Genomic DNA, 59050 nt, shown 5'->3' with positions numbered 1-59050 from the left:
GAAGAAAGTCTTTACAATGAGGGTGGTGGAACACTGAACAGGTTGCCCAGAGAAGCTGTGGCTGCCCCATCCCTGGAAGTGTTCAAGGCCAGGTTGGATGGGGCATTGAGCAAACTGGTGTAGTGGAAGGTGTCCCTGCCCATGGCAGGGGGGTTGGAGCTGGATAATCTTGAAGGTCCCTTCCAACCCAAACCATTCTGTGATCCACAGTCTGTACTCTCAGAGCTCGCATCAGCTTGGCGGGGCTTCAGGAATAAGCTCTTGCCTGGGAATTTCTGTGTCTCTAAAGGCAGCCAACTCGTAAAAGTTTGGAAAAACAAAACAGCCCGAGGATCTGCTCTCCGGTTCACTGTACAAGAGCCATGTTCTGCTTTGCTGCTCTAAGCAAATAGTTGGGTCGTGGGCAGTCGGGCTGCGACTGCGGATGCATAGTGTGACCTTGGAAAAGTCCTTTTCCATAATTATAACACGGCCAGTGTTCATACGGATACTTGCGTGCAGAACCAGAGCTCCAGAGCTCAGGTCTGCCGCCGCCCCAACCGCTTTCGAGGAATTTATGGAAGGTGCCATCTCTAAAGAGAGCGGTGGCACTTGTGCCATGCCAGGGTTGGTGGAAAGAGGGCTCGGGCAGGGAGGGCTCCCAGGGGGAAGCAGCCCATGAGGCTTAATGACCCGGCAGGCTCGCAGGCGCAGATGAGTAGCATGGTGGAAAATTCCCTTCTCTTCACCCGATTAGTTTATATTTAGCTCTCTGGGGAGCAGACACGCTGGAGGAACTGTTGTTTTGGTGGTATTTTTGCATGGCCCCACAGGGACCCCTGCAACGTGAACCGCAGTGTGCCAGGGAGGCTGCCAAGAAACGCCTATCACCGCCACCACCACGTCGGACCGGGCACGTGAGACCTCTGATAGTCACAGCCCTCCGCTACCCATCGGACTTTTTTTTCTTCTGTTCTGTTTCCCCGAGTCAGCAGGCTTGCTTCCTCTTCCTCCTCCTCCCCATTTTGGGAGAGAAAAGACTAAAAAAAAAACCTCAGCCACAAAGAGAGTTTGCTTGAGGAGCTACAGAGGAGCAACCTCCCCAGCTCCTCTGCTGGCCTGGTCCTCCACAGCTGCAGGAATAAAAAGTTGGCTGGTCTTTCTGGAGGTATTTTCACTGTTGGAGAGAGTTTTGGTGAGGGCAGACCTGATGTAAAGGCTCTGCTTCTCCTCTCCATTCCCTGGGATGTGAGAAGGAGACTCGACTTCTCCGGGCTGAGCTCTCCAAAGAGCTATGAGCATCTCTGGCACCTTGCCCTGCCCCAGCCCGCTGGTCCAAAGTCTACTCTGCTACAGATTAATGTTCATGAGAACTATCTTCCAGGGAAATCGTTGTAGAAACCATGTGATACAAGAGGGGGAAGGGAACAAAACCAAAACCAGCCCTTTTGACCTGGGGTGTCCTCTTTTCTACCCGAGATTTTTACAAGGAAAGCACAAACTACCTCCCTCCCAACGAAGATCAAGAAAAGAAACTCTACACAATGTTACAAGAAGGAAAGAAAAAGGAAGAACAGCATCAAAACATGCAGCTGTCATTCAAGAAACCAGAAGTCAACCAGTAATAATAAAATGGGCAAACTGGAGAAACCTCTTCCCCTCTCTGTCCCCTTTCAGGATATGGTTCATTGTGCCCGTTCTGCACAGAAATACAAGTGTTTTGGCAAAAGTCTGTATGTCTCATTCTACCTATACCTTTGCCGAAAGTGAAACAAGCCTTTGATACTAAAAAAATTAATGACATATAATTAACCCAAGCAGATTTGGGGATTTATACCGGTAGATGTTTACCTATTTTGCATGGTGTATATTTATGCATATGTATCTATTTATGGAGGTATCCATACCTGAAAATTAGCCTACATCGGTACTGGCTCTGTCTGCTTGATCTCCTTATGTAAAAGTTTGGATCTCACTCCGAGAGAGCAATTATCCACTGAATTGATTTGCCCTGATTTTCCACGCAAAGTTTTGCAGCCGACCACCTGAGCTCTTACTGATCTTCCTCCCGAAGGCCATCTGCTTTCTATAACCGAAGTGGTTCTTGGAGACCTTGGCCCTGTGCAGAGCTGGAAGTCGCAAAAGTTTCCCTCCCTCCTCCGGGTTTAACCTGGAAGTGAGAAAGTCTGGATCCAGGGATCCAGCTGCAAAACCGCCGGCACGCAGGGCTGGGCTCCACAGGGCCGTGCTCGGCGGAGCATCCTTCTCTCCTTTGAAGTGGAGAGAAGGAAACAATTCCACGGCACGTTGTTTTGGTTGGGGTTTTTCTGGTTGGGTTTTTCCCCACGCATTTGAAAGCAAAGGAGGCTGCGTCCTTCTCTAAGAGAAGTGCCTCCAGCACGGGGTGAGCAGCCCTAATCCCGCACCCCGGAGCCCGGCTGCACCAGAGCCGGGTCCAACACACCCACCACCACATGCACCCTCAGGCTCTGGAGGATTTTTTAAAAACGAAGAAATAAATCTTCTCTTTTCAAACCTACTTCAAGAAAAAGCCTTCTTCAAGAAGAAACCTCTCTCCAAACCTACAGTGAGCCACGACAGGTAAGGACAGAGCAAATTGCTCTGAAATTCAGGTTTTTTACTATCACTCTAATTAATCTGTTTCATGATCCACCCCAAATATTTTCTCTAGAAACATTATCTACGTTGTTTTGGAGTTTCTTTATTTCTTTTTCCAACCTTTCAGCCAAGCCCTGGTAAACATTTCTGCTGGTTGGAGGTGGGCTGAGGAAATCTGTGCCTTCCATGAGCGGGTGCCTTGCGATCAGGCGGAGCGCAGCAGCATTCCCGTGCGCTTGGAGATTCTCCGCGGTTTTACGGCGTTACTGCGAGACACCGCTACCTCTGCGATTTGCAAGTAGTTTTTAATCTGTCAAAACAGACTTTTATTATTGTTTGAGGATTCAAAAGGAAAATATGCACATCTGGTTTCAATCGCAAACTGAAAGTTGGTCTATCAGCCTATTTCATAACAAATTATGCTTACTTTTTACTCCAGAGGATTTCCTAAGGAGAGGGTGCGCTGCCAAGGTACACCAGCGTCGGTGGAGACCGCACGGCACAGAGAGACAGCGGCACTACCCAGCGACAGGCGCTGCTGCAAACTCGCCCTCTCTGCCGACTAAATTAAATCTTAACAATTATTGAGGAGAAAACCCTTATTCACGAAATCTTGGTGTACGAGATCTCTACGTGAAATCTTCACATACCGCACAACACGAACAACCTGATGTCAGCGAATGGAGAAACAAGACTCGAAGACTTTCTGGGACAACTCTGCTGCCAGGGCACTTCCCACAGCAAGGAGCTGCCGTCTCTCCCAGGCTCTCCCGGCAGCGCCCCCCCCCGGGGTGGGGGCACAGCCCCGCACCCCCCCCTCGCCGCCGGGAGCCGTCCCGCGTGTGCCGGGTGTGAAACCCGAGGCAGGGCACCGGGGGACGCGTGTGCGACAGCCCCGGCCGGGCTGGAGAGCATCTCTGCAGAGATGCTCAACCACGGCCACGGCTTCCCTGGGCTGCGGCCCCCCGGCAGCCCCCGAGTTCTGTGCCGAGCTCGCCGACATCCGAGTTTCAGCCCCGTTAAACATCACTCCGGGTCCGGAGAGAGAAAAGCACGTGTTGATCCATTTGGAGGAAGAAATTACAGAGGCGAAGGCAGAGTAACCAGAAGAGGAGATGAACGCTTGCTCCCCGCATGCTGAACTTCGGAAAGGCGACCCTTCTCCCCCAGACACACCGGCCGGGAAACCGGAGCCCGTCCTGGAACGCTTTTCTCCCGCGGCAAACGCTCGGCATCACCGCCCGGAACCCGCGCCGCTCGCCGGGCACATGCCGAGAGCCATCCCCGCTGCACCGCGCTCCCTCCGGACGCTCGAGGCGGCTCCTCCGCGCAGGACCGGGGTGCCCCGAGCCCCAGCCCCGCTCACTCCACGGCGACCTGCGCGTCCCCGGGGTGAGAGCCGGCCCCGGCGGCACAAAGGCGGGCAGCCCGCAGCCCCACGCCGCCCGGGCGGAGGCGGGCGGAGCGGAGAACCCCGCCGCTCCCGCGGGGCGAGGATGCGCAGCGGGCGGCGGGAGGTGCCACCCTTCCGGGGGACCGCCGGTGCCCTCCGCTCCCCCCACCCTCGCCCCATCCCCTCCGTGCCGCCTCGTCCCGCCGTACCCCCCGGGCAGGGCAGAGCGCACCGCCGCCCTTTGTCCACCGCCTGCCCCCCCCGCCCCGGGACAGGACGGCACGGTGGGACCCCCACGGACGCCCCCGCCGCGAGTGACAGCGCAGCGCGGCCGCGCTCCGCTCCGCGCACGGCCCCGCCGGGGCACTCACCGTGGTGGCGGCGGCGCGGCCCGGCCGGGCCGGCTGTGGGCGCCGCTCCGAGCCGCGCTCCCGTCTGCCGCCGCCGCCGCCGTGCTGCGGGCGGGGCGGGCGCAGGGAGGGAGGGAAGGAGGGAGGGAGGGAAGGAAGGAGGAGGAAACGCGCTTGTCACTTCCTGAGCGGGGCCGGCGGAGGCAGGGCCCGGCCCGCACCTGCGGAGCCCCGCGGAGCCCCCGCCTGGGGCGGGAGGCAGCGGCGGGGAGCCGCGCACCGGAGGTGTCGGTGCGAGGTAAGGGGGGAGGAAAGAGCCTCGGCCGCCGGCCTGAACGAGCATCCCCGGGGTTAAACATCGCCCGGAAAGAGCGTGTGTGCGCGTGAACCAAAAAACGATAAGAAGAAGCGAGTCCGGGTGTTAAAGGAGGGGAGCCGCGGGCCCGGTGGCCGGCACCGCGCTCTGTCTGGCGTTCGCAGGACGGTGCGGACCCGCGTGGGGCTCCGCGGCCCCGTTCGGAGGCCGAGAGTGACTCCTGGTGGCGCGGCCGGCCGCGGGGCAGCGCTGGGCTCCGGCAGCCCCAGGGAAGGGTCTCCCCAACAAGAAGTAGCCGTGAAGTCTGAGCGCCTGACAGATACATACACCATCCTCCACTGAACCCGCTGGTGGGATTCGGCAAAAAATCCCACTCCTTAATTTTCCTCTATTCTCCTAGGATTTCTTTCAGGAAGAGACTTTTTAGAGAACACAAGCTGAGGCCAGGACCGTGGCCACGAGTCCTCTGCGGTATTCAAAGACGTGTCTGCTTGGGAGATGGCCTTTGGAAGCAATCTGCTCTAACAATAACATTTTCCATCCATCCAGCTGAACCATGCACAGAACGTGCAGCTTCCGTAACAAGCAAGGAAAAGACATGACGGCTAAAGGGAAGATGCAGGACTCGTTACAAAATAGAGCCTAAACATCAATCTTGAGCATATGCAAGCAGACAAGACAGATGTCATCAGGAATGAATCCGGGACTTCAGCATCTAAATTCCATCCAGCCAGCTGGACGGCCGGGCACACTGCTGGGGATGGCAAGTGGGAACGAGTAAGGGCATGTGCGCGCTGCACTTCAGCTGAGTAACTCAGCAGTGTCCTGCCTCGCTGCTGTACAGCCCAAGATACCAAATAAATATTGAGGAAGACTGTCAGTATTTAATGTGATAAAGGAAAAAGGAGGTAAGTGAGCAGAAGTAGGAGGAGAAAATGGAACAAGGGAGCAGCTCCCGCCAATGTAGCAAGGATGGATCTCAATGAAAGCAGCTCTGTACTTGATACATACAAAATTAGGCAGGAGTGGCCGGTCTGAGTGGGCTACGAACAGGAAAAAGGGCTTGGTGATGTGAAAGAGCTTCTGCATCAAGCTCCCACCCCACTCAGTGTTTGCTTTTCTTATCACGTATTGAGACGGGTAGCAATAAAACACTTGCAAACTCCTTTTCCAGAACTTCAGGAATCAAGTTTGAAAATGTTTTCTTATGGTTTCCCAGCTGAATATTTCAGTAATAAAGCTTGCGGCTTAATAGAATCCGTTCTCGTGGCAGCCTTGGTCTCCAAGAACCAGGCAGAAGGTTTCTTTCTGTCTGCTTCTGCAGCTTGGTCCAAACCCAGCATTTTTTACCTCTTATCCTCTGTGCTTTCAGGCAGACGAGCTGGCTGTGGAGCATTACCAGTGTGCATGAAAGCCTGTTGCCAAAGCATAAACCTGTTTGCCACAGATAGTATTTTCAGTGACGTTGTTTAAACGTAAAGGCTGGCCATAGGTCCCTGCACTGGTGGCAGTGTAAAAAAAAATTCTTTGTCAGAAGGGGAAAAGACAGAAATCACTTTCAAGCTTTAAAGAACTGGATATGAGAGTTTTGTTGTCACAGACAGAAAATTCATTCAGTTAAATTCTGAGCTGATTTAATTTGTGTTTTTATCTCAGATGTCAGCACCTCTGCTTAAGGAGATGGAAACTCTTGAGTAGGAAAAAACATAACGATTCCCACGATCTGTCTGAAATGATACTGGGGTCCAAGTCATTAAAACATTTTGATGTAACAGTGCTGAGCTCTGTGGATAAACACAATTTCCTTCACTTCCAGTACACAGGATTTGGCTGCAGTTGCAGCCTGCTTTCTGTGTAGCCTTTCTAAGGCTCTGCTACCTACTCCAGGTTGTTGTTATTTGAGTCATATGCACCATGGTAGATAATGATTTCAGAAGCGTCCTTTTCACAATGACCTACAACTCTGTGCTGTTCTGAGCACCTGAGCATTCCCAGTTATTTATGGGTTTATCCTTCTGCTTCTCCGGCCAGGCAGAGAACTCAGGCAAGGGACTCGCCCAAGGCCAAGCAGAGAGTCGGAGCGTCCCAGTCGCAGACTGATGTCCCTGCCACCCGGCTGTGCCGGGTACCATGTACTCACAGGGACATCGTGGCTCCACTGAAGGTCTCCAGCAGCACAAAATGGAGACTGGTTTCAGAAACCACACTCCAGTTTCAGGGGAAATCCTGAAAGGCGCAGAATCGGATTAACAGCAAGCCAAAGTATTTTTTAACAAGTATTTCATGCCCAGGGAATAAGCACGTCTCTGTAATACGATCCGTGTGTTCTAGGTCAGAGTATCTGAATCAAGGAGACCTGATACCCTAAACGAGTGAGGCGTTGCTGTACAGGGAGGGGTGTAATGAGGAGCGTAGTTCCTACTACACTTGGCACACGATGGCATTTGCACCAAACCTAGAAATCCTTCTTTTATTTCACAGGTTGTTTGCTGCACAAATGCAACAGCTTTGTGTTTCGGCTCCCCACTTCACTTGCTGCCTCCCTCCCTCCTGCCGAGGGCATAATGCCAAGCCATGGGCCACCCCTGACTGGGCACAATGGAAACAGTTGATGGATAAAAGAAATAGACCATGAAACACATATGTGACCCCTCCTCTCACTTGAATGCCTTCCTCACTTTGTCAGCCACGTTTGCGTCTGAATCGGCTTAAGATAAGCCAAGAGTTAGTTGTCCACAGTTCACAAAACCCGAGGCAGCTGTGGACATGCCCGAAAGCAGCAGGGATAAGCAGAAATGCAGTACCCACGGAGTTCAGGTGCCCGAGGGTAGGGCAGCAGTCAGCGAGGCTAATGACTACTGCAGACTGGGGCGAAAGAGCCTAGATCCTTCTGCCTAAAACACCAGCTCATTTTTTAGGGGAAGCATTAGAGAAAATCTAAGTGACAAACCTTCAGCCTGCTTTTTCTAGATCCGTGTTCCAGGCTGGGTGCAGATTAATCACACTCTGCTGCTAATGAGACGTTTCACTTCACAACCCTATCGGCCTTTCAAATTACTTAATAAATGCACGTTCTTCCCATCTCTGCTTGACATGTGACACTATCCATGAATACTTGGCCACTGGAGTGACTGTGCCGAGGTTCATTCCTGTTCCCTCACTAGTGTTTATTAGCTCTGGCTCTCCAGCACGGGCTTATGCACTTGTGATTATCCAGAATTTATATGCTACCTTGCGGCTACATCATTTGTTTGCCTGACAGCACTCAGTTTAATTTCCAATAACCTAGAAATGGGCCCATTTCAAGCTATACTGTTACCTAACAAATGGAAATTGAGCCACAGGTTGGCTTTTCCCTTATTTGTGTCAAATAAAACATGCCAGCGTTCCTTTTCCTCCTTTCTCTTGAGGCCATAACACCTCATCCCCTTTCACTGCAAGCCCCACGTATCCAGTAATTGTTCCCCAACTCAGCTGCTACCCACAAAGGTTAGGTCACGCTCAACATACTTCCAGCCAAGGCATACGATGGAGCTGTCCTCTCCACAGGTGTCCATACCACCCATCCAGCCACGGGGTGGGTAACGCTGTGCAGCACAGCTTTCCTCTCCTCTTACCCCAGAAAACGCAGCGAGCAACGGGAACGCAAAGGCGAGGAGTCTCATTACGGCAATGCAAAGCCCTGGCTCGTTTATTTTCTATGTGCTCTCCATATATTTTACAGGAGATGATTTGATATGTTAAAATGCTTAGAGGACCTATAAAATAAAGCAGTTATTGTCGTAGCAAGTCATGTTCCTTACCTTTTGGCATGCTAAGATTAGGAAAGCAATCCGAGTGCCAAAACACTGAAAATTTTGCTGTATGTTGCTAAATACCATACTTAAAGATTTTGTCTGGTATGAAATAACATAAATTTTGGCAGCCTTTTACCAGGCACCCTGGAACACATCAGAACGGACATAGCAGTGTATATATACGCAGATTCTCCTTACAATGGCTACAGTGCTGCCAGTGCATTCCTGGAACGTGGAAATACATGGAAGCCAGTGTCAGCGAAGAAGAAAAGCTTGCTGTGCCTAATGTACCAGAAAAGCTATTCAAGAACTCATCCTGACGTAAAATTAACTCCAAAGAAGCTGCCAGGATCAGTGTCAGCCCAGCTTCGTAGCCTCACGGTTATCTATCTAGCTTGCACATGTGGCTTCACCTTGTGCACCTGGACACAAAGCCCAGATGTTCTCAGTGAGCAGTTTCAGTTCATCACCTCATCTGCCTTTGACCCTTCAGCCCCACAGACGTCCTGGCCCGGCCCAGAAACGTGTACAGAACCAAAATAATTTGGATGCAAATTATACAAGAGAACATCTGTTTCTAGCCACAGCCATGTTCCCTGAGGCAAGAATCTTTTTCACTCCTTGAAGACAAGGACAACGCAAACCCACTGAAGATGTCAGCCCAACCTCTGAGAGCAAATCCTGTACCAGGGGCACCGCTTCCATACTGGTATCCTCCAGTGAGTCTTTGAAACACCTTATTATTACACTGAAGGTGTGGGCAGTCTGCTCACAGCCCTGTTCATTGCACACCTGATTTGCTCTCCTGAGACTCACACCTGAGACCTGTGTGGTGGGACACACGCTTCGTAACTCGGGTATAACCAGCTGTCCTGTAGCTAGCAACAGCACCATTAAAAACCCAAACATCTGAAAGCTCCTTTTAAAAATCGTTTTGGAAAATAAAATGTAAAAAAAGCTGAAAGTCTCCTTCTGCTATAGGTGTCAAACACCCCAAATCCTGTGGTACAGTCAAGGCAGCTGGCCGTTCCTGGTTTTCAGAAATGGTGCTGCAACATTGGTTTTGAAATCGAGAGAGTGAACCCATAATGCAAACAGTTATTTCAACCTGATGCTCTCAAAAACGATTTGAAGAAATATTCTGATGGGACAGAAAGCCTGTAATTACATGCTTCCTCACTGCCGGCCCTGTCTGGAAGAGCGGCTGCCATAATTCTGTTAGTCTTTCTGATGTAACCCAACAGCTCTTCAAAAAAAATTGTAGCTCCCAAAAATTCTTCAGTTTAGACCACAGAATTGTACTGAAGTTCAAGAACAGAATATTAATTCCATATCTTCTAAGCCTTCCAAAAAAATTAACATTTAAAAAACAGCCTACAGACAGCACTGCAGTTGACTGTTCCTGCTCCTGAAGGTCCATTAAATGAACATACTTTCTTAGAAATAACAAGCTGGTCACCAAAAGGGAAGTCAAGGAGTAAGGGAGCATTATCCTTCCCTCTGCATTTTCTGTGCTCATTCAGTTGTGTCACGATTTTCATGTCTGACATTTCTCAGTTTTTAATTTATATAAACATGATTATGGAAGTATTTACTTCAAGAAAGTACAGTGATGCTGAAAGGCAAAGGCTTTTTGTCTTGAGCACCTATTTACCTTACACTCTAGCAGAGTCCCATGTGTAGAAACCCCTTTATATCTGGCACCTCAAATCAATACTCATTTCATTAATTTCACTTGGTCTTCTCTTTGAGATATTTCATCCTGACAGTTCACTTCCCTGATATACCCCATAAAAATCCAGGCTAAAATGTGCCAAGCTCTTTCAGTAGTACAAGCCCCACAACAAATACAATGGCCTCTCCTAGTAAATACCTCAAAAGAGAATCCCTAAATGCAGTTTGCTTGGCGATAGCAGGTATCGGGAGTCAGGTATCAGATGTCTGAGCTGCACCAAACACAGATGCTGGTGGTGGTGGTGTACGTTGTGTACTAAAAGCTGTCCTCCATCTTCCTGGAAGAAAAGGTCAGTACAGAGAGAGAGCCTACCATGATCCGTGCAGCCCAGCTCCCAGTTCCAAGTAGTTCATGTATCACTGGAGTTGCACATACTACCACTGAAAACACCTGACTTAGAAGATGAGACCTACCTTGCACCCTGGTCTTGAGGTTTAATTGCTCAGGGAGAAAGGGAGAGACTTCATTTGAAGGCTCTGGAGGACACTGACTAACACCTCCTTTCCCTTTCCAGACATTCCAGGCATCTCATTGAGTTTGGCATCTGGCTCATGACTTCAGATGCGAGGCCCACTGGCACTGAGAGATTTTCATTCTTCAGCATGTTGTCCATCAACACGGGAACATAAACCCTTTCTGTTCTGCCTACGTTTTATGCAAAACTATACCGAGATCCAGAAAGATACGCCATCTCTGCAGCAACATCCAACCTGGACTTAGTACTGCAGGAAGAGCCTGTGGGCTCAACCACTGTTCAGATCTATGGAAGACGTTAGCTTTACTACCTACAAACCTCATATTTGACAGTGAAATCATGTATACCACCCTCAGAGAGCGAAACAATTGGAGTAAAACGTATTCCAAATGCAGCATTTATTGTCCTGTAATCTGGTGATGCAGCTGAAACCAAGTCCCCCAACTGTGTAGTCAAGAAGATACCAGCCTTCATGAACTACCATGAAGTGCTCCCCAAACTACAAGCAAAGACTCACTCCTCCCTACTCACTGCTTATTCCTCTGCCTCTTTTTTTTTTTTTTTTTTAAGAGTTTTTTCACTGAAAAGCATCAACATTTAGAGATCATACCTTCAGGAAGAACCATCTAGCAAGATGAACTGCCCCAAACCAAGGACATTCTTTGACAAGTCATTTCCAAATCCTATTAGTCAGAAAAAAGCCATTATTTAAGTCAGTGTTAGAGTCGCTACCTAGACTCCGTTATTCATAAAATACCAGGTTTCCAACAGAGTAGGTTTCAAGTAGTAAGCTTTTGGTTATTACCACCTTAAAATAAATCTCCTAAAACATGTTTTACAAGCATTTTTCTACTCTCCAGTGATACTTCAAAGTGCTTGGGCCTGTGAAACAATATGCAAACTACAGATCACATGCAGAAATCCTTAGTTTCAAGCAATAGCTTGTGTGCTCATTTGAGACTAAAGAGGGGCCACGACAAATTTAGGAATCAAAACCTTTCCACGTGTGAGGGCTACTCCATTTTTCCACTCCCTACTCATCCTCCATGTAAAGGCATCTATCTGCAGCTTGCTCTTCTCAGCTTTATTGAGCGTGTTGCGGATAACTTTTAGATGGACCTAAGAAGCAGACAGGCACGTGAATTTTGCCCCAGAACAACACAGAGACATGAAGACGACTGCCTATGGCTAAAGCCCAGACCCTTGTCCACAGGAAAAACACAGTCCCAAACTCCTTCAGCCAACTAGCATTTAAGGCTCCTAACAATAGGCCTGTGACACCTTCGGGCAGCAGGATGACATTTTAGTGGTGACGTTAGTGTGTGTATCTCCACCTTATGCCTGGACCCCGTAATGCCAAAGGTAAAGCAGAGGAACTGCATCTCCGAAGGCTTGCTGCCTACGGAGCTATATATAGCCCAGAAGTGGTAGGGAAATGGTTGAAGTGGAAGCCCTCAATAATCCATGACCTTGGGCAAATAATGAGGTAGGCTGGAAGAGGAGGTTGGTTCTCATCCCGTCCCCATTACTAAGAATCCTCCCTGATAGAAAATGTATTCATATAGGAGGAAATAATAACAAAAAGAAATACAATAGTTGTCCAGAACACTTGAAATCAACAGCAACACGACAGCAAGGGAAAACAGTGAATTACTATCATTGTTTCCAAATGCCTTGCTAAAAATACTAATTGAAAGCGGTTCATCATGCAGCTTGCATGACACACATGATTTCTGATGCTAACATTTCTGTGTAACCATTTTAGGAAGCTGATTTTTAGCTTTACAAATGATATAAAAATATTACCTAGAGAACAAAATCTACTAATAATCAATCCTATGAAGAGGAGAAAACAATACTTGCCCTGAACCTTATGTGTCTTATGGGGTACGAATCCTCCTAATTGATTACAAGAAAATCCGTGACAGCCATGACTTTATTACCAGTCCATGATTAAATACATATCATGCCTTCATTAGCAAAAATTATAGATGGGAATAAAACAGATGTCCTAAACACATCCTGCCAGAGTACTTGCCAATTCAAATTTCCTTGTATTAACTCTACCTGATGCCAAACTGGCTGCAAAAATATCATAGTTTTTTTATTTAGGTTGTTATCAGTAGTGTACTTTGAATCCTTTGTACTACTCCATCAAAAAAACCCTCCATCTGAATTACCACTTACATTACTGCTGATAGAACATTCTTCCAATGGAACCAGTATATTCCATTTTGCAAAAAACCATAAGAATTTAGGACTCCTACCTTGGAGGCATCATCAGACGGATCCAAGAGGGAGGGCTCACCACTGTGCAAATACTGCCTTATTTCCTATCCTGGGAAAGGACTAGAAGTATTTCTTGACCCTTAAATATCTCCTGAACCCTGGGAACTAGAAGTCTGGAAACTAGGAGAAGCAATTCTCTGATAAGCAAACATGACTTTGCCTGTAAAACAAAACCTGATTGCCTAATAGAGCCTTCTTGATGTTTGAAAGAACAAGTTTATTGTCACCTGCAAATGTGTTTGTCAAGGCAGAAAGAAATCTCATTTTCCTACCTTTCAAGCAGTAGTAGTGTTCTGAAAATACAAATCAGCAGAAGAGATAAAGGCAAAGAAATTAAGCAAAAGGATCACACACAGAAGTCAAAAAAAAAAAAAAGGAAAAAGGAACGGATAATTATGCTTTGAATTCTTTCGGATTTATGCAGCTAAAATCTGTCTTGAGAAATTCACTGGAAAACATGGTCATTGTTGGCTCTTAAGACATTACTATATAGCAAATTAATAATGCAGGAGGCATATGTCCCATGCCCGTGAGACTGCAACATCACACCTTTACATATTTATGAGATCAGTGACAATGACTGACAAAGCACGCACACATCAGGCAAGTGAGCCTTTTAAAACACTCCCTCTGTGGGCAAAGACCTGAGCTATTTCAGTGGAGGCAGAACTACTGAGTTCTGAGACCTCTGAAAAATCTGAATTTAAAGCACTAACTGGTCCTTTTTTGCAAGTGCTATGGCTTTGATATTCATTTCCCTCCTTAACAGCTACATTTGTGTTCACCTAAGAAAAAAACCCAAAAGATTCAGAGCACGTACACTGCAAAAGCTTGTTCCCTATTACACCGCACAAGACAGAAATGAGATTTTTGCTTTGTAGAACACCTTTACCTCTATTGGTCACTGATTACCAATACAGAAATTAAATCCCAGATAATATTTATGTTCCAAACACAAATATCATTCAGTTACATCAGTCTCCATATTTAGAACACCTCGTTTCTTTCTCCCTTACAAACTTGCAGCTTCCCTAAAACAAGTGAGGTTGTAGCAAGGACAAAATTTACGGGCACGTTATGCAAGGCTGAAATGTTTCTAGGGCAATATTTTATAGCCCCTTAGAGTTCCATACATAGTATTTTACTGTGTACTCACAGAGCATTTATTTACACACGTGTCTGAGGTTTTCTGTCAGGTTTAAAGTTCAGAATTCTCTCCACTAATCTAATTTGTCCAGGATGGATGGCTTCGCTTTTTTCCTTTGGAAAACCAATGCTGTTACACTGTTTCCAATTCTTCCTCCAAAGCAAAATTTGGGTGTTGGCAGCTCCTCCAGAATTTCAAATCCTGCCAGACAGAAATTAAAATGCTTTTATTAGAAGGAAGTAATTTTATTCTCCTCTTGGATAACCCTTTGCAAACCATTCTTTATTTGTCTGGAAAACTTGCAAGTCAGTTAGTCTGTAAGTTTATAGGACTGTATTGTTACACTGCACTGCTGCTTTATACAGCTGAAACCCTTCCGTGGATAATAAAAATCTTAGCTGGCTGACTCATGCAAATTAATGGCAGAAAAGATGATAACTTGCCAGTAACTTTAGCTCCCCAGAAGGGATGGTTGTTTTAGATCCTCACTGAGTTTCAAGCCTCAGGCATGAGACTCGAGAGCTAACCGCTATGTAAAAAGCACCGTTTCCAGCAGATCAGGAAGGGTGCTGAGGAGGTGACTTAAAAGGTCAGTCACAGACGTGCCAGTTCCCCTAAACATGGATAACAACGTTACCCCAACTTCAAAGCAATCAGAGGGGTGAAGTAGAGCTGGTAACAAAGGACCAAAAGAGAAAAAGTACCACCCAGGCATAGAACCCCCTCCTTTCCCAGTGTAACTAGACTGAAATCCTTGTTCTCCAAAGCATAACACCTGTCCTCCCTCCGCACGTTGCCACTGGCAAACGCAGAAGCTGTAATTCCTGTGGAAAATGGAGGGAAGATAGGCTGAAGCATCTACTGGTCACTTTACCTTGCCTAATTCTGACCTGAGAAAGTCAAAATGTTACCACAGACTTTAAAATTTAACTCATCGCATCCTTGAACAACTGTGAGTTGGCAGAGGGTTCTGCTCGACCGCTTACCTTCTCTGAACTCGTTCAACAGCTCCTCCTTAGTCCAGTTGCAAGATGTTATGAGGAAAAAGCCCTCTGGTTTCAACACACTGCAGAGAGATCCAACATACTGCTTCCTCTTTCCCACCGCGTTATCGGGATTAAGGCTTATGGCATCAAAAGTCCCCTTGTCAATGCAGATCTCAAATCCTGACAGCTCAGCTGATGGAGCCAGGAAGTCTTCTACCTAAACCAGAAGTCTACAACTGTGAAAACAATCTTCTACTCAGGAGCTCCTGAATCTTTAATGAAAGCCAACACTTCAAAAAGCCTCAAACCTGACGATAGGTGTGCTTAGGAAAGAGTAACTCACAGGCTTTTCACACTTACAATGCCATGTCAGCTTCTTTCTTCTCTACATGTTATGTGATGATGTATTTGCTGTAAAGCCTGGATATATACCTATCCATCTAAAGCTCAAATTAACATGAAGTTCATTCTTTAAATCATTATTTGTACTTTGTACTGGTTTCCTAGGTGTTGCGTGCAAGGCACTGTACAAATACAGACTAGACAGTGCCTGCCACAAAGAGATGACAACTGACATACAAGAACAGAAACATCACACAGGTACAGAGCTGGAGGGTAAAACTGAATAGCAGAGAGAGTTCAGAATGAAAGGCAGTCACAGAATCACAGCACGGCTGAGGCTGGAAGGGACCTCTGGAGGTCATCTGGTCCTAGCCCCTGCTCCAGCAGGGCCTCTCAAACTTCCTGCTGCACAGCCACTGGTAGGGATTCTACCATTTAAGGATTTCATCCTCCATCTCAAATCTGAAATTCGGAACGTAGCAGTGAAAATACAGAACTCGCCAAATGGCGAACTACTATCCTGCTCTCTGCTAGAAGCAGGGAAATCTTGTCAGGAAAAAAAAAAAAAAAAGACCAAAAATCTTCTTGTAAATAGAGATTTATTTGTTTAGAGTTCTCTCACAAAAGAATGTCAAAAGAATTCATTAATATAGTACACTGAGCACATCTGAATATCAATTAGGTCATTTAATCTTGGGTTCAATTGCTTTCTGTTTCCACAGTAAACTCTCTCTCAAGACTTACCTTTAATTTAATGTTAGACATCCCTTCTTTCTCTCTTACTTTTTCTGAAAGTTGAATTGCAGAAGGAGAGTAATCAATCCCAGTGAGATTCGTGTAGCCAGACTTTGCCTAGACAGAAGCAGAGATTCTTAATCAGTGCTAGCAATTTTTTTTATCCAAGTGTATTCTCTATCTATAAGCCATCTCGTCTCTCCTCCTATGACAGAAAAAAACACCAACCTTTTACTCACTTTTATTTCTGTTACCATTACATGAGCTAAATAGCTGAAGGAATGAGGTGAAATAACTCCACTCTGCCTAAGACCTCATCAAAGGAACTGTTGACTGAAAGCTGGTTTATGTCAACAAGTAGAAAACCGAGCAGAACTGTGAAAAGTAATACCCTGAAGGGGAACAGGCTCTCTTATCTGCACCAAAAGTAACCTAGAAACCAGGAATTTTCAGTGATGAGAACATGTGCTGATGCTTCAAAATAAGAAGGAAATCTCTCTGACACTTACATAACATTTGAGATTGAGCAATTACTTGGTTTATAACCCGAACTGTATGAGCCAAAATATGTAACACGTTTTATTAGTACAGAAACCCACTGCAAAACCTTACATTTTTCTGATTATTCATGCTGTTGTCTCTTGGAATGCAATTATTTGCACGCTACAAGGCCTTTGTATCAGCAATTTCCAGGCAGGTTACGCACCACGTAAAAGCATACAGAGACCTTCTGTTAATCTAACTTGGGAATAGATAACGACAACCCAGTTCAGCAAACTGGGAGGAAGGCAGTGGCACATTTTCACTGTGAGGAAGAAGCTGAAGCGACCAGGTCCGAGTACCACATGTGTCAGTTGGTCTGGCTAGACCCAAACCTACCAGGAAGAGCTATGATCTTATGGCCAGCTGCAGGCAGCAAGAGCAGAGGGAGGGAGGAGGCTTGGGTTTGTTGTGGATTTGAACAATACATGGACTTTAACTAGCATTAAGCAATCAGCTGCATATCTACGCGTTCCAAAGGATGACACCTCAACAGCAAGGAAAACCACGAGAATTTTTTAAAACAGTCCCTCCTCCTTCCAGCTGCCCTTCAGCCTGTGTGAGCTCAGGGCTAGGCAGCTGTTCTTAATTGAGGACTAATTTCAGCTAAACACAAAGACCGTGTTGTTTGCAGCTGATGAAGAACAGCATATTGCTCAGGCTTCTGCCCACGTTCCTCCCCAGAGCAAACCAAGCTTCCTGAGATGCCTGCGCTGAAGACTTGGGGGTGGAAGAGTAGTTCCCACAACAGCTCCTCTGTTTGGAAAGGAAGAGCTTGAGTCACTTCAGGGAGTTCCCATTCACTCCTATAGTCTTCGGGGCAGAGGAGGAAAGTTTAAGGATAAACAACATTAAATGCTGCTAAACCTGTATGGCCTGACTACGTACGGCCAGGAAGGGATCATTCACTCAAGTGCAAAACACGACCACGCCACATCCAGCAGCTGGACTCCTGTCCTGGAGGTGGTATTTACAAGCACTCTTCTGCTGCTTCTTGAAAAAGCAGATTAAATAGCAGAAGGTAGTTTGCAATGTTATCGGCACCACCCCATGCTTGGGCTTCTGGTGCTGCCAGGTAGAACACCTTCACTTGGGTGGTGCATACCTTTCACTTCTGAGAAGTTTTTCAATACTCTTGGCTCCTACAATACCCAGGAAAAAAAAAAAAAAAAAAAAAGACGTCAGAGCTCCATGTGGCAGCAACATTTCTTAGAAGAGGGGGAATTTTTGAAGACAGAAGAATTAGGTCACCAATGCAGCCTACCAGATTCCTGAAGTTAGCAGAGGTAGGACCATGGGCACATGTAAAAACAGCAAGAGGTCCCACTTATGTGTCAGAGATCCTCAAAGCAGGCAGAAAAAAGAGAGGAAGCCTTCAGCAGCATTTCTCCTGGAGCTCACAGACGGGCAGATCCCTGCAGTGTGCGTGCAGAAGACATCTAGCTGCGTGCTGGATGTTTTGCCTTCCAGCCAGGCAGTGGGGTCAGTTTCCACAGGACACAGCAGTTTTCACTTCACTGCCTGCTTTTCAGAGCTGCTCTGTCCCCTTTTTGTGCAATACTCCCTGGTGGAACTGGCAATGTCTCACTTAGACCTAGCTGCATTTAAGAGTAATTTTCTTACTATTTGCTGTTGATAGAATGCCAGGGCCCAGTATTCCCCAAGGAACTGCACTCTGGGGCACCTCTTCCTGTTCTGATGATGGTCTGACACGTACCCCAGCAGTTACCTTGTACAGAGGTGCCACTAATGTCCTGTATGACTGAAGTCTGACTGCCTTTTTCAGTACTGCCATTTCGATCACATTGCCAAGTCTAACTCCGGTGGCAGAACTGTGCTACGGTAGTCAGAAGAATCCTGACTTGATTTTCAAAGCCTAGCAGCTCACACAGAGAAAAAAGTCTTTTACATCAACTAAGCAAGAGAGATCCTGAATTATTTAGAAACAATAAGCAATATAATTTTTGGAGCCACTTTTCAAATGGGAACTGGACTGAAAATTTCCTATTAAAGCAACCACAGTACTTTAAGGTGCTTAATGTAAGGGGGGGGTTGTGTGCTCTCATGGCAATCTAATAGATTTTAAAAGCTCACAGCCTGTCATTTGCCCATTACAGAATAAAAAACAATTTCAGATTTGTAAGTGGCGCCAGCATAAAACTGAAGTCTTATAAATACGTTTTTTCTGTTAGATGTTTCAACAGTGATAGAGCTAGTTAGCATTGCATTTAACAACCATCGCTATTAGGCTTCAAAATCCATTTCTTTTCATGAGATAAACAATTTCTACTTTTGATGATATGATTTCTCCCATGCTGCAGCGTGGCAGCCAGTCCCCACAATGGCTTTAAACTCTTCTATAAGCAAAGTCCTTACTAAAATAAATATCATTATAAACCTGACTTCGACTTCCATCCCCTTCCATCCCTACAGCGACTAATGGAGCCAATGGAGAATGTAGAACAATAGGAACTGTGACAGTACGACAGCTCCTTTCTTCACCAAACCTCCTGCATCAGCCAAAACCAGGGAAAAAACACCACAGCTCCTGAACAACTTGTATCACTGGAGAACACAACACAGCTGGTAAGGGGTTTCCACCCTGACAGAAATGGGTGGAAAAGAAGTGTTAACCACTTTTTAAGTCATTCACATAAAAAACTTGGGTTTAACCACTTTTTACATTGATAATGACTGTTATCATCAGAACTGAGTACAGAGAAAGGGTCTGCTTTTGCACATGAGAGTACTTTGTGTATCACTTCATTTCCTAACCTGCGGGTGTTTTACACAACAATGGGAAGAAATGCATTTTTAAATGCAGGAAAACAGAAAGGTAAAGTTAAAATACAGGGTATTCAGGCTGACTGATTTAAAGAAATACCGTAAATTTTGAAAGCTGAGGTACTGACAATCTGGGCAGTACCAAGAAACCAGAGGTCTGAGCATGTCTAGCCAAACGGCAGGTATTTCCATGTGGCAGAACAATGCACATATTCTGTTGCTAGGTCTGCACTTTTAAAACCCCAACAGCATTGCTGGTTCGAGGAGTTCCACACCTAAGTCCCACGGGCTGTCTGGAGTCACCTGCAATCACGCCTTGTCTTTGTGACAGGATGTTCTTTAATGTCTATCAACAACACTGAATTAATTCACTTACTCTCTTAACCCAAATGAAAATATAAGACCTGATGCACAGTAACCAGTGTTCTGTTAATGGAAAAACCTCCCAAGTTAAGTTTTAATTTAGCAAGCAACAACACGGGTTGCTTATTTTTTGTCCTTCACAGATTGCCATGAGTACTACTGTCACTTGTGAGAACTGTACGTGAACTGCTCTGTTTGGAGCATTGATTCTGTACCAAAAGCATAAACTTTGCAATATACCAACCAGTTCAATCAGTAAAACACCATTCCCAGTTCCAATGTCAAGGACAGAGCTGTCCAGGGGGACCTTTTGTTTTTCCAGCCATCTGATTATGCGAACCATGCTTTCTTCTCCAAACCTGCGAAAAACAAGGGCTCAGGTAATCAAGACAGCAAAGACGCATGAAAGGCACAGTAAATTTATCTCACCACTCCCTCCCTCCAGCTTCTGCAAAGCACCTCTTACAGAACCGCTTGGGTAACAACTGCCATAGCTCAGATTCCACGCCTGCTTTGCTGAAGTTAAAATTAATCAGATGGCCTTAAAACTCATAGAAATAGCAGCTTTGGGAGGTGAAGCCCTCCATATATTAAAAAAGACGAGAGCGCTGTCAACTTGCCTAGTTAAACCTGAGCTCAGGGATAAAATTAAAATTTATTAGTAACATACACCACAACCACCAGCTCACTTGCTGTGTAAAGACACTCGTCCAAGTGCAACTTAGAAGCTGGCATGGCAAAACTGGCCAAGGGAGGAACCAGTGGCTTCAAGGTTAAAGTTTCCCATCATTTTGCCAACATCCAGAACTATTCAGTGACCAACCAAACGTCCGGCTGCGTTTTCACAATGTCAATTTTAGAAAATAAGAGAAACGCTCCACTGGAGTTATTCCATTTACCAAATTTCACCAGCATCTCCAATGTCTCGAAAAGTCTGCAGCTCTCTTTCGTACGCAGCATCCCAGCTAGATGCGGGGGGAGAAGGACAGGACATTGCAATTAACACCAGAAAAGATTTAATTAACCAGCGAGGGGAAGAAAGGGCGAGAAGGCTGCACCTAACGCAGCCGTGCCCCTTCGAGCCCCCCGCACCATCTGGATGGACGGGCTCTTCGGGATCGCGCTGTCCGCCAGGCACCCAGCTGGCGATGCCCAGAGCGGGACGGCTGAGGGATAACAGCCGGGGGCACCGGGGGCACCGCACGGGCCTCCCGCTCCGCGGGCGGCACCGCCAGGCGGGGCGGCTGTGGGGATGAGCCCCGCCGGGGCCGCCGCCGCTCCGGGCCCGCCACGCCGCGGCCCGTCGCCCCCTGTCCCCGCCGGCGCCACTCACTGCTCTCTGGTGCCCAGCACCGAGGGGCTGAACGGCTCCTCCCCGCGCCCCGCCGCCGGCCCCGCCAGCGCCATGCCCGGCCCGGAAGCGCCCCGGCACCATAGAGCGCAGCTGCGAGAGCGCCGACAACCGCCGCTCTGGCGCTCGGAGGACTCCGCCTCGCTGCCCGGTGGGGGTGGCGCGGGGAGCGCGGCGCCGTGCGGGCGGGGCGGAGCCGGTCCCCGCAAAAACCCCGAGGTGTTATAGTTTCGTTGCTAAGAAACGGTAACGCTCCGAACGGCCGAATTTTCATCACCGCAATCCATATGGATCGCTTAAAATCGGCGCAACCTTTTAAAAAAGGATTTACGCGCCTCGTTGTTCCTGAATTGCAAACTCCGCAAACGCGTTTGCTTTCCCGAGGCTTCTCGCAAGGCGCCCGGATGCCGCGCCCCGTAACTTGTTCCCAAACCAGCGATAATTCTGGCATCCGGAGCAGGCAGCGCTGCCGCTGGATATCTCCGTGAGGAATCCGCGCTGGAGCGAAGCCCGCCGGCACCCGTGGGGCTCCCAGCGGCGCGAGGTGTCACTGACCGGACGCCGTTTGCAGAATCACAGCCGAAAGTTGGGCTGCCTTTTTTTTCTTTTGCGGCACGGGACTACACTTCCCAGGAGCCCCCGCAGCGCCGCCGGAAGCGGGCGGGCCCCGCGGGCGCGCGCGGTGCCTTGTGGGCTCGACGGCGGCGGCGGTGGTCTCCGTCATGGCGGCTTGCATCTCGGGCTACACGTTCAGTTCCGTCTGCTACTGCAGCGCCAACAGCAGCGCCGACCACGTAGGTTCTTGGGGCCGCCGTCGCCCCGCGCCGCCGGCCGGGCCCCGGCCGGGGGTCGCGGCCCCGCTCGGCTTCTGCCGGCGGCGTCGAGGTGCCTCTCACCGGCGGGGGCCGCGGGGTGCCGCCCGGTCCCGGCTTGGGAGGGCGGGGGGTGACCGGCAGCCCCCCCCCCCGCGGGGCAGCGGGGCACCGCCGGGCGGGCGCGGGGCTCTGGCGGGGGGCGCGGGAGGGGGTTTGGGGGCGGGGAACGCGTGTGGAAGCCGCGGGTGTTTGCGCGCACATCCCGGTGGCGCTGGCGCAGCAGCACCGGTGACCCCTCCTCGGCTGCAGGACCGCCGATTCCTGCTCGTTCTCCTTCCTCCTTTGGGCGGGGATGGAGAATAAAAGATAACTTTAAGCCATCTCCTGAGTTTCATGGTCCCTGGTGTTGCTCAGAGTCCGGCCCGCTCTCCGGGTGTAAATTGGAGTAAGGCGCTGCAGGAGCAAACTCCGCTTTCCCTCGGCTTTGAGGGAACGGAGCGGCAGTGATGCAGTGCCTCCTGCTCCGGCCTCCTCCTCATCCTCTGCGGGTCTGTGCAGCCGGGACTGCTGTGTCCGCCTTGTGTGGGCTGTAGCTTTCGGTGGAATGGGAGTTTTGGGCAGCCTGTTCCTGTAGCGTTGTGAAAGGATGTTGGTAAATCAGAAGATCAGCCTCTGTAAAGCTAAGGACAGGTTATAGCTACTGCATCTCCGATATGTCTTTAATCTAAATTTTTTGTTTAATTCTTCCTTTTAATACTAAGAAAGCTACGGTAAATTACTGTAGTGGGTGTTTTTTTCTATTTTTAGTCTTTGTTTTGTTTGTGTTTTTTTTTCCCCTTGAAATTGTAGGAAGGATTTCTGCTAGGAGAGGTGAGACAAGAAGAGACCTTTAGCATTAGTGATTCGCAGATCAGCAACACTGAATTTCTACAAGTGATTGGTAAGTAAGAGAACTTTGAGAAATTCTGAAAAAAGCACTGTTCAGTTTTTCAATTTTCAGTACAACAATTCAGTAAGAATTACTTCACTTATGACACCAGCACAAGATGTTCTAGTCTTAAAAAAATCACGTTTGCTACAGGATTTGTGTGTTTGTGGTTGAGGTGTGAGGAAAGGGAACGGTCCTCTGCTAGATAAGGGGTTTTTATGGATCTCCTTTTGTGAAGAAAAGATCATTTGTTGTGACAGTTATCCGCGTTCTTTGGTGGAGAAATTATTAATTTGGGTTTTGATTCTGAAGGGAGTTTACTGCTTGATGTGATTGTCCAAATAAAATGAGTGCATTGCTTGATTTACTAAAGCTGAAAGGGAGCAAATTTCCAGTAGAGGGTTTGGATGAACGGCTGGTGGTTGATGACATAAACTGTCACAGCAAGATTGACGAAGGAATATTTGTCAAACAGTTTACTTTATTGATAAGCACATGTCCTTACCGTATCGCTGATTGGTGCTTGCTGTGAAAAGTGAAAGGAGGTCTAAGATCTTACTGTTAAGTGCTGTTGGTTGAAGTAGGTATTTTTATACACGAGTGAGATGCTGTTGCGTGATTTTAGCTCTGTGGATTACAGAAAATAGGAAACCCCTGAGAAAAAAAAGCCTTTTTTTTTGTATGCATACATATAACCTGATGCTAAAATACACAAAAACCTTCTTTAAAAGCCCAAATGTGTATGTACCTGGCTTCATGGACCTGATACTAGGTGACACAGCAGCACCTGAGTGAGGCTTAGCTCATACACAAACATCTAGCAGTTGACTCCCAAATGTTGTTTCCAATACAGAGCTAAAGATCTGTGCGACATTATGTTGCATCTCAAGATACTTGCCACCTTAAAGTGGTGGTGGTTGTGTATACAAGAATCTAGAAGGGTTAAGTAGTTGCCTGTTCTGGTTATTTCTAAGGAAAGATGGGTGATAAATTGCCTGTATGAAGTGTCAATTAATTGCAATTAATTAATTGAGCTAAATGACAAAAAATAAAGGTGTAGGATTTTTTGTGTGTGTCTATAATCACTCTCAAAGTGTTGTTTAAAGGAAGGCCAGCTGATAGCTGTGCCTGTTGGGACAAAACTAGACGTGACCATTGGGTGGGAACTGATCTTAGTTGTTGTCGACGGCGTACTGCAGTAATGTCAACAGCTGCAGCCTCAGCGTGGCTTTGCAAACCAAGTGGTTGTGGCATTAAAATCATCCCCTTTTTAGACACTCTTTTGTCACGTTCCTGGTCACAGTTATTTTCTGAAAAGGGAAGTTATGCACACGCAAACAACCCACCCCCCCACCCCCCATCCCTCCCAGAGATGATCTGGATGTTTTTTGTTTACCAGATTTTTACTTCAATGTTTCTTCATCAGCATTGGCTCTTGAACTCCCAGTTCAGCTCATGAGCTGAGATTGGCACTTTTGTGGCCCCGTTGACACGGATGAGTTTTAACGTTCTTGCATGTCTGCTGTCTCAAAGCTCAGTGGTGGTGCTTGAGTATACGTGTGTATATATAGTATATGTACTATATATATAAAAAAAATAAGCTAATTAAATTTAGAATGATGGCTGCTTCACATGTGCTGAGCAGTAGCCTTGTTCCTTCCTGCTTTTCAAAAGTCAAGGCCTGTGCAGCGATATAATAACCCAGGGATCAAGTCTATCTTCTCAGTAATTGTGATCAACATATTTGCTGGAAGAAATTGGTCTAAGCTGGAATAGTTAAACTTTACTGGCTTTGCTTAGCAAATCATTTCCACAGATTCCTGCATGCCAGTGTGAAAATACAGGGTTGATACTTTACTTGGAGTTGTTTAAAAGTGTAAGTAACTGCAACAGCAGCATGGTGAAGAGGCCTTGCCAGTGAAAACACACAGTTTCTCAGGCAGTACGCCTGCCGTGGGTGTTCGGAGCCCTGTTTTGATGGTGGATAAATATGCTGATATGCTAATGTGTGTAGTCTGTTGTTCTTGGGAGCTGAGATCTGATTCCGACTCTGCTGAGATTGCAGTTGGGAGCAGCCTGTGACTTTCAGAACAGCAGGTGGTGAGTCACTCTCCAGGAAGGAAGAGTCTAAACAAAGTTGTTGCTAAACATTCCAGCCGGGTTCTAATGTAGGAGCTTGAAATATTACTGCTACAAAAGTGCTGTTCAGTCTGGACAAATACAGCTTCAGGCAAAAGTTATGCCTGAAAAAACTTATGAAAGTTTAAAGATGTACTAAACACCACCAAGTCGTGCTTGTGTTAGGGAGATAGTGTGGATTGGATTTTGGCTCTTTTCGTGCTCTCCTCTGAGATTATCGACATGTTACAACTTTTGCTGCTTAAATAAGCATCTTAGCATTTATTACAACCTCTTCAATGAAAAAAAACCCCACTGCTGTGACTTCCTGATACTTCATATAACAGAATTATAAATGGCAGCTAACTGTTTCGGAGTGGCATTTAACTCCTTTTCTCATCACAGATTCTATTTGCCTTGCCTGGTTAAATACTCCAATGTATAACATTCCAGTGATTCTCTTCCCCATCCCTTTTTTTATTCATTGCAGCTGTAATAACCAGAGTACACGAATGCAAGTGAACTGTTGTGGAAAGACGCATTAAAAAAAAAAAAAAATCATAAATGCCTTTGTGAGGGGGTTACAACTATAAAATAGTATCAAAAGTGTGTATTTGTGCCTCAGATATATCTGTGTGTCTCTGAGCAAGTGTGTCTTGCTTATTGTTAAAATATTTTCCTCTGTAAAATGGCAGATTAGGAAGAGAAGCTCGTTTTCTGGGTATGGTGCTGTGTCATCAAATGTTGTTGAGGTATTAAGGGCAGGGTTTGGCCAGACACAAATGTTTATTTGCTCAGTAGCTGTGATGTGGAAAGTTCATGCAAGAGATGCCACTAATTTCTCTTTACCTTGAGCACTTGAACATATGTATCTTTATTTTTTTTTGTTTGTTTGTTGTTGCAGAAATCCATAACCATGAACCTTGTTCAAAACTCTTTAGGTAAGCGTTTTCTGTTGTCTTCCTGTGTTGGCTGCAGAATATAAAAATAGGGAGCTCACTGAAATATATTAGCATTTCAAACGTACCTACCCATGTTTGCACTGTTTGCTCATCAGATTACATTAAAGGAATATGTGTAAATGGCACCAGCCGTGACAGTGAAATTATGAGTTTACAGTTTTAGTAGTACTTACCTTAATATAAAATGTTCAGTTAGAAAGTGTGCTGAGATAGCTAGTACAGGCTTATTTCTCCCTCTCTTTGAATTTCTACCTCATGTAGTTAGTGGAGGCAGGATAGCAGTCAGATCAAATCATATCACTCTGATAATTAGGACGAATGTCAAAACCAATTTAAATTCTTGTAGTCTTAGGCTAGGTCTGCTTGGACCTGGTGGGTCACAAAACACCTTAGTAGCTTGCTGGGTTAACAAGTTGTTTTGTAGGTAGTTGTACTAACTTGCAGTTGTTCTGAAACATTCAACTTACTAGGGTTTTTTGCCTTCTGATCTCCTGTACTCCAGAATTTAAATGAAATATAGGTCTAATATATTCTGTTTGGCAGCTTCCATCTATTTCTCTTGTTATTCAGTGATGGCTTCTAAATTGCTAACTAGAAATTCTTTGTAGAGGGAATTCCCGATTAATCTCCTCGTGTCTTTATTTAGAGATTTCCAGGCAATTAAGAAGACACAGTGCCTTAGATATTATGATTGGCATGAGTTACACTAGAGAGGAAAGCTGCAGTCTATCATTTGCCTGCTGATAATTACAGAGAGGGTACTCTTAACCCAGTTATTTAAATGCTGGAGATTCTGCACATCAAGATAACATCCCAGTGTCTAGCAGACTATTTCTGGTTCCTAGCGATGCTTTGTGCAGCACATATCAAAACTGATCCCGTTTGCTGCTTCTCCCCAGTTGAGAAATTGGTTGTTAGGAACTGAGCTGATGGAGGAAGGGGAAGGAGTCTGTATTTCACTGCGTGCTTTCTGCACGAGAAAACCAATGAATTTTCTGCAGAGCACAGGGGAAACTCTCATGGCTCACACAGCCTTTATCAGTACCAGAGCGTGCTGTTGGGCTCTCTGCTCCTTTAGTTGTAGCAGATGCTGATTTTGGGGCATTCTACCTTATCCTTTTGCCTTAAGTATAGCCAGTCTGAGAAGGGCTGTTGCTCATCTGCGCTGTGTTCTGGCACTGCCGATGCCGAGTATAATAGGCTTGATTCCAGTGCTTTGACCAACATGTGGGAATTAAGAAGCAAGGATTTTAAAAGGACTGACTTCTCTGTCTGTGCAGTTTTCAAATGAAGGTGTTTCATTACATACTAGTGGCTCATCCCATAAGAAAATTATCAAGCATAGAAAGAGGAAGAATTGGATATCTGCTGCTCACAAGAAAATGTAAATATTGTGAACATGAATTGAAAAGATTATGCAATACTATGTAGTATCTCAAATTAGTCATTAGTTGTAATCCTAATATTCAAAATGACTTGCATCTTAAACCAAATTTGATTTCCACCCTTATTTACCAGCCAAGTACTGAGCTCAGGATTTTCTATTGTGTTTTTTTTTACCCCCCACACAAGAGTTGAGATCATAGACCTCTAAAACAGGGTGTTTTCCTGCACTGCTTTAGGTGTTAGTGATATCAGCTCTTGAAAGAGACTAAGGACTTGGCAGGTAAGTCAAGGAGGAGTCTATGTTCAAATGTTTCTCCTTTTACCATGCAGTGTGATCTACTTGAATTTATAAACCTGTCTGTGTAGATAGGTTTATAAATACTTAAATCTGTTGTGTCCTCAAAATAACAACTTGTCAGGGCTTGGGCCTCAGTTCTGCAAGCAGCACCGTATGGAAAGAACACAATGCTTTGGATTGTTGCTGACCTGCATGTAACTGTTCTGGTTTCAAGGGCTCAATCGTGTGAGTCTAATTGCAGGACTGGAGCTCAAGAAATTGATTTATAGTTGCGTGTAAAATGGCCCTGCTTTCCTTTTTTCTGTGGCAGGTAGGCCTCTTATTATTGAAGCAAGGTTTTACAAAATGCTGGTTAAAATAAATTTACACGCTCCATTTATGTACATACCCCTTGTTATAGGGGCTGTCAGTGAAATACTAGGCACCAAACTGATGTGTGCAATGAAAGCGTTTTAAAACTAATAATTACAGGCATCTTGTATGTCATTACTGGTTTAAAAGGGATTAGAGTTTTTGCACCAGCTAGTCTTACACATGTGATTTAAACACTGCACCTTCCTCTGTGAGCAGCTATTAGCTGTGCAGTCCACTTAGGCTTCTGGCTGCTCCTGAGCTGGGTATCTTCAGCAGGTGGAGTGAATCCTGACCTATGTTGATACAGATAAAACAGTAGAAGCTGCTTTGTAATGTATCAAATGCCATCTATTTGAAGAATACTCAAAGTCTAAATTATTTACTTCATGTATAATGTCTGTGTAAACTATTTACCTACCTTTCTCTCTTCTTTTTTGGTTCAAGCTTTTATGACTATGCAGGCAAGGTTAATGAGGAGAGTTTGGACAGGATTCTTAAAGACCGAAGAAAAGTAAGTTTTCTATCTTTTCCTCCTGTTCTTGTCATTAGAGTCTGTAATTAGAAAGAGTGATTTTGGAAAACAAACAACTAATTAACAGGAAGAAATATTTTCATTCACCAGTCTGATGGTTTGTTTTGACCAAAGCCTAATCCTGTACAGAAGTTTGTGGATTTGTGGTACTTAGGTTAGATTGGGGACAATATCTAAATTCCCTGAAGAAATGCAAAGGATTTAAGTTCAGGTTCCCCAAAAATGAAGGGCTAATATTAACCCACTCAAATTTCTGAGCTGAACATGGAGCGTAATGATTGTGTACTCTGCTGCCGAAGCCAACAAAAATGTGGCTGATCTGAAAACCTGTTCCAAAGAGTTCGTTTAAAAGAGCTGTCGTGATACAGCCTTGTAATTGAGGTTTTTGCACTGTCAGTTTTCAACTGGGAAGACTGTTCTATCAGTTGTGTCCACTGTTGTCATAGCTTTACGTCACACGTGTTGTTAGTAGCGCAACTGGTATTCAGGAGATGAAATTTTAGTTGTTGTTTGGAGAAGAGTCAAACCTTGATTCAATGTTTCATCTCATTCTGTACTTGTAGTGCACTGTCTTTCTAATTACTGAATAATTGATTCAGAAGTTCTCCTGAACTGATACATCAAAGAGCAGAGCTGAAGGTGTGGTTCTTTGTCTAGGGAAAGGAATCCACCAGCCAGCTTGCTCCGGCAAAAGGATGGATGACTGACTTTCATGATGCAATTTGTGGCAGCTGTGCACCTTGTTGGACCTAGCAGAAAAGCATAGCTGGTGCAGGAATTTGGCTCACAAGGTCTCGTTAGTGCCAGAGCTAGCAAAAAGTAGGGGTGGTTAAAACAAGAACTTTTTTTTATTGCTTTATTTATTTTACAAAACAGCAGCAAACCAGTGTCATTCCAGCTGCCGGTTGCATTTCACTAGTAGCAGAGCTGACTGTCGAGGCATGACCTGTTGGGCTTTTGGGGTTTCTGTCCTCTCCAGGTGACTGCAGTGTAACTTTCACTACTCTGATCTGAATAAGAATGCCTGCTGTATGGATTGATCATCATTATGCAAAGTGTGTCATGACATTTGCTCAATTGCTGGTTGAATTTGCAGTCTGGACTTTCTGTCCACCTCACCCACCTGAATTGTGGAATTTTGCTTACAGACAAGGCTTGAGTTGAGGAGGGATCTTTAGGGAAGCAAGTCCTAAATCTGTGCAGCTTCTGCAACACTGATCATTGTAGTGTTTTTTTTTTTCTTGTCTCTTCTTTCCAGCAAATGTTCTCAGAATAAACTCCTCTGTGTATATGAATGTATTTATGCTTAGTGCATAGGTGCTTTGTGTGTATATTTATACGTATAGACATGTACATCTTTATGCTCATGATGAAGTGAGTTTCCAGTCTCAGATCCTGAATTCTGTTACCCTGTAACTCTACCCTAGAACACTACAGAGCATATGAAGTTCCCCTTCAGGAGACAAGGCAAAAAATACAGTTTAAAAATGCTTTCCTCCTAGTTTTGAGTTGAATTTTATTTTGTTAGGACCGGTCTTGCAGGGAGACCCTGGCAAGATGCATTATCTGTGGTCAGAAAGCAGGCAAAACTGGAGAAATTAAAACTTGCAAGTGCCATGTGGCTAAAGCACTACAGATTTATTGATGTTACTTGTCATAATGGCAATATAAAAAAGAAATATGCTGTCTGGGAACCAGGACAGTCTTGTGTTCTGTTTTGTTAGCAAATAAGCACATTTTTATTACGTTCAGCCTAAGTAATTGCAGAAATTTACCATAAAAAGTTAAAAACAATGCTTCCATTTTTTTATCATCATATTGTTTAATGTGTAGAATCTGCTGTATTTCACTGAATATATACGTGTAGTCTTAATACATCACTACACAATAGTGCCTATTCCTGGGCCTCTTCCTACACCAAATCATTAATGATGTGTCCTTTTTCATTAATCTCTTAAATTAGATGCTAGTTTGCATGAAGTAAAGGAGTTTAATGCGTGTTGTATTCAAAACAATCATTGAATTAGAATTGGTCTTATCTGATGTGCGTAAGAGTCTTTCACAGTTAAATACACAATGAGATGATTTTATGGCTGTTTGCAGCAGATTAGTCCCATATGTCTCGTGAACAGACGTGAATTGGCAAATATGTTTGCGAAGCACTGGAAAGGTCTTACAAATCAATACCAGTGGATAGGCAGTTGAGATATTTAGGCTAAAGAAGCCCCTCATCTGCTGGGTTTGAAAACAGTTCAGCTCTAATAATTTGAAGATGCTCCAAGGTCTGTTGCTAAAATTAACCAATTGGAGTATAGAATCGTAGAATGGTTTGGGTTGGAAGGGACCTCAAAGATCATCTAGTTCCAACCCCCTGCCATGGGCAGGAACACCTTTCACTGCACCAGGTTGCCCAAAGCCTCATCCAACCTGGCCTTGAATACTTCCAGGGATGGGGCATCTACAACTTCTCTGGGCAACGTGTGTCAGTGCCTCACCACCCTCAGAGTGAAATTTTTTTTTCTTATATCTAATCTAAATCTCCCCTCTTTCAGTTTAAAGCCATTGCTCCTTGTCCTATCACTACATGCCCTTGACAAAAGCCTCTCCAGCTTTCCTGTAGGCCCCTTTAGGTACTGGAATGCTGCAACAAGATCACTCCGGAGCCTTCTCTTCTCCAGGCTGAACAGCCCCAACTCTCTCAGCCTGTCTCCATGGCAGAGGTGCTCCAGCCCTCGGATCATCTTCATGGCCTTGTTTGGACCCGCTCCAGTATATTGGAAGTGGGATCCTGAATGCCACTGAGGACGCGCAGGTGTTTGTAGCACAATAAGGTTGAGCAATTAAGAGCTGTGTTGTAACAGGATGTCACTTGTTTTGGGTTATTTAATAGGGGCAAGCCTCTAGTAATTCAGTCTGATTTTGTTGTAATGTAGCAAACTCACATGGTGCCCCAGCGTTGGCAGCTTTATTATTGGAAGGTAAATGTGTCTCTCTCAGTTAATACTTTGTTTTTTTTCCCGATGTACTTTGATTACAGAACGTTATTGGATGGTACAGGTTTAGGAGAAACACTCAGCAGCAAATGTCATACAGAGAACACATCATTCATAAACAGCTGACACACATTCTTGGAGTGCCTGATCTTGTCTTCCTTCTCTTCAGCTTCATTTCCACTGCAAATAACTCAACACATGCTTTAGAATATGTGCTCTTCAGACCAAACCGAAGGTAAACCATCTCTATATACAAACCACTCCTCGTTTTTATGTTCTGCTTCTTATTGCTCTTCTTTGTACCGTAAACTATTTTGGAGTTTGTCCAATTACGTGTAAAGAAGGCATTGTGTTTGTCAAATGATGCCTTGGTGTACAACTGTTAGCGATGATAGCTTTTTTTTCCTGTGCAAGACATTTATAAATTAAAGTTTTGGGGTGAGCAAAAGTTCTTTTCAGTCTTTAAATCTTCAGACCACAAAAAAACCCAGATTTTAAGAGAAGTCAGATGTCAGTACCATGTTTTGTATAACAGACCTGAATGTAGTTGACCCTTCTTGTATCTGTGGTAGTTTGAATGAACGACTAACAGGTTCTAAGAGGTTCAGAGTTAGGTCCATCTCAAGGGAGTTTTTGATCATGTGTTTATTTTGGACACAACTTCTAATATTTAGCAGCTTTATAATAAACCTAACGCAGAAGCTTTAAAATTAGACGAGTTGGGATCCTCAGAGAGATGGGATAATATCAAGGTTATTGCAAATAATCTTTTGAATATGAATTAAGAACTCTTTCTAAACTTTCTCTACAGGTATAATCAAAGGGTGTCACTTACTATTCCAAATCTAGGCAACACTAGTCAACAGGAATACAAAGTTTCTTCAGTGCCAAATACTTCTCAGAATTATGCCAAAGTTATTAAGGAACACGGGTAAGGATTTTTCCTTTGCAAATGAAGTACAGTCATCAAGCTCTACCTTCTTTACCTTCCAAAGATTAGTATAAGTAATTTCAAGCAGGAAGAACCTAGTTCTGGAGGAGAATGGCTGGTTCCTAGTGCTCTTTTTCTGCTTAGAATCTAATCTGTTGGAAAAACAAAGGGAGCTTGGTGCACTGATAAGAAAAGGAGAGTTAATACGGCCAGTTGGTGCTGTGGGCCTTCTGGCTGGAGGATTCTGACTTGATTTTTTTTTTTTTTTTTTTCTCAAGGAATTTTGTGCTCAAGCTCTCTTTAAAACTTGGACTCTGATTTGGAAGTGTTGAAGTCTTGTGGTTTTTTTTTTAAATCATTTAATTAAAGGCTGTAAATGCAAAGTAGCTCTTCTGACTGTCAACAATGAAATTATACAAGGTTAAAGATTTCTACATAAGTTTAATCTCATTCAAATAGGAATCTGTTGTTCCAGAAGGAATTTTGGTTCTTGAGAGCATGGTACATTTTTAGAAATATAAAGTAAAATGCATTTTAGAAAAATAGTGATAGACTGCTTAACAGCAATTCAAAGACAGCATGAGCTAGAATCTTTTCTTGTTTTTTCTAACTAATGATTTCTTCTCTTTTTTTAGTACTGATTTTTTTGACAAAGATGGAGTGATGAAGGACATCAGGGCTATATATCAGGTTTATAATGCACTTCAGGAAAAAGTACAGGTAACTTGCTCTATTTAATATTGCTCAGCATGTGTGTGGCATCTTTTGTGCTTTGGTTAAACCAAGAGTGGAGGAGATGGAGATTTTCAGAGCTCATAAACTGTTTATCACACACAGTAAGAAACTCAAACTGCTGACTTGAATAGAAACTGGCACATTTCATTATTAAACGTGTGCATTTGCAGTGGCTGCTGTGAAAGGGGTTGATACAAATACCATCAACTCTTTCTCTTTTGCAAGTAAGAGTATTTTAATTCTTAGTGATTTCTGAGAGACATCAGCTTCTTTTAAGCATGTGCGTTGAAGAAAAGCCTTGCTGAAGGCTGTAGGGATTTGCACAGGTTTAAAGGCTTGCCTGTGTGAGTTTAAAAATGACTCCTGGCTCTTGGTATGTAGCATGCAGCAAAGAGAGCTCCATCTGTTAAAACTTGTGAATGTTTTGTGTAGAGCATGAGTGAATCCTGCTCCAAATGTGGCAAAGCATCTGAAAGTGCCTCGAGTGTCAAATCTACTAAATGTAAGCTTGTCAATTCACAGCTTGTCCTGTGTGAAGAGCAGCGTAGCTGTGCTGCCTCAGGAGCATGCACATCTGCTAATTGTGCTGTAGTCACAGCTTATTTCCAGGCTTTCCCCTTACATCTGCCCTGGAGGGATTTGTGTCTCTGCTCCAGCTTAGCTTTGCTGGTTGGCACATACAGCACAGAACAAGGCAGTGATGGCTCCAGCCATCCCCTGACCCTGCTTGCACAGAGAAGCTTCTATTTCTTCTTCTAACCTGCCTTGTAACATGGGTGATTCGCATCGAGAAGGCAAACAGCTTTCATACGGGCTTCAGGAGACGTGAAAATTTATTTTCAGAGGTCTATCCCATTAGCTAGTGGTATTATTAGGTAGTGCTGTTTTTGCCAAGAGTGCAGACATCCTTTCGTGCTCTTGTTGTTTGAATTAGCGTCTGGAAAAATGGAAAATGGAACATCATCAGGGAGTTGTCTTCCTACCTGTTAAAAGCATGACCTTGTTGTATTTCATCATGTAAATCATGCTGCTGTATATTGTTTACAGAGCTTAAAAGTAACTTGGGTATTAGCTAACTTGAGACACTCTTATCTGGAAAGTGACTTTCCCAGAGAATGTTGCAGGACTAGAAATAACTTTTCTGGTAAAGCAGCTGAGATACTTATTTGCATTATTCACCAGTTGCTTGGGAGGGGAGGCTTTAAATTTTATACACTTTTTAAAATTAGATACGGAACGGAAAGCATAGTTCATGTTTTTCAATTCTGTAGGTAAGATCACTAGTAGTAACCTTTCGGAGAAGAAACCCTAAATGACTAGTGACTTACTGTTAAAGACTCAGCAGTGCTTTTAGAGTTGCATACTCATCAAAACTGATTGTGTTTAATGATAATGGCGAGTACTTAATTTCTGAAGAAATAAACAATATCTAGTGTAACATGTTTAGATTAAAAAAAAAAAATCAATATTATCCAGAACTGGTTTTAAACTTAAATCCTTCTGTGAAAATGTCACCTTCACTTCCTAACCAGTATAGGGAAATGTTGTTGAAAAGTCCATGGGTCTTGTTTATTTAATACAGATATTAGGAGATCAGCTTGGGACAGTTGTCTCGAGTCAACTGTTTCATACCCCAGTTTGAATTTGGTCTACTCCAAAAGGATGTACCTCTTATGCTGCATTTTAAAACCATGCCATTATAGTATCATTATTGTGCTAACAGTGTGGTTTGTTTTTTTTTTAAAAAAGAAACCAAAAAGATCAAGTCCCTTCCAAGTCGAAGGAGCTAACTTTGGATCTTATTACAAATCTTCCTACAATGATGAATTATTTGGAAATGCTTTTCCTATCATGCAGCAGTTGGGAATTAGCAACAGCCAGTAAAGAAAATGATCTTCAGGTTGAATGTTGTGCTCTGATATAATTAACTCCTGCTCTTGGTTTCATGCTTTTATTGGCTTCTGGTCTGGTAGTAGCTTTATTAATGTTGTCATGGAAGTCTTTTCTGTATTTTTGCAAAATCTTGGCATATCTTGTGTTTTTCTCCTAGGCAGTATGTATAGATGTAGAAAAAAGTGAACGTGTTGTTGAATCTTTTCAAGCTGATGTAAACAAGTTAAAAAGGCAAATCGCACAAAAGAAAAATGAAAAAGAACAAGAAATAAGTAAGTTGCCTTTTAATTTTTTTTGTTGTTGTTTCAGCAGCAGATGCTGTAAGGACAAAACGCTTTGTGGAATTGTTTTGAGTTGTGTTCCTGATAGCTTATACCAAAAGGAAAAAAAAAAAAATCACATTGGAAGGATATATGATGGTTTTATATTGCGTGATACCAGAACTGTGAAAGTATGCATAGTGCAGATATTTCTGTAGGAGTCATCCAGTGTTAGCAAACTCAAAACACAGGAGAGGCAGAGCTGTAGAGAAAGAAGGAGAAAATCAGTCCTGGATATAACACAGGAAAAGATTGGTTGTAGGAAGGGAAAAGTGGAGCAAAGCCAGGAATGAAAGAAGCAAATCCAAATACTGGAGAGATTCCTTTTGGATTATTGCATAGAAACAGGGTGCTGCGATTCCAGGCCAGTAGCTATCAATGTTTTTTTGACGTTTTTATTCCCTTTCCCACTCCCCAACCTTAAGCCCAAGTACAAGCCCAGCACCAGTTAGAGTGCAGTGGTATTACTGGACACAGACAAACTGAATGAAGGAAAATGAGTGCTTAAGTGATGAATACTGATGTAGATCCTCGGAAATGTTGTCTGGGTGACTTTTGATCTGCAGCTTTCACTGGATGTATTCAGTTTTTCACTAGAGATTTAGAGGAGATCATCTACATTTGATCCTCCTCTCCCACTTCACAGTTACTGAATCCTAATTTAGTCAGTGTTTTTTTTTTTCATAATTTGCTGACTTAGCGATGACTGTGATTATCATTGAAATGCCACTTTTAAATGTTAAACTAAATCTTCTCAAAAGTCCATTTTGAAGTCATCTCTGTCTTCAGGAGGACCTGCTAGATAGTGGTAGAAACAATTTAAGTGCAAAATATTGTTGGAATTTGCCTGCTTACCAGGGATGATACACAATTTGAAATTCATATTTCAAGTACCATTAGTTTTAATTATTAGTTTAATTCCATGAAGCTACTGAAATATTGGCCTTCTCACAGTGTGGTGGGGGGATTCATTTTGGAGAAAGTTGAATTAGTTAATTCTCTTACTTAAGGCAATACAAGCATAACGACCTTCTCTTTATAAAAAGAAGCTCTGAATGCAGAAATTACACTTCTGCTGTGATTTGAAGACCTGCATTAGTATTGAGTTGATTGGATTTAAGTTTCCGTGGTGCCAATAAGTCCCATTAAAAATCCATGGTTTTATCAGACTTAGTTCTATATTCTGTATTAATAGTCCAAGTTTTCATAGTATATATTTAGGACTGGTAGGAAAGGCCAGTAATATGTATGTGTTAATTTTGCTGTTCCATAATTTTCTGAATCAGTGAGACCTACTGTGTGAGCATGCTTGACTTGTTGCCACACTGTCCCTCTTTCCTAAAAATTAAATATGACTTCAGGAGACTTTTGCTTAGCAGTAGATAGGTTTTGTGAAGAGTCTGGACATTTCCAAGGAGACATTGCTGATCTAACTTAATTTGTGAGAGCAAAGAAAGACTGAAGGTAGAGAGTAGGAGCAGAGAGTAGGCAAATGGGAAGTAATATCTTTTAAAAAGTAATTCATAAGCAATTACATATTTCAGCAAACACTGCCTCTTTTTACCATGTTTTGAAATGATAAGAAAATAACCAAATTTTGTCATTTTAGCTACAAGATGATGTTTATTATTTGTGTATCTTGTTATCCAAAGCTTTATCTGAGACTAAAAGATGGCTTGGATGGGTTAACGCCCTAAACTGTGCGATAGGCCCCTCTGCTGCTACTGGATATTTTTATTTCCCCCCCTGTTGCAACGTGCTGTTGTCATGTGAGCATTTTAGAGCAAACTTTGCTCTATCAACTTACTTCTCTAAGGTTCCTCCTTCTCTGGATCTCAAAGATAAGGTGAAGAGCAGCATCAGCCACAGACAGTTTATAAGATGGAAGTGGCATGAGTCACTGCTGCTTCCTGCATGGCTGTAGATGCAACAGCCAGGGAGCTGCTACTACGGATCTAGTGAGAAGTAGAGATGGGTATTTAGTGTGACCAGAGCTGATCCCAGCCCATATGGCAAAAGGTGGAGGAGGAGGAAGAGCAGTTGGTGCTAGCTTCTGGATCCTACCAGGGAGATACGAGTGCTGGACTGAAAATGTATGCCAGAGCAGATAATTATATGAGGGCTGAAACAAGAAAACAAGCAACTCATATCTCTGTAATATTTTTAGATGTGAGTAGCTAAATGCTGAGCTGGCCTTCTGTTCTCTCACTTTCTCAATATCAGGAGAATTTCCTTGTTTTTAGCGAGTCACATGTTCCAGTTAATCATTCTCTGAGCTGGAAGAAAAGAGAGCATTTGATTCGAATTCCCGCAGTAGTATTGTGTGAAAGCTTGTTATTTTTACAAACTTTTGTTTGGCAGGTTATGACTTCAACACTGTAGCACGAAAGTCAGTTGAGACTTTTTTTGCCAGATCATTGAAATACTTTTGCACAATGTAGTAGTGCGTTCTAGGGTACAGCGAGTGCTGTGCACTTCCCAGATGCCAGGATATCTCCCACTGTAGTTCTAGTATCGTAGACCAAAAATGGAATTCTGTTACGTAGCTTGTTCCTCAAAACTTGAGGGAATATGCTCTTTTTATTACTGAAGAGATACCTCATTGACTTGATTAAAGCAACTATTAACTGATTTTTGCTTTTTCCAGAAGTATGGTGTTATGCTAAGTAGAGCTGGCAACATTTTGTCTATCACCAAGGCAGCTTTAGATATACCAGTGTCAATTCTGACAGATGTTTGGAGGTTAGTAACCTGTTAGAAACCAGTCGAAAACTTAAGTCTATCCCAGTGCTTAACAAACATTCCTGCAAGGAAGTTTTTCCTCATGTCTAATGTATCATACTCGAGTTTAAGGTGCCTTCTGCTTACTGTTCCACAGCAGCCTCTTATGTATGTTTAAAGACTTAAACTGTTTCCTCACTTTTCTCTAATTATCCAATTTATTGCAGTCTTTTCTCTTAGGTCATGATATCTAGACCTCTAACGAGTCCTTCTCTTTTGTATAGTTTCTCTGGTTTTTCTCTATTTCTTAAACTGTGCTGTTCAAAATTAGATGCAGCATTCCAGTTGTAGTCTTAACTAGTGCAGTACGTACTGAAATAGCACTTAACTGTTTCTGAACAGCTGAGCACACGTAATGCACGTTGGTATTTATAGTTTACATAAATCAACAGTAAACCTGTGTTTCTTTTCTGCAGAAGGATGTAGCTGTTCCTCATTTTGCAGATTGTGCAGTTCATTATTCCTGTGCATGTCTTCCTTAAATTAGTTTCTGAATCATCTCGTCTAAGATGACTTTGAAATTGCTGTTCTGCTACTCTGTTATACTCGCAGCTATTACTAGCATAGTACCATCTATAATTTTAATAAGCACGTGCTGATTAAATTCCATCATTTAGGTTGTTAATGCGAGCACAGTTCCAGTGCAGAGCTGGGGAGCTTCATCTTGATGCTTCTTTCCAATGTGGCTGTTAACCATTGTAATTGTTCTTCAACCAGGTTTTCAGCTGTTTTTTTTAATCCTCATAGTGCTTGTGCCACTGTCTGTTCTTTATGAAACATGGAGACACTGAAATCCTTAAAAGTGAGATGTATCCGTGGCTTCTGGTCTTGCTTGGATTTTTAAAACTGCATGGATTGGAAAGAGACCCTATACCTTAGTGGATAAATTTATTTATAGCACCTGTCTAACTGCACAATTGCCTAGAAGTCAAAACATGAGGTGGTGGTTTTACCCACTATGTGTGCCTTTTCATGAGGAACAGATTTCAGTGATTGTGTCCAACTTTTCCAGCTATGTTGAACAACATACCTTACCAGTGTGGGTCACTGCTGGGGATCTAGAAACAAAGGTTGACAAGATGATTCTTGCCCAGCTGTCTAGTTAGCAACCTAAATGAGAGACACTGTGTGAGTACAGGTGGTTTGGCGAGCAGAAGGTGAGCGAGATGCAGTGGTCTTGGCAGCCTGCTAGGCTAATCACAGACATGAGGAGGGACAGTCTTTAAAAGAATAATTTGAGGGAAGACAAGGTGGTTTCTTTGGTGTTCATGAGATTGTCCTCTAGCACAAGGGGCATTGTAAGAGAAAGTAGAGATGTGATTTTAAGTTGTAATATCAACAGAAGAGGCTGATACTGTCTGATAAAAATTGAGTCAAGCTTTCAGTACTGAGTAAGACAAGGTGGAGAGGAGCAGGCATGATGAGCCCTAGCATAGCTACTTTTTAATGTGAGAAGGAACAGAGAAATACAGAGAAAATGAGGTGGAAGGAGCAACAGGTTATGGAAACTTCCTGTAGCTGTGTTTTTAGGGCACTTAAACTGGAGGAAATGAACTGTACAGGATGACTATGCACATAAAAATGGAGCACACTTGCATTCGGTTTATTTGCTTTCTGAACACATTTTGGTTTTGAAATGAGATCATCAGGATAATCGAGTCGGTGAGTTTCATGGATGTACTGCTAAATTTAGAGAAGATACTCTTCGTCAAGCTCAAAGAATAGGATGTAGTAATAAGCAAGATTTGACATGACGATTAGGCATAGTGTGTGTCATATGGTCATCAATACGACAGTCGGAATTGCCAAGGATGAGTAGTGGAGGCTGAGAGGAAAAGATCCAGTGCTGGAGTTTGAAAGCAATGCCAGGGATGAACATTTACTAATAACCAGAAAGAAAAGAGAACAGTCAAGGGCTGGCATGAGCGTGGTATGTTACAGCTGGGTTATGCAGAGTGTATTGCAAGGTAAGCATTAAGCACACCGATTTTCTTTGCTTTTGTAGGAATGCAGCAAGCAATTTTAAGCAGGCAAATGCCAACAGATAACTTGGAACCAATGTTTGTTCCACGAATGTCCTACACTGGATTTGCTGTGGAAGGCTGCACACTTGAAGATTCAGATGTCTCTGATCCTCCCCCTCCGTATTCTGATTTCACTGCAACCAGTCAAGAAAGTACTGTCGGTCACGGTCTCCTAGAAAGCAATGTTTTTATGCCTCGACCTCAAGCAGTAGGTTCTTCCAGTTATGTTTCCACAAATGCAGGATTGAAATATTCTGGTAATGGAGCGTCCATGCCATCTTCCCAAAGAGTGGTTGGTGACAATGTTGATGAATCAGAAGACAGTGATTATGAGAATTTGCTTGAACCTACGGAGTCATCTGACAGTGAATACTCACAGACAAGGGATTCACGACCTTCAGCACATCCTGATGGTGATTCCAGGAACACTCAAACTTCTCAGATTTGATAGGGGGGCGAAAAAAAATCCACACGACACTGTTTTTTCATAATTGTTACAGAGACATTTTGGGGATTTAACCTGGAGGAAATGAACTACACAGGATTACTGTGCACACAAAAATGTAGAAGACTTGCACTAGATGGTTTATTCACCTTGTGATACATTTTGCAAGTTTTGTAATGGAATCATTAGGATAATCAAGTTGTACTAATACTGATGAGGTTCATGGATGTACTGGTAAATTTAGGCAAAATGAAATTTATAGAGATCTTGTAGCTTTTGTTGCCGTATTTTCTTTAAGACGATAAATTGGGATGTAGTAACTAAGCACAGTCTACATACAATGTTCTCGAATCAAAACTTACCTCTTGCACTATCATGCCTTGAATTTTAATTTTTGAAAGGGAAAACTATATCAGCCGCCTTCAAAATAGCTTTCTATGGTAAGCCAAATTGGCCTTCACAAGCAAAGAAATTTTGATAATTGTGAGAAGCCTGATTGGAACAGATGTGGTCTACCTTCTTCTATCGGCATGCTCTTTTAGCAGAGAAGGAGTTTGTTTCAACTTTTTTTACTAGCAGAATGTGTGTATCTCTTCAAATGATGGTTGCCTTTTTTTCTGTAAAGGGTGGGGGGGGTGGGATGACTGGTAAATCATTCAAATGAATGTCATAAATATAATTATTCTGGTTTCGCTGGGTTTACAATGACTTTATGCCACACTAGCCTCACTTATTGTCTCATTTGTTATTTTAGCATAAATACAAAGTGCACATACAGGAGTAAATGACTGACAGAAGTAGTAAATTCCATCATGATTGGACTTTGGAGTCTGCAAATTACAAACATCAGAGACTGCTTCTTGCATTTTATTTGCATCTGGATATTGGATTTACGCTTCTAGATGAGTTATTTTATGTAATAAGTAGGGGATAGGGTAGGAGAAGATTGTTTGGAGAGTCCCCTGGGTTTATTACCTCTCTTCCTCTGGGTGAAATGTGTAAATGATTATTTTAATTTGAATTATAGCTCTTGTCAGAAAATTGCCAGTTGGGATAAATGAAGTGTGGTATATTTAGAGAATTTCATGTTTGGATGCACTTATTTTTATTTAAATACTGCTTGTATGCTAGCGTTGCCCAAAATATGTGAAATTGTGCCACTGAGAAGTGTGTATTATTGGACTCTATCCCTGATCTGTAAATGAAAAAATACACGTTTTAAGATAACCTCATCTTAAGCATTTATCGCTTTGAGGTGTCAATAAGCACTTCTTTGGTTTACACCCAGAAGAACAAAGCAGTCGCTTAGAAGTTCAAATATATCAGATTTACAAAAGGCTAAAATTGCAGTATGTATTCTATATGTAGGCAAAAGTCTGTTCCTTAGCCTCTCCTTGCCTGTACTCAACTAAGCAAAATGACTTTGGAAAAAAACGAGATGTGAAAATTGCCACTCTTCTAGCGAGCGTTTCCACCTTTAAACACCTAGTGGTCTGGTTTTAACTATTTTACGTTATTCTCATTAGCCTTAACTCGGTGCATTTTGTCTTTGAGCGTCGCAGTCCATTTAACAGAGGACTTTCTGGCTGGCTGGAGCACCTGAGGCTCAGGTGCTACACACGCCTGTATGTCAAAATGAGAGCTGACAAGATGGCAACTACCGTTTTTGTTTTTATTCCGCACAGAAACCTGCAAAATGTACATCTCTGACAAAGCAGTTAAATGTGACAATAAAATCCTATTTAATCCTGTAACTTATATTTTAATATTTGTCAGGTTCCGTGTCAGTGAAGTAACTCACCACAATGTAGAAACGTGGCTCAAAATCAATGATCTGTTAAAGCTGGTCTGTTTGTGGGACTAAGAGGGATTTGACGGCAGGGGAGAGGGCAGTGCTGGACCTTTCAGTGTTGCATCCCTGCTGCACGTCCTTATGACTCTGATACAAAGATTCTGGAGTTCTGGAATCTCTTAATAACAATAAATGTCTTAAATTCTGCTTGCTTTTACATATAACATGTAGGTGATTGGAGGGGGAGGAGTATGTAATCATGCTGTCCAGGCTAGTGCCTATCTGCAGGTGCTTTCTTTTGCTGTGACTGCTTACTCATAAGAACAAAGGGTGTGGATTTTTTTTCTTTATTTTAATTCAGATAACATTCTGTTAAAAATAGATGTGAATGGACTTTGCTGTTTTCATGACAGTCCTGTTAAAAATCACAGTGTTGGGTTGCGATCCATCTGAACACGATGATAGGGAACAGCTTTAATCCTAAAGAAAACCAGAGCTTCATAGCCATGTGAAGTGCCAGGATTCCACATCTGACCCATGAAGAGTTCTGTTTGGTGATTCTCAGGAGCACAAAACCCAGCAGCAAGAGCTGTAGCAATGTCCACTCACTAACAGGTAGGCGACATTAAAGAAAAGCTACTAAAATCTGACACCTTTTAGTTCAAAATCCTGTAGTTTCTGTGGTACAAAGAAATATTTTCTGGTTTACTGTTGTGAGAAACCTACAATTGCTGTTTGCTTTATTTCCAAATTTACTTTGATTCCAGCCCCCTCCTGCAATTGTTTGTAGCTAGAAGAACAGAAACGTACCATATGGAAAGTCTCGATAAGTTAGAACTATCCCATATGCTTACAGAAGAAAGCCTCAGCAAGTATTTCTGAAATTAGCTACCACTGACACTATGGAAGTCTCCAGATCCTCTCTTTGCTTATGGAATGGCACGTGTTGGCAGAAAGAAGTGTGAGCATCTTTAGTTTTGGCATACTCATGACTATGGAGGTTTTAAGTTCTTGTCTAGCATCTGTGAACTACTCAGATGTTTCACTGCCTCTGACCTGTCCTGAGTTAAAATTTAAAGGGAAGCTGTTACTGCTTCATGTAGCAGCAAAATAAGATAAGCAAACGAAGACTGATTAGATTTCTCGTTAAATGGAAAGATGCTTCAGACCATATTTAAGGTAACTGGTATCAGACCAGTACACTTCATGTTCGTCATTTAGCTCCTTTTGTTTAGACTTAATACCTTTGATTATAGCTGGAGAGAACACTGAAAGAAATGAAGATTCCTTGAGATCAGATTGAGAGCAACATCTTCTGCCATATCCACCACCCTCTGCTTGTAACTGCTGTGGGAGAGAAGTCCTGTAGGTACAGAGGGTGTACGGTTGGGGAATTTTTATTATCTGCAGATGGGTACATCTGCTGGGCCAGTTGTTGGTGCTTTCCTTACCCTTCCTATGGGTCATCTGATGTGAAAGGGTATGCCTCCATGCCTGGTCAGTGCTTGTCCATCTCTTTGACTTGTTGGTCTGTAACTTTTGCTTTTTTTCAGTGCTGCAGACACCTGCAAGGTTTATTTTAAGCCTTTTGCTAATAGACTTGCTTTGCTTAGTTGTTCCATGGCTGCCTACGAGCATCCCGTAGGCCAGTTTGAAAGGTGTTGATCTCTCTGGCTTCCTCCAAGAAGAATCTTCCCCTGGTTTTCTCTTGATGTGTAAAATGATGGTGGTTTCACATACACATTTCTCTGTCCTATGTCATGGTGTATTTGCATGTATATGTGCCTTTATACAGCTCACTCTCAACAGCTTTCAGATTTAGGAAGAAAACAGAAGCTTAATTACAGAGTTTTGTTACTAAATTCCTAAATACTTGGACACCTGTCCCAGCCTACTGTTAGAAAAGACAGTGACCCTGGCATTGCACTGCTCAAATTTGAATTTGTCACCTTCAAAGGGCTCCTGCAAAGCTCTCACCTGCTTCACGTTTCACACCTCATCTAGAACAGTGTAAGAATTTTTCTTCAATTTGTTGACTCCTGTATTTTCTTACTCCTCACTCTTGCTTACCTGTAAATAACCTTCTGTTGTGTAGCAGCTTCTTGGCTACAGTTTCTAATAAGAGAAAAAAGGAGAAATTCCCTTGCTGTGAACAAAAATATCCGTGATTCCTCGCTGGGAACAGCTTGTGTTGTTCCTGCGATGGAAGTGGAGAGGACTTGAAATAAAACTTGAGAAGGTCTTAATCGCTGTTCATGGGGGACAGAGGGGCTAGAACAGGTGAAAAATCTTGATGCTATTTTGACTGAGTAGGAAAACAGGCTGTGATGGTCAGATTTTGCAGAGTTGAGAATGGCAGCCGAGAGTCTGGGGGAAATGATGGATCAGCCATGGAGACTGGGCTGTGTTGGTTTTACTCCTTTCCCTATGATAAACTAGCAATTGGTACGTGTGTCCTGCCCAGCCCGACAGCCTGGTTTGGTGTGTAGCTCATGAAATCACAGAACGGTTTGGGTTGGAAGGGCCCTCAAAGATCGTCTAGTTCCAACCCTTCTGCCATGGGCAGGGCCACCTGCCACTAGACCAGGTTGCCCAAAAGAAGTTAACTTGCAGCTCTTTGCCTTTTTCCTAGGCATTGTCCAGCGAAAAGAGAATACCTTGTTGCCTTTTGTGGGCTTATTAGGGAAAGGATGCCCGCTGAGCTCTGCAGAAGGAGCCCAAGGCCGCCAAGGGTGGGAAAGCTGCTGCTTCTGCTGCACTCACAGGTCGCTCGAGGGTTTTGCCTGAATTATCTCCGTCTCTCCTGAGGCCCCGTGGTGCACCAGGCGTGCTGGTGGCTCTGCTGGCACCAGGGCCCTTGGTATTTACCTGTTACCAAAGAGAATAGTTGGTCATATCCCTTGTGGGGATTTGTGTAACGTCTGTTTATTTCCTCTGGCTTTATCGGAGCAGGTGTTATGAAGGAAAAATCTGAAAATCCTTCAGAGACAAGTCAGTAACAGGATAAACATGCAGGTGTTTTGAGATTCTTCCATTACAAGCGAACTTAACCATAGTTATTTTCCTGCTTGCCATTTTAGTTTGGGCAAATGTGGCTGTTTTTCTGTTTGTTTTTTTTTTTTTCCCGAAGAAGAGAAAATAGTACTGCTAAGGGTTTTCCCGTCAGAAGTCTTATTTCCACTACGGGGATTGTTCCAAGGAATTTTTTTTTTTGTGCCAGTTTGTGATTTCTAACACATTTTCAAGAGCGAGAGGCTGCTATAGCTGCTGTCTCGAAGCTGTGAGCGGAGATCATTGGTGGTCTGTACTACTAATAAGGAACAGCTAATTTTAGCCATAAATGGAGCTGCCTTAAATAAAATGTTCTTATTCAAGGCTCATGGAAAAGTTCATTAAATGGAATTATATCACTCAAACGCTGTAGCTGTAACTTTCTACTCTGAGTAGCAAGAGTTCCTGGTTGAAAGGCAGCACCAAAGGCACTACTTGCTGTTAAGCTATTTTTTGTCTTAAGCTTGTAGAGAACCTTGAATTTACTCCTTCAACACGTGGTGCATCACTCTGAGGTTGTCTGGACACCTCATAATTAGTGTGAAATGTTTGTGCTTCATTAGAGATGAAGTTGATTAGAGAAAACATATGTTTATCTCTGAAGCATTTGCTTCATAAATCTGTCAGATCTGAGGATAACTCTGATGTTTGGTGTTAGCTATAGTTTTGTTTGGGTTTTTCAGGACTTTTGTTTTGTTAAAATCCATATGAATGGCTGGTGAAAGCACTGGGACTGGTGACATTGGTGTTGGACTTGCCCATGAGCAGGTGTGGTATTCTGGTCCTGGGCAAACCAACGGCAGAGTGACTTCTCAGACACTGATCTACTACCAGGGAAAGGCAAAACCAATGTTCTCCACCTGTGACACCTCGAGGTATGAAGACAGGTAATTTCCCAAGTACAGCTTTGCCTTGGTGCAGGCCACAAATTAGGAAACAGGTATCTGTGAATTTGGCTTCTATGAGCACTGTTTTCTCATTTACCATGGAATTTTGACAGGTTAGTCATTACTGTCATCTGCGTCCTGGAGTCCTCAAGTATCGCTTTGTGAGCAACCAGCATTACTGTGAACCTGCAGGTGGGGTTGTCATGTCCCTTGGATGGTATGTAGCCAGTGAAAGGCAAGATTCCTGCACAGAATGTAAAGTTATTCAGCTCTGATGATCAAATTGACTATCTTTGGACATAAAGCTTCCAAATCAAATGTATTTCCCTAAATGTGCTGTGGATTAAGCAAGCGGTGGATAATTTTGAGATCTTTCTTCACCTACGTACCAGGGAGATCTCTCTAGAGCAGGCTGGAAGGATAGATTCAGAAATAATGTTATTTGGTTTTTCTCACTATCTGCTTGAAGAGGCTGCCAAAGCAAGAAGGTGAGACTATGCCGGTGTAGAAGAAAAAGGATCCTGGTTTGCTTGGAGCACCAGTTGGACTCCAAAAGTTCCCAGGAGTCGTGAGGATGGAGAGGGGATAAATTGTATATGCTGATTTGCCGAATGCTGTTAAAGTTTTGCTGCGATCCTTGTTTGGGTTAGGTTACAAGTGTCATTCTTATAAAAAAAAAAAAAAAAAAATTTACAAAATAATTACATCACATTGTTCATCTCTTCTGTGTTCCTGAAGGACTCTCTGGTTAATCAAACACGTGTTAGCAGGTACAAGCTACTGGAGTGCCTGGGAACTGGGCAGCCATGGCACTGGGTCTGGCAGCTGTGTCACGGGATTTCCTTCCCTGGAAGCAGAAATGTAAAGAACCATCTAGGAACCATATGGGAGACCTCAAAGGAGAGGGGATGTAAGATGGAAACCCATCAACGCTTGTTGAACATCCAGAAAGGGGAGTGTGAGCAGGGCTGTGATTGTCCCCAACTGTGAGGAGTAGTAGACTGACATAAGCTTTTATTTTGGACCAGACTCCAGCTGGCAATCAAAACTCTGACCGCTTCGTTTCTCGGAGCCCTTGCAGGCTCTGGAGTCCCCAGCACAAGAAGGACATGGAGCTGCTGGAGCGGGTCCAGAGGAGGCCACAAAGATGATCCGAGGGCTGGAGCACCTCTGCTATGGAGACAGGCTGAGAGAGTTGGGGCTGTTCAGCCTGGAGAAGAGAAGGCTCCGGGGTGATCTTATTGTAGCCTTCCAGTACTTAAAGGGGGCTACAAGAAAGCTGGAGAGGGCCTTTTTACAAGGGCGTGTAGCGATAGGACAAGGGGTGATGGATTTAAACTGAAAGAGGGAAGATTTCGATTAGATATAAGGAAGAAATTTTTCACTCAGAGAGTGGTGAGGCACTGGAGCAGGTTGCCCAGAGAAGTTGTGGATGCCCCATCCCTGGCAGTGTTCAAGGCCAGGCTGGATGAGGCTTTGGGCAACCTGGTGTAGTGGAGCGTGTCCCTGCCCATGGCTGGGGGGTTGGAACTAGATGATTTTTGAGGTCCCTTCCAACCCAAACCATTCTATGATTCTATGATTTGCTGGCTGTCAACGCCAGTGAAATAATACAAGACTTTGGTGTGCAGAAAGATTAATGCTTTGCTGACTTTGAGTATATTAAACCAGCTGTCACTTGCTAATAATAACTCTTAACGTGATGATGTTGGATTGAATACAGCCTCAACACCTGAAGGCATGAAAAGCTGAACTTTCCATGAGTACTGGTGTGCATCAGCTGCCGAGCTGAAGGTGGGACTCTTGATTACTGGGTGGTTAATTGAACACTGGGTGGGTCCTCCCACGGTCTCTCCTTATAGTCTGCCTCTTGCATTGGACTTCCTGAAGCACTGGAGGCAACGTTGCCAATGGTGTCCATCAGCCTGAGAGTCTCAAACACTGTACAAGCAGTCAGAGAAAGTTTTGGCATGCGCCCATGGTGGAGAAGCCGTGTTAATGCCGTGATGTGGGAAGTGGTGGTTGTTGTTTGCCAACCCCCATGCAGCTGGATTGTGATGAACCTGCCCGTGCCACCCAACTAAACCACCGGTATCTCTCCTTTAGGTAAGAACTATAATTATTACCTGAATTTAAGAAGCTTTCCCTGGGTTTCTTTGTAACACTGGCCTCTTCAGACCTCTGTTTCAATAAGTGCTGCTGTGCAGGCCACTTGTTTCCCTCTGACACTGGAAACGCTCAGTTGCAGGTTGCATCCATGATGGACCTTGCGCACTCTCAGAAGGCATGAGAAATGTAATATGCCTGCTGCCGAGGATGGCTGGGTTACACAAGGAGCACAGGGAAGCCACGGGGAGTTATTTTAACAAAGAACATGGGATAGAAGACAGTTGCACCAATACAGTATCGCAGCTGCAAAATGGGAACTGTCCCCTCTATGCAAACAGGATTGTCATAGAATCACAGAATGGTTTGGGTTGGAAGGGACCTCAAAGATCATCTAGTTCCAACCCCCCTGCCATGGGCAGGGACACCCTCCACTACACCAGGTTGCTCAAAGCCTCATCCAACCTGGCCTTGAACACTGCCAGGGATGGGGCATCCACAACTTCTCTGGGCAACCTGTTCCAGTGTTTCACCACCCTCGTTGTAAAAAATTTCTTCCTTGTTATCAGAACTTAGAGAGAGGATGTAGAATACTAATTCAACTCACTTCAGAAAAGGACCTCTGGCTCTTTTAATCCTAGATTCTGCCTTAAGCTTCAAGGCACCATGCAATAAATCATCAAACAGAAAATCAGGAGATAGCCTGACCAGAGGGACCGGGGGCCCCCGTGGGGTGCCCACCTCCTGGGCCTACATGGCCTTCACACTCCTCATCCCATTGGAGAAGAGCTGGTTATCTTTATAAATGCCTAATCCAGGTCCTTTGGTGGGATTAAGGCTGTTTCAGCAGCAGGTTTGTTACTGACTCCTGGTCGATCCCTTGGCAGCTTGGTGGAGGTGGCTGAGGAGGTGGCTGCCATTTACATGTGGCTGCTCATTGTCTAAACCCAGATGAGTTGTTGGCTTTGGTATGTTTAAAGGATCTTAACCTAGTGAGACCAACAGCCATGCCTTTCTCTAGGAAATAAAAATGGGCATGTTACGATGGATGCACGAAGCCCAGCGCTGCTGTTCCTATTTTTAACAGCTCTCCCACAGGTTGCTAGCAGGGAAACGTTCACTTGCATCCTGCTGAGCTGATGATTTTGGACTAAAATCTTTAATTCAAGCTTTTAAATCTAAATTCAAGCTCTGCCTGTTGAGCCCATCTCCAAAAACGTACCCATGCCTTGATGCTGGAAGAGCTGGTAAGGCTGCAAGAAGAAATGAGCAGGATCTGTGCTGCGAGGCAGGAAAAGGCACAGATGCTTCAGCAGTGATTCAGTGAGCGTCGCTGTGAAAAATCACCTGTAATTTTGGTAGTTCATATCAAGCTACTTCGCCGTGCAGCGGAGGAGCCAGGGGACTTCTCAGCTCATTTATCAAAGCGCTTGTGATCCAAAGCAGGTGAAGCACCGAAAAAATATCAAGTGGCAAGAGATCGTTTCCACGGCGTGTGTAGACACTTCGTGTACAATCGATGGGGACAGGGGCTGGGACTTATCTCAGCCATCACTTCTGTGCCAGTGTTCCCGAGGAAGGCAATTGATTTGACAAGGTTTAAAAAACGGCCTTGGCCTTCAGCGTGGTGAGAAGGATCATTTGAAAACAGCCGGTATCGAATTAAACCTCGGGCGTTTGATGGGCTTGCCCCCTTCGAATCAATGATTGCCAGGCACTAGGAGCTCCTCATGCCAGACTCAATCGTGCAGTCACTCCCTTTGTAACACTGGAGCAACCATGGCAGAGGAGGCAGAGCGGTAGGATGGCTTTGGTCTTCAGCTTAGACTGACATGGGCTGTAGACATGAGCAACCTGATCTAGTTGAAGATGTCCCCGCTTATCACAGGGGGTTTGGCTTTAAACTGAAAGAGGGGAGATTTCAATGAGATCTAAGGAAGAAATTCTTCCCTCCAAGGGTGGTGAGGCACTGGAACAGGTTGCCCAGAGAAGTTGTGGCTGCCCCATCCCTGGCAGTGTTCAAGGCCAGGTTGGATGAGGCTTTGGGCAACCTGATGTAGTTGCAGGTGTCCCTGCCCATGGCAGGAGGGTTGGAACTAGATGAGCTTTGAGGTCTCTTCCAACCCAAACCATTCTATGATTCTGTACTTGCTTCCTAATCCTGGGAGGTGCCAGGGAGGTGCCTAAGATGATGCGGTGGGATGCCTCCCTGGTGACCAAGGCTTTTGGAGCCTTCTTCCACCGCAGGGCTGGCTGAGGCCACCAACAGGTGTTCTCAAGCTAGCTTTCTGCACAAAACCAACCCACCAACAGCCTTGCTGGTCCCACGCAGTGCAGGAAGGAGGGAGCTCTGCTTGCAGCAGCAGTGGGCTTCCATCAGCCTCCTTCCTGAGCACTTCACCTGAATGTATGTGTCATGTCTTGGGGGGCATGTGTGATATTTAGCATAAGAGGCTCAAAGGCAAAAAGCATCCCCTTTTCCAGCGTTGAGCACAGAGCAATTTAGCCTTGAACCTCCATCCCCATGGACACTTGAGATGGGTCTGCCGAGGACTTGGCCATCAACCCTGTCCTTGGCCGTGCTGGGCGGGAGCAGAGCCCTGGCTGTGCTGCAAGGCTTATGACCGTGGGATTAGCATCCCAGCTCACGCTGTCCTGCTAATCGTGTCTCACCTCCCGCTTCCAAGCACAGCCATCCCACCCGCGTCTCTCCTCATTCTTATGTTCTTGCCGCAGCGGCAACAGGCGGATTTGGGGAGTGAGGCCACGGAACGGCGGTCCCTGCAGCGGCACGGGCGATGCCAAGCACGGAGGGAGCATCCTGCCATGGTCACTGTGATGCTGGTGGCATCTGTCTGCCTGGCCCTGGGTGCCTGAACGCCGTTGTATGTGGGTGGGCAGCAGCACGAGCGCTCTCCTCTTGCTTTAGAAGACGCTTTGCTCTCTTCCACGTGACAGCTGTGTGTTGCCAGGCGTGTTTCTCCTTGCAGGACAGCCCTGGGCGTGCTTTCCAAACGAGATAAATGACGGAGCAGACGGAGCACAGAAACGACAGCCGGGAGTTTGTGTTCCGAGCTCCCCCTTGGCAGTGCAAGGGCATGGCTGGATCTCTGGTTCTGTTTGTCTGCAAACAGTCCTGATCTGCTCACCAGGGATGCTGCGAGGGTCCAGAGCAGGGCTGGTTTTGTGGGATTTGGGTGTTTTGTCATTTATGGGTTGCTTTTTTTTTTTTTGTGTTCTACAGTGCTTTAATGTATTGCAAATATTGGTATTTTCCTTTTGCTGAAGGAGGAGGTTTAAGCTGGGATTGTTGAAATACCTTGGAGAGGTGGGATGTTCCTGATGGCAGGGACACACTGAGTAGCCTAAAACACCAGAACGTAGTTATTTAAACAGAGGGGAAAAAAAAAATAATCCCTTTCTTTAAAATTCCTCCTGCGGATTTGAGAGCACCTGTGTGGAAGCGGAGCAGACCCTGATTTTCCAAGAAATCTGTTTTCCGAATGAACAGCTCCTGCCGGTGGGTGATCGGTGCCTTTGCCAGAAAGTGGTTTTTAAAAATCCTTTTTGAGCGCACACAGCGGTATCCACATCCATTTAAAAAAAAAAAAAAAAAAAAAAGTGCTCGCCCTCAGTTGGCTTCTGAAAGAGCTCCACAAGGGTGTTCAGAGGCCCCCAGGCACCTCTGCTGGGATGGCCCCTGGTTTTCCAGCACCATCCTGGCATCCCAGGGAAAATGCCCCACAGCGGGATATTTGCCCCCAAAGAAGGGGAAATGGTAGTTAGGGTACAAAGTAAGAAACGTCTCTCAATATGCCCATCCAGTAAACCAGCCCTCCCAGCAAGGCAGCAGTCAGGGCTGCCTCCATGAAGCAGCCCAACTTCTCCACCTGACCCTCTCTGCCATTGCTCCTCCAAGCCAGGATGCCATTTCCATAAAATGCTCTAAAAATAAGGAAGCTCTCCACTTCTGAGTCTGAGAGGCGGCCTCAGGCCATCCTTGCAGTGTATATTTACTGGTGGAGCTGTCTAGTTTTGCCTTCCCAGCATCAGCTGTGCTGTCCCAGTCTCTCGTCAGGCACCTTCCACTAGATCAGGTTGCTCAAAGCCTCATCCAGCTTGGCCTTCCTCTCCAGACTGATAGGACTGTACTTTTTCTCCTGGCTTCTCACTGAAAGCAGCTCTGCAAATTTTGTTTCTGAATCTGTATAGTTTGGGGATTTTTCACTTATTTCTGTTTATGGATCACTATGATGGTATCAACAGGGCTCCTGGGTACGAGATTGTGGTAGCAAATACGTTTTAAAGCCAACTCAGGACTCACTGGCAGCTCTCGGGCTGCTTTCTGCTGAAGTTTTACATCCAACAATGGATGACCCTCATGGATACATGAAAGGAAAGTTGATTTGTTTTAACTTTGAGGTTTTTTTGGAGTAATGAGTGATCTATCAGAGTTGCTGAACTACATTCAAGCCAGTTTCTAGCAAGGAGGAGGAACTTTGCATGTCACAAGCTGATGATGCAATCCATTTATAGGACTTTGGGTCCATGTAATTACTTTGATGGATAAATTTTGTAGATGGAACTGATCTCTGAGAATAGCATTTAGTTTTTTTATCTATCTCCAGAATGAGTTACAGCATACACTGTGGCTGCAGGCTGTTACAATTTTAATAGGATGTGAGTGAAAGACTTGAGTATTAAAGTTATCTGCTCGGGTCCAAACTGCCATCTTAGCTCTAGAAAAGAACAGGAACACTGAAAAATCGATTTTCTCTATGGATACTGTTTTGAAGTTGCATTTGCTAGCTGCAAAGCAAGAGAAAAGAGGTTTGTTCTGGTGCTTGATAACTTGCCCAAAGTTTTTGGCAGGTTTCAGAATTACCAGTGGTGGACTGGTAGTATTCAGGAGAAACTCATTTATGTTTTTGGAGGCAACAGAAGAGATTGCATTAGAGATGACTTCATTGGACCCATGGGGTAGTGAAGGTGTTCACTAAAGCTGCATGGGATAGCAAAGCTGCTTCAGAGAGGTTTCACCCATCTGTTAAAGAGCTTCTCCCCACACGGATTTGTCTTCATCTTCTTATTTGTCTTAATTTAGTAGAAAGCCCAAAATGGCCAAGGTTTTGGGGGTTTTGGTGGGGCTTTTTGGTTTGTTCTTGGTTTTGGTTTTGGTCTATGCTCAAGTTTCTTTTCTTTTTCACTGCCCAGACCACGGCTTGAGCCTGCATTGGCTGGAAAACTCGTAAAAGAGCTGGAGAGCAGCTAAAATGGCTTCAGTTGGAGGCCTTCAAGCCCACTCAATGGGCAGAGGAAGATAAACTTTCAGTTTTTCGGAGCAACACAGACCACGCAGCCTCGTACGTTTGCAGGTTTAGGGCCTCTTGCAGGATGTAGAAATGAGTAGCATCCTTTGGAGCCTGCTGGGAAGCCCCATCTCCCAGGGCTCCACATCTCTCCCGACAGTGACGAGTTGCAGTGGTGTGGACTGGGGATGAAGGTGTAGGTCTGGAGCCGGGAAGCCGCTGCACAGCTGGATGAAATTAAGTTATCCACATCTTGCATGGCAGGCAAAGATGCAGCTGTCTCTTTTCTAATTTTCTCCACTGAGTGATGATTCAATTCCAGTGTGGGGAAGCAGGCAAAAACAGGCTCGGAGCTAACCCTCTGGACCAGCTGAGCTTTGCTTACCCACAGGCAGCCCTGCTCCACACAATCCCTTCCTCTGGAGTACTCCCAAACTTGAAGAGCACCTGGGGAAGGTTTGAAGACATCCAGGCAGAGCTGAAAGGGTTTGCAGGAATCGTCTTCAGACTGCAGATAGTGAGGAAGAAGAAGCCCTGGTGAGGGTGAGGAGCGTGGAGCTATGGCCTTCGGCACAGCGAGTCAAACGGCTCTTGGTGGGAGAGCTCTGGGCTGTGCTGGAGGCAGCACGAGTTGTGTTCGTGGACCTCGGTCGCTCTCTTGACAGACAGATGTCATTTTTGAAACAGGCTCTGCTCACACCGGAGTGAGTATCCAAAGGCTGGCTTTGCAACACAGCGTTAGAATCAGAAAAAGGAAGGTGGTCCTGGCCCCTCTCAAAGTCCCATTCATCATCACAGATTATCTCAGGAGGGATGGACCAAGCAGAGCTTTGAGGGTATTCTCTGCACATGGAACCCTGTTTCTGTTCTTCTGGCTTCTGTTCATAATTGTGCCTTTTTCTTTTTTCTTTAAAAGAGCACTTTTAAAAGAAAACCTGTGCAAAGAAAGGGAGCATCTCCGTGACGCACTGACCAGCAGCAATCGAAGGACCGCGTTTTGACAGAGTACTGCCAAGCGAAAAAGGGGATTTCGTTTCTGAAAGAGGAGCCCAAAGGCAGAGGACCCTTGCATGTCATCTGGAAAAAAGCACATAAATGCTTTAAGGTGAACATCCAACAGTAGTGAACTCCAGCCACAGCTGTAAGCTCATTCAATATAATGTTCCATGAATATGAAATGATTATCTTATGGAGGTGGGTAACTGGTGGCCTGGTCCCTCACCTGACAGCAGGTGCTGCTCTGCCTTACATTTCTTTTTTTTTATATTTTTTTGCAGTGATCACTTTTAACATCTTTGAATACTTCTTAGCTGTACCTGCACAGTCATTGTGGGGGGGAATTATAATCAAAACGTCTCTAATACGAACACTCTGTGCTTTTCCCTTTTCCAGAAATACTTTCACAGACTGACACCTGCTATTGTGCTGATGCTCTTTCTGCTCCATCAACCATCTCCGCAGATATTTCACCCACTCTTTTTTTAGTTACAGCTACAAAAGGCACTGACTCAAGTCATTCGGAGTCGTTGTTTCAAAAAATGAATTCAGAATAACAACAACAAAAAAAATGCTTTTCAGGGAAAGGTGAGAGAACCCCAAAAATACTAAATAGAATAAAGTCAAGCAAAGCTTTTTAGCAGGTGCTGGAAGAGCAGGTCAGGACATTAATCATCCTTTTGGTCTCTGTCTTTCAGGATGTTTTACACATAGATAAGACCTTGAGGAAAACCAAGCAGTGTTTAGGAAGAGCTGGTGGTGACAGCCTACCCTGCAGGTGAACGGTGCAGTTGATCAATAACGGAACGACTGCAAAGATGAAGGGCTGGGACACACAGGAGAGGTCCCCGAGGAGAAGGAGGTTGGGTCCTTGCCGGGTGCTGATCCGGAGGGTGCACGGAGCGGAGCGCGGCCGCGGCGCGACATGGCAGCCTGCCCAGTGCTGCCGGCCTCGGCGGTGGCATCTGCCAGCTTATCTCCTGGTGAAATGTAACGTGCTGCTCGCCATCTGTAAAGCATTAAATGACGTAGCCCCTGCTTAAATCAGAGACTGCCTTGACAACTGCTGTCTGCAGCAAGGCTTTGGCTGTCTTCCCTTAGGGGGGGGAGGCTGGGGGAGCACCAAGTGTATCCGTGGAGAAGATTCACTGGTACAAATGGATGAGGGTTTGTTTATTTTTATTTTTTTTTTAAATAGAACAGCTTAATTTAAAAAAAAAAAGTTTAAAATTATCAACATTGTTTATTCACTAAAAATCCCAACTGCAGTTTTCATTTTGTTTTCTACATTTTTAATAAAATCTTCAGAAAATGTTTCACACAGTGAAACTGACTGGAGTGAGTGGATAAGTATTTTGAACTCCAGCGAATGGGGTCTGTTTGAAGACATGAAGACTGAAGGTCAACTGCTGGCCACAGCTGGGAGAAGGTAGGGTCCCTATGTCACTTGGCTTATGTCCGATTAAAATTTAGGCACTCCCTCTTTTATGCTTGTTTCCAGAAAGTGACCTGGTAGTTTCTGATTTCCTAAGTAGAAGAACGGATGAGCTACCAAGTCCTTGGGCAGGTTTACTCAGTCTCTTCTTGGAGCTCCTTATTTTAATGAACTGACCCATGCCGTCCCATTGCAGTTGGACTAGATGGTTGCTGTAGGTCCCTTCCAACTGAATTATCTCGTCCCGTTCTACATCTCGTCCCGTTCTACATCTCGTCCCGTTCTACATCTCGTCCCGTTCTACATCTCGTCCCATTCTATCCTGACATAAGAGACTTGGTTTTACTAGAGCTGACACGAGAGCACACCATGAAATGCAGTGCCCAGGCACCTTGTAAAGATCTGAACCAGCCCCTGTGGGCTCCAGGGAGCTCCAGTTGCATGACTGGTGGAAAACAAAGGGCAGCCCTTGAAGTGCAGAGCCGTTGGAGACATGCCATGTGCAGCAGGATCATGGCCCAGGAAGCAGCTAAAGCAAAGGAGAGAGAGACACCTTCAAACAGGTGAAACGCTCATTGTTGCCACTGGCAACATCTCTTGATTGCACAGTGTTTGGTAAGACGTGGGAAGTTAGGGAGGAGGTTGTCTCATCCATCTAACGCTACCGTAGGATGTGAATGCGTCTACCACGCATTTTCAGTTGAGTTCATTATGAAATCTGAACTGGCTAATGATCAAAAATTTTCTATTTAAACTGCTTTTGAGAGAAAAGCCTTTTCAGCCCAAAGTGAACCTTTCCTGATGTATTTTCAGGTTAGTCAACCCTTCTCATCCTTTATGAAAAATCATCACAAAGAGCATATTCCTTCTTTTAATGCAGTTGCCTCTCATTTAGAAACCTTCCCCATCCCTTCTCTTTTCCAAAGCAAAATAATTAAAATCAGAGGTTGATTTGCATCCCAGTGTCACTATTTTTTTATGTTAACTGAAAAAAATGGCATAAATAATTTTACCATGAGAATATTGTTAACACGTGTTGTTTTATTTTTTCTCAAACAGGGTAGAAATTAGAGTAAGAGCCTTTTTCTCTTGTAATGGGTTTGGTCAGCTTCCTGTGCACTGGGGTGGTGCCACTTTCTTAGATTTGCCCCGGGAGCTGAGCACTGAGCTCATTCCTGCCCCAGCCTCCTGCTCTTACCAGCACATCATCACCCCCATCCTGCCTTCTCTGCTCAGCATGGGCAAGAACTAGCACTTGGTTGGAGGTGAGGGGTTTTAGTGCATTGTCCCCTGCTCGCTGCAGCTCCAGCAGCTCAACCCATCTCCCTGCCATGCTTTCTCCAACCCCAGAAAGGGGATAATTAGTGCTGTGCGTAAGGATTAATATTTTAAAGTGGGTTGAGGTTAAACGGTGGTGCGTGAATCTGATCTGTGCTGCTGAAGATCAGCAGAAGCTTTATGATGAGGATGGAGTAGTAGTACTTTAAAAAATAATTACGGTTTATTCTTTCAAATCCAGTTATTTTCCGGAAGAGCAGCAAGTAGTTTCAGTGTAATGGCCATGGAAGACATGCAAACCCTGCGCGACTCACAACGCTTGCATTGCCCCTAATGCCTTCTCTCTTCAGCGTTTGAATTTCTGCTTGCAAAACAGTCTATAGTAAGCTCTGCAATGCATAAATATTAAAACACATAATCAGATGATTCTCTACACATTACTTTTTCTTTTCACCCACAGATGGCTTTTACTCGCAGCAGTGGCACAGCATGCCATGCAGCCAAACCCAAACCACGTAGCCCTGGGCTACTTGTCCCACGTAGCCCATGTAATAATGTGCTTCTGTGGCTTGGACATCACCTCCTGCGTGGCACCCAATCTGCCAGCTGGTTATTTTTGTTTTCAGATAAACTGTCAGACACAGACACACTGAAGCAGACTCTTTGTTGGTCCTTAAGCAATGAGGAAAGATCACCGGTTTGATCGGTTCATGCCTGTATGGTATGTGATAATGTTGGAGGCAAGTTAATTTATTGTGCTTTCTTCTTGTTTCTGTATGGCAGGTATTTCATAGAATTAATCATGGAATGGTTTGGGTTGAAAGGGACTTTAAAGATCATCTAGTTCCAACCCCCCTGCCATGGGCAGGGAAACCCTCCGCTACACCAGGTTGCTCAAAGCCTCATCCAACCTGGCCTTGAACGCCTGCAGGGATGGGGCAGCCACAACTTCTCTGGACAACCTGTTCCAGCGCCTCACCACCCTCAGTGAAAAAATTTCGTCCTTATATCTAATTGAAATCTGCCCCTTGCGTGATCGCCTCTAGAAGGTTCGATATTCAGGTCAAGCCACGCAGTCGTACGTGGGCACTAGATGCCTCCCTGGCTAAACGCGCCAGGTGCTGCACGTGCACACCCCAACACACCTGAGCGTGCAAATCCACCTCATGATAAGTGGATCCATCTCTGGTTTTACCCTCTGGATGAACAGGCTGTCCTGGGACCACAAGCGCCGCCGGTATTCGGTATCAGTTTGTTGGAACGCATTGCCCGTTGTCTTACTGAATGCACTGCATTATTCATCAGAGAGATTAAAAAACGGAGTAGCTATTGTTGGTCCCGTTTAAACTCTCAGTTCCTGCAGAACTGAAAGGAGCGGTCGTTACCTGGCTCCTCTTTCAGGGTAGATCCGATTTGCTGGGATGCATGTTTCCTGGGAAGCTCTGTAGGGCTCCTCAGGGCCAGGATGATTTATTTATAG

At 44.5% G+C, this 59050-nt stretch overlaps 2 protein-coding genes across 3 annotated transcripts; one reads left to right on the top strand and one right to left on the bottom strand.

The window, feature by feature from the left end:
• Positions 1 to 12899: 12899 nt before the first annotated feature.
• On the bottom strand, positions 12900 to 21257 carry EEF1AKMT2 (EEF1A lysine methyltransferase 2). Its single transcript, XM_086616796.1, has 6 exons — positions 21184 to 21257; positions 20750 to 20815; positions 20095 to 20209; positions 16173 to 16280; positions 15087 to 15303; positions 12900 to 14301 (listed from the first exon to the last, which is right to left on the bottom strand). The coding sequence occupies exons 1-6, from the start codon at positions 21255 to 21257 to the stop codon at positions 14174 to 14176; spliced, it is 708 nt and encodes a 235-aa protein (XP_086472922.1). The 3' UTR covers positions 12900 to 14173.
• A 632-nt stretch (positions 21258 to 21889) lies between these two features.
• On the top strand, positions 21890 to 42575 carry ABRAXAS2 (abraxas 2, BRISC complex subunit). Of its 2 annotated transcripts, XM_086616745.1 has the most exons (9): positions 21890 to 21995; positions 22866 to 22956; positions 25967 to 26003; positions 28507 to 28573; positions 31632 to 31822; positions 32399 to 32518; positions 33154 to 33238; positions 35304 to 35418; positions 40253 to 42575. In XM_086616745.1, the coding sequence occupies exons 1-9, from the start codon at positions 21924 to 21926 to the stop codon at positions 40717 to 40719; spliced, it is 1245 nt and encodes a 414-aa protein (XP_086472871.1). In that variant the 5' UTR covers positions 21890 to 21923; the 3' UTR covers positions 40720 to 42575. The 2 variants fall into 2 exon arrangements, with proteins under 2 accessions (XP_086472871.1, XP_086472872.1); XM_086616746.1 differs by lacking the exon at positions 25967 to 26003 and having other exon boundaries at positions 31757 to 31822.
• Positions 42576 to 59050: the final 16475 nt, after the last annotated feature.

The sequence above is a fragment of the Tauraco erythrolophus genome, chromosome 9, assembly GCF_009769465.1.
Source record: "Tauraco erythrolophus isolate bTauEry1 chromosome 9, bTauEry1.pri, whole genome shotgun sequence".
In the NCBI taxonomy this organism is placed as follows: domain Eukaryota; kingdom Metazoa; phylum Chordata; class Aves; order Musophagiformes; family Musophagidae; genus Tauraco; species Tauraco erythrolophus.
This window is presented reverse-complemented; position numbering and strand designations above follow the sequence as displayed.

Coding starts and splice junctions, on each gene's coding strand:
- EEF1AKMT2 (XM_086616796.1), bottom strand. CDS start 21,257: ATGGCGCTGGCGGGGCCGGCGGCGGGGCGCGGGGAGGAGCCGTTCAGC. Junction 16,281..20,094: donor GTGTTTTACTGATTGAACTG/GTTGGTATATTG, acceptor GCTTCTGTCTAG/GCAAAGTCTGGCTACACGAA. Junction 15,304..16,172: donor TGTCTAACATTAAATTAAAG/GTAAGTCTTGAG, acceptor CTTCTGGTTTAG/GTAGAAGACTTCCTGGCTCC.
- ABRAXAS2 (XM_086616745.1), top strand. CDS start 21,924: ATGGCGGCTTGCATCTCGGGCTACACGTTCAGTTCCGTCTGCTACTGC. Junction 28,574..31,631: donor TTCTTAAAGACCGAAGAAAA/GTAAGTTTTCTA, acceptor CTTTGATTACAG/AACGTTATTGGATGGTACAG. Junction 35,419..40,252: donor TGAAAAAGAACAAGAAATAA/GTAAGTTGCCTT, acceptor TTGCTTTTGTAG/GAATGCAGCAAGCAATTTTA.